This window comes from Cibotium barometz, chromosome 8 (genome assembly GCF_041138505.1).
Source record: "Cibotium barometz isolate CiBa-2024 chromosome 8, ASM4113850v1, whole genome shotgun sequence".
NCBI lineage: Eukaryota > Viridiplantae > Streptophyta > Polypodiopsida > Cyatheales > Cibotiaceae > Cibotium > Cibotium barometz.
The window spans coordinates 7,022,358-7,094,446 of NC_141053.1; the positions used below are offsets into that span (position 1 = coordinate 7,022,358).

General features: G+C 43.2%; 1 protein-coding gene across 3 annotated transcripts; it reads left to right on the forward strand.

Moving 5' to 3' along the window:
* Positions 1-13,102: 13,102 nt before the first annotated feature.
* Positions 13,103-37,622, forward strand: LOC147635862 (uncharacterized). Of its 3 annotated transcripts, XM_086801219.1 has the most exons (11): positions 13,104-13,347; positions 15,291-15,385; positions 16,517-16,574; positions 34,971-35,165; positions 35,435-35,511; positions 36,065-36,147; positions 36,406-36,457; positions 36,639-36,707; positions 36,874-36,960; positions 37,050-37,114; positions 37,201-37,622. In XM_086801219.1, exons 1-11 carry the CDS (start codon positions 13,239-13,241, stop codon positions 37,409-37,411), a joined length of 1,101 nt encoding a protein of 366 aa, XP_086657345.1. In that variant the 5' UTR covers positions 13,104-13,238; the 3' UTR covers positions 37,412-37,622. The 3 variants fall into 3 exon arrangements, with proteins under 3 accessions (XP_086657346.1, XP_086657345.1, XP_086657347.1); XM_086801220.1 differs by lacking the exon at positions 36,639-36,707 and having other exon boundaries at positions 13,103-13,347; XM_086801221.1 differs by lacking the exons at positions 15,291-15,385; positions 16,517-16,574.
* The last annotated feature ends 34,467 nt before the right edge of the window (positions 37,623-72,089 follow it).

Genomic DNA, 72,089 nt, shown 5'->3' on the forward strand with positions numbered 1-72,089 from the left:
ATGCACCAGCCACCTTCAAGCATTGATGAAAAGATTATTGGCTCCTTTTCTATTCGAGTAAAACATAAGCCCTTACTTCTCAACTCAACTCCACTCTTGGCTGTCCACCCCCATAGATTGTAGGAAATCTAGGAATGGAAGGTGGTGGTGTAGGAAGAGGGTTTCTATTCATGTTGGAAGAAGTAATAGGTGGCTTGGGTGAATCCTTCATAAATGAGAGACGCTGAGGTTTCCCATATTTAGGCTCATAAAGCTCTGCCAATCTCATAGCCTCCTCGAGAGTATTTGGCCCCTTTGAACTGATACATCCACCTTAATGAAGGAATCCAACCCATGTATGAACTTCTTCATCTTCACATTACCTCATTTAGGACCTCCACATACATGGAAAGATTCATAAAACTCTTAACATATTCTCTCACCACCATGCCCTTTCAGAAAGTTCATACCATTGTTCATGGTACTTATCAAGTACCAAGGGTGAAGTGAAAGCCAAATTCATTTATTTCTTAAGGTCTTCCCATGAGTGTGGCATATTTCCTTGTTTGATCATGTGCCTCCACCATTGGTGCAAAGTATTCCATATGTAAAGAAGAAAATTGTACCTTATCTTGCCAACTCTTGAGGTAAAGTTGAAATATGTCTCCATCTTAGTAATTCACTCCTCCAACTCATGTAAAGCTGAACCCGTAAACTTGGAGAGGGAAACCTTGTCCTTAACATCCTCTTAACATCCTTTGAAGCATTGGAAGATGGAGTTCTATGATGGGTAGAGGGCTTGTACTTTTGCATTTTCATGCAAGAGTTCATGAATTGGGTAGAGTCCTTGTACTCCTTCTTGATGAAAGAAGGTAACTCCACCCATCTATCATGTACCTCCCTTTGCTTTTGTGAGACAAAAATGTGCTCATAGCTTCCAATACATCACCCCATCTACCACTATGGGATAATTTGAGTTTGGATTAATTGGTGTCCTCTTGGCCTCCCCAAAGCATGAATCCTTTAGCTTACATGAGGCTTGTTGTGGCTTGTCATTTTAGTGAGATGGAAATGTGGATGGTCTTAAATCCTTCATAAAAGGCCTCCTAGCATCCATCATCAATCCAAATGATGAAGTCTTCATGGTAATCTCTTGCATATCTTGCTTGCCTTCCCTATGACCATCATAATTCCCTCCATTGCAATAGGAAACTTCCTTGGCCTTCCTTTTGGTTTGCCGGCCAGACTGTTTTAGTAAAATTGAGATAAGATTAAGTAGGATTGTCAGAATTAGGCAACCTAGGGCTCTTTTTAAAGTTGTCTTTATGAGAGTAATATGGCTACTATGATGGTTTATGTTCAGTCCATACTGGTGGTTGGGATTGAATTAGGGTTTCCTATTTAGGTAGAAAGTGGCCAAAACTATCCAAAAAGGCATCAACAATGCACATCACATGCATATGAAACCTTTACCACCTCAATTGCACTTATTGCCATCAAATCTCATTGTCCATTGCCACCATTGGCCCTTGAATTGCATAATATCCATCCATTGATACTTGCATAGTCAATACATTGTCCCTTGTTTACATAAACCCAATTCCCAATGACCCAATTGTTGATTCTATTTAAGTAGAATGTCGATGATGAGGTTTTGCTTGCCGATCTCCCAGCCAAGCCTTCTGACCCCTTACTAAAGTTTGGAATCCAATGGCAAGGGTTGAGGCCAAGTTTTCATACCAATGTACCTAAACTCCCTCCTTATCGCTTTTCCAAAAGCACTCACAGCCAGCAAGGAGAGTTCAATACATGCTCTCCACCAATGCCAAGCATACCCTCTTAGCATGCTAGATTCTAGTGCTTGTTTGGAATGAAATTATACAATTTAATTGAGAATCCAACAATGTAAAGAGAGTAGAGTGTTTGAGGGCTTACAATTCAAAGCATGTACTCATGCTTATGTATACAAATTTTAGCATACACTCATGCTTGCATTATGCTCCTTATTCCATTTCTTCATCAAAGTCCACTGCTCCAAATCTTGCAATAGTCATCCAACAATAAAGAAGCAAACAATGTCCTCACCAAGGCATAACAAATGCAAAAAGCATCAATGATTGCATGCTTTTATCCTCTTTCAATCGAATTATTGGCTTCTTTGCATGTGTAGGGTAAAGGTGATTAATTAAATGTGTGGGAATGATCAAGAGCATGTAGAGATTCAAGGCAATGTAAGCATTATGCAAAGAAATAATAAGAATTCGTTGATATGTAATGATTTTATCCTAAACCGTGTTTTCTTATGCCTTTGGCCAAATTGATCAAGCAATGCATGATTGTGTAGAAGAGATCAAGGGAAGAAGGATTATGGATTGTTAGCTCAAGGAATCCCACTAGAAATCCTAACCTTGAAGAGAATTCCCAAAACCCTATTTCTCTCAAAAAACCCTAAAATAGTATTTATTATTACAAATCAATGGTATGGGAGGATAGAGGAGAGATAGAGGAAGAGAACTAACACTATGGATCTATTTTTTTAAAGGTGAAAACCCTAATCTTGGCAAGAAACCCAAAATCCCCAAAGTAGCCAAGAAACCCTAATTTCTTATCAAGAATACAACAAGTGTGGCATTTATGGGTAGAGGAGAGTGTAGGAAAGAGCAAGGTAATGCCAATTTTATGAAAATGTGTGAGAAAACCCTAATTTGGTATGAAACCCCAAATCTTAGAAAACATGAAATCTCACCATTGAGGCTTGCAAACACTTCCAAAGTCTCAATGTCTTGATTAGAAACACCATTGGCTTGTTATGGAGCATAAAGAGTAACATATTCGGCGCCTCCTTCTCCATGAATTTGCACACAGCCACCATGGTGGCCTTACGAGCGAAAATCGGCGATCTCATGCTTATTAGGTGTTCTCTGTGTAGGTCTTCAAGTCCCTAAGCCTTGCCCTAAGCATTGGCAACCTATGGAAGCAATAATGGTGAGGAATAGCCATGGAAAACTTAAGCACAAGAAGGGAGAATAGGGAAAACGTGAGGATGCAAAATTTTTCCTAATTTTGGTCCACAGTTTTTCCAAAAACTGGTCCCTAGTTCCAAATTTGCTCTAAATATTGCCAAAATTGATTCAAATCTTGCCCAAATGCTTCAGAAACTTAGAAAATTGATGAAATGAAGCAAAAATTTATAACTCCTCTATCTTACCCTATCAATATCAAGAAAATCTAATAAAATGCAAGAAAGTAAAATCATACATAAGTATTCATTTTCTTGCAAATTTCTTGCCATATTAGTATTAAAATTCCCATGATTAAGATCAAAGCTCTGATACCAAATGTATTAAAGAATTACTAATGTAAGATTAAGCAAGATTAAGAAGCTAAGATATGGGAAATCACCATGAATTAATGTATGTATTAAGGAGATAATTTCATACAAAAGCCATGATGCCTAAGTGAGTTAACCTCTAACCAAGAGGATGGAAATAGACTTCTATAAGCTAAAGTAAGAAAGCCAAAGGCTCTAAGAGTCCAAATGATCAAATATCCAAAAAATACAATGTAGACCATGAGCCCCCTTTTATACTTGAGCCCATGACCACAATCTCTAATTCTAACTAATGAAGTTGCTACTTCATTACAAAGAGGGAGAGGGCATATACACTTCACAAAACCAGCCTATGAGCTAGCTCCATTCTTAACCACAGCTACTCCAATTGATTTGTTAAGGATAGCAACTGAAATAAGTAGGGAGGTGGTAAGGGAATTGGGGACTGCTCAAGTTTAAGCCCCAAGGTAAAATCCCATGAAGCTATATTATATTGTAAAACTAATGTAAGACTTTAATAAGGATGGGGATCCCATCCAACACGTGGAAAATGTTGAGTCCATTTGTGAAACATGTGGACATATTGATGAGCTCATAAAGATCCATTCTTTTTCCCTAACGTTAGGGGGGAAGGCACATCAGTGGTGTATGATGCTTAAGCGAGAGGATAAGGTCAATTTTTCTCAGTTTAAGAACGTCTTTGTACCAAGCTTTGCTAGAAGACAAGTGGAGCCTAATGGCACATCTCTATAACATTAAGCAATAATAGCATGAGTCAATTAGGGATTATGTCTCTCATCTTAAACATTTGAACTCTCGGTGTAAGATTTGGGAGAGGCTCAATTAATAGTTATTGCCATGTTTTCGGAGGGAAGTACAATACCCTAGAATGCATGACTATATGCTTTTGTCAAAACCAGCCACACTGGATGCATGTTGCAAATTGGCCATTAAATTTGAGGATAACATGTTAGAATTAATGCAACTTGAGAAAAACAAGACTGTATCCTTGGTTGCACCTATCTCGAGTGTCAGTCTCGTTTTATGACTTAGAAGTAGAGTGCCCATGAAAAATGGTTTCTTCTTATTAACAAGCACTAATGACTCTAGCCTTTTAAAGTACAAAGTGTGTGGAGTTGACATCTAATCAATGACTATCCACACAAATCAAGCGGGGAAGCGACAACTTCCACCAATCCTACAAACAAGCCTTTGCTTGATAAGTATCCAACTAGGATACATTGTAGTGCCACTAAATGTGCTAACTCATGCCCATGCTTACCAGATGAACAAAGACAAGGTGGATGCCACTAAATGTGCTAACTCATGCCCATGCCTACCAAATGAACAAATACAATCATCGGTTTCTACCTCTAAAAAAGGTAGAAGGAGGTGACCAAAGAAGGTAGGCAAGGGTAAGTTAATGGTCCTTATCCACCAAGATGGTTCAAATGAGGAAACTATAGAAATTGGGTCAATGGGTTCTAGCCAAAAGAGTGTCTCTATACAAAAACCCCTAAACAAATGGCCCTTTAAAGGTGGATGCCCACTAAATATGCTAACTCATGGCCAGGTCTACTAGATGAACAAAGATAATCATCAGCTTCTACCTCTAAAAAAGGTAGGAGGAAACAACCAAAGAAGGTAGGCAAGGGTGAGGGAACTATAGAAATCGGGTCAACAAGTTTAGCCAAAAGAGGTCTCTATACAAGAAACCCCTAAATAAATGACCCTCTAAAGGCTAGCAACCCCAAAGAGTATGGGAAAATATCCCAATGCAAAAAAAAGAGATTGAGAAACTAGAAACATCAAAGGGTTTGATTAGAGAAGCCTAGGTAAAGATCGAAAACAAGTTAAAAAGTAGTAAAACTCTTAACACAATGTACGCTCAAGAGGACATAGGGCTAAAAGGAGATTTAGACATTCTAAAGCCACTTCATGAACAAGGAGAGGAGCAAGGACTTAGTTCCATGGACGGGTTGCGAGATGACCTCATGAATAGAATTTCTAAAACAATGGATGAGGTGTATACTCCTAGATCTGAAGATGGGATTGAACATCTAGTTCTGGCTCCATGTTCTGTCAAGCCCTACGCAATTGGGTACAAGCTATGTGACATTACCTCTCCCTTAAGAAGAGTTTTCATCCACGAGAAACCAAATTTGAGGATAGTTTTTGGTAAGCGTTCCCAAGTGGAAGCTTCCTCGTCTCTGTCCTTTGACTTGACAAGTGCCTCTCGGTACATAGTATGCCTTGTGTTCTGATCCCTAAATCCAAAAATCCTTTTGGGTTCATGTGGAAGAGATGGCAGTTCAATAAGTATGTTATCATGATGATTCACTATTTTTTGTATTCTACTGACATGAAAAATAGGACGTACTCAAGAGCTCTCTGGCAACTCAAGTTTGTATGCTATGCTACCAATCTTCTTTTTACACTTTCTCATCGTCTTGAGAGTCTTTGACTTCACCAGGGACTTTCAAGAAAACAAAGTCACCCTCTTCAAAGGTCACTTCTCTGTAGCTCTTGTCAACATATATTTTTGCACGACCTTGTGCACTACGAATGCTATTGCTTGTTGCCTTTAGCATATCTTGAATGTCCTCAAGGAAATCCTAAATAGATTAAATTTTCTCCTTCTCTAGCTCTACCACTACTATCTTGACTGGAAACCATACATCAACATGAATCGTCTAAATCGAGTCTCGCAAAATTTTTTGAACTATTAAAAGCAAATTCTAAAAGTGGCAGGTACTTCTCTCAATTTGATTGCATTTTACTAACATATTCTCGAAGCATGTCTTCTACTAGTACTTGGTTGACTCTTTTTGTCTAACGATCACATTGCCGATGGTCGGCTGTACTCATACTCACAATAGTATCCAAATTTCTAAATACTTCCCTCTAAAAGTGGCTATCAAACTTCCCTATCTCTATCAGAAATTATATCTTGTGGGTAGGCCATATAGCTTGTAGGGATGTTCGATACACAAATTAGCTAGCTCAAGAGTTTTTACCTCCTTTCTAGTAGGAATAAACTTAGCCATTTCCCAGAAATTATATCTTGTGGGTAGGCCATATAGCTTGTAGGGATGTTCGATACACAAATTAGCTAGCTCAAGAGTTTTTACCTCCTTTCTAGTAGGAATAAACTTAGCCATTTCAGTCAACCTATCTACCACCACCGAAACTGAATCATATCCTCAACTCGTTTTAGGTAACCTAGTGATAAAATCCATGGAAATACTCTCCCATTTCCCTTTGGGAATATCCAAGATGAAGCAAGCCTCCTACTTTGAGATGTTGATGCTTATTGACTTGGAACTTCTTTTATTTTAGCACGAAGTCTTGGTGGACATCCTTGAACAAACTAGGCTAATATAATTATCATTTAACTAGTACATAGGTCTTTTGTACCTAAGGGTGACCAGCACTTGGACTATTGTGACTTTGAATAAGAATTTTGGCATCGAAAGTCACTAATAGATGGTACACAGACTTTACCTTTGTAAAGCAAGTACCCATTATCAATAGAGAAGTTCCTAAACCTTTCCCTCAAATGAACTTTATCACCCCCATTTAAAACCTTGTCGAATGATTATGAAGGATCCACCCCCGAGCTGTCTGTTGTCTCGATACATAACCCAAGAGACTTGTCTAGTCTCTCCAGACTAGAACTCCCTCTTCTTCTTGTAGAAAACTTGACTAATCGCTATGGATTAGCACTCCTTTCTGAAAAGGGAGGCAATGGCTACTGACAAGTGCACACACATACAGCAAGCCAAACATCTAAATAAGATGGATCATGCTCACACAAACCACGTAGTGAATCCAAGAACTTGTTCTTGAATATGGTGAAATCGTTCACCATTGACATATGGCTCAGCGCATTTGCTACTACATTAAATTTACCTCTGTAACAAAGTTGAAGGTCAAACTCTTATAGGATCTCCAACCTACCTAGCTTTACTACTTTTCACTCATTTTGACTTAAAAGCCATTTCAATCTTTCATGGTCCGTACAGACCTCAAAAGTAGCACTATATAAATAATGTCACAAAACTGGGCGTCCCCCTTGCATTAAAACCACCCTAATGGGTCCCCCACTAGCATCTATTTCTACAACAAACGACTCATTGCACTATACTCAAGGTACGTGTAGTTGTGAAGAACGATAATTGCAACCTTGAGTAAACTAATTCATTGTGGATCGTCCCACAGTGGATAGTCTTGCCTTTAGTTCTCAGGTGATCTATCACAACGGGAATGTGATCTTTGTGCAGTCCTTTACATATTGCCGATAAAACCCCAACAAACCTAGAAAAATTTGTGGTTCTTCAAAGTTTTTTGGCTCATGCCATTTGAGAATAGCATCCACTTTCTCAAGATCTATCCACATTCCCTCCATGTATATAATATGGCCTAGATAATGAATTTCCTTAGCAAAGAATTCACACTTTCTTTCAAATAACCTATTCTTTCTAAGTAATTCGAACGCTAAGCGTAAATGGTTCCTTTCTCAGCTTATGGGTAAATGACATCCCATAGGTCAACAAGTAGTAGGGAGATCTTGTAAAAAAGTTTCTTCCAAACTAATTGATGCTGCCCAGGGAAGAAAATGTAAAACTAGAGGAAAGATAAATCTTTAAAGAATCAAGGCTCTTCCACATTGGAGGAAAATATGACTCATAGCCTCGTACAACAATTACAAAGTGGGTAAAGTCCCTATATAATAGTAAACTTGATGAGCGTGTCACTAGTCCAGAAAGCTATGTACATAACTAACCAATTGAGCATACTTATCTTCTTATTGGGACCTTGCAACATTCTTGTAAACCTATTCTACATAACCTTTTTGTCCATAGTATACCAAATATTGGAATTTATGGCCCCTCTACATGGCTTTAGTAGTGGACCTTAGTAGATTATTTCTCTAAGGTTTAGTAGCTTGGCTTTAGTAGTGGACCTTAGTAGATTATTTCTCTAAGGTTTAGTAGCTTGGCTTTAGTAGTGGACCTTAGTAGATTATTTCTCTAAGGTTTAGTAGCTTGGCTTTAGTAGTGGACCTTAGTAGATTATTTCTCTAAGGGTTAGTAGCTCCTTTTTGGATGGTCCTATTTTCAGCTTTTTTAAATGCCTTAGTGGAGAATCTCTACTTCTTGCACTCTACTCTAGGCTTTGGGTGCTCACTTCTAGGCAAGTGATAAGCATCTTGATTAGGATTAGATCTTAATCTCCTCCTTAATCCTTTTGTACTTCAACCTATTTAAAGGCTCCTCATCTAATGAAGAATATACTTAGCTTTTGCCTTATTCACATTGTCATTATGCTCATGTGATTTGTCTTTAGCTAATCTAGCCATGCTTAAGCATAGTCTTGCTTTCTAGTTCTTAATCTTTGCTCTAATCATGTGCTCAATCCATCCTTGAGCTCCCATGTTTTCTAACATGGTATCACAGCTGTGTAAGTCACCCTCAAGCTATGTGTAGTCCCTAATCTCATTTGCTAATTATCCCTCATTTGCTAATTATCCCTAATCTCATACGCGTGTAGCATCAGATCTGGCTGAAAACGTTCGCTTGTAGCTCCTCTAGCACTGTGGCAACTATAGAAGGCACTTTGGTCAAAACAGAGATTAAGTAATGATTTCTTTGCTTAATCAAGTGTTTAGGGTGATGATTATCATGTGGACACATTGCTATTGAAGCATGTTGAACCTTTTTTGAAAATGTTTAGTGAAAGACATCCATTCTTTCACTCCAATGTTACCCCTTCTTCTGCACTGCAAACAGTTTTTTACCTTTGTTAATCAAGTGATTAATGCTAATCTTTGAGGTGATTTTGGACCATTGAGGACTTGCTACAGCTTGCCAAAGGTTCATATCAAGAAAGCCCCTTGATTTGCCCCTCCGATGGTGCTCTACAAATGAGGGTATTTTCTGCTCAAAAACCAGAAATTTACATTCACTAATACCTTGATTAGTGCTAATCATCCAAGGTTTTTAGGGCCATTAATGGTTCATATCTCACATTTGAGTGTTGCTAAACCTCTGTAAAGCATCAAATCAGATTTGCCCCTTGATTTGAGTGATCAATTTGTTAATCCAAAATCGGGTATAAATCTGTATCAGCATTGTTTGGGACAATGGGATTTCTGTACTCATCTCAAAATCCTTCATTGATGGCATGCACACCATGCAGATTGAGCTTCATCAAGAAAAGAAAAGATGTCAGCATCATCACAAGAAGGAAGACAAGGACTACAATCCAAGTGGAGAAAAAGCTCTTCATGGATGTAAAGACACAAAGAAGACCAAGGAGCACAAAGAACTACACCAACAAAGAAGGAAAAAGCACACTTGGTTGAGGAAAAAGAAGTTTTGACAAAGGAAGAAGAAGCAAATTTTGCTTCTATTGATTCTGATTGGGCTTTTTGAAGTCTTTTTTAATGAATGTTACCTCTGAGCACCACATGATGTAGCTCATGTAACTTTCTTAGTAGTAGTAGTGGGACTTTTGTATGGTTACCTCTGAGCACCACATGATGTAGCTCATGTAACTTTCTTAGTAGTAGTAGTGGGACTTTTGTATGGTTACCTCTGAGCACCACATGATGTAGCTCATGTAACATTTTAGACATTTGCCTCCTAGGAGGGAAAATCTTTTTGGTTAGTCCCATAGTTAGTGTTTGGAACATGGGAGGGTATTTTGGTATTCCTTCACACTTCTTGGACGCTCTTGCCTTATTTTCAGGCGATGTTGAGGTCCAGGGAGGGTATTGGAATTTATGGCACCTCTACATGGCTTGAGGCCTTAGATGTTCAAAATTAAAGTCTGGGGACCAACCAAAGACACAAAGTGGATGATCCCTACTAATAGTCCAAGAGAGTTAGGTCAAGACATTAGCGGCCATTCAAGAGTCTCCATCAACAAGAGGATATAGCTTGTCATCATAAAGTTTGGGGACCAACCAAAGACATAGAGTCGATGATTCCTAATAGCCCAAGAGGGTTAGGTCAAGACTTTAGAGGCCATTTTAGAAGTCTCCATCAAAAGAGGATATAGCCATTCATCTTAAATTGTATATGGACAACCTTAAGTCATATCCTTCCCCATGCTTCTCTCACCCACCTAGTTAGAACATTGAGAGGTGGTCAAAGGACATAGACAAAGCCTAAGATGGTTCTATCTTACATATGTGAAGCATTTTTGTTTACTGAGATAAAGGATGACCAAGGGCTTACCGATTAGAGAGTGCATGTCCTAAATGAGTTCCTGGATCCTTCTCTCCCTTTGAGTTTGGGAGAAAGCTCTCCTTTGATTTGGGTTAAGCCCCTCTAGAGAGGAAACCAATGTGTGCTCTAAGAAGATTTTGATTGCTTTATATAGATTCCATTTGGGTTTGAGTGAGTAAAACTAGAGAAAGAAGGATGAGAAGAGCGATGAGTAGAGAAGAAGGATGATTTTTGGTTGAAAGCATAAGACTCTTGTCTCCATTTATGGACAAGGGGAGATTGTTGTAGTAGTAAATCAAAGTGATGGTTGACTAGAATGTGACTTTGGGGATTTGGTGGGGGTACCCATGAGGTCCTCCTCAACTAGAATATCCCCTCAACAAGTAGTAGATTGAGTTTGCCCATTGTCACTAGATTTAATTAGCAAAGGGCGGGGGGGCTGAACATAACAAGGACTTATATGTACCATTAGATTTGATCTCCATCTCTCTACAAAAAAATAAAGGTGACATTCTAGAAAGAATGTCACCTTTATTGATAATAAAAGGCACCATTATAATCAAGAAATCTTATCAAAAGATATTACACTCAAAGGAATAAAGGGTGGCATAATATACTTTTTGAGACTTGTTGCGATACTAAACATGCACATTGAAAAGAAACATAACAATATGCAATAATAGCAAATTTCACCTTATTTGTATGTGATCTTTGTGTACCTTTTTTCAAAAGAAAAAGAAAAAGCATGTGGCTTTTGCAAGGGAAGGTATATGATTGAGATAAAACATGCAAATGCAAGAAGATGCAAAGTAATACTAATTTTCCCAAAACATGGGGGTTCACATAATCACAACGAAGTTCAAAAAGTTGATGTGTGAATTGAAAAGGTTGAGGACCATCTCAAGATGTTATAGTAAGGAAAAGTAATGAAGCACATAACCTTTTTTATATAGAAAAATTAATTATTTTATGGTGACATAGTTTGAACCCATGACCTAGGCTAGATTTTTAAAATGGGTATGTGCTATTGGAATCAAGCCTAAAGCATGCAACCATTCAAAGACAACGAAGTAAACAATCTAGGCATTGTGAACATTAGCACAAATATCACATAATGATCTTGGATATGCAAGTTTCATGATAGTCTTCACCATTTTCTCATGTTTTGACTTTAAAGGACATTTGGGCTCCTTTAAATGTACTTTGATTTTTTATATTATTATCATTTTGACAATGTTCAAGCTTCTAATTGAATAAGTAGTTTCATGTTCTATTAGCTAATATTCCATGTAGACGCTTATAGACACTAAAAAGCCTCAAAACTTTTTTAAAAAAAGTTCCTTTGGACATGTCGTTTGGTTGTTCAACTAACTATTCCCAAGAGAAGCATGAAAGAATTGATTCTGCCTTTATCAACAAGTTCCTTCTTTTATCTTTATTTTAGAAAGAAAGAAGTGATGGGGCTTGTAAGGTCGTGTCACTACCGTCATTGGCTCCTTTTTGAACATAACATAATTGTTTGCATGAGTATATAATACTAAAGAGACATAGGCTTGGTTTTAAAGTAGTCTCTTTACTTTTCCACCTTTCCTCATGTCCCCTGGTTATGATTTTTATGCTACTTTCATGGAGCCAATCTATGTAAGAAAAATATGGAATGATCACTATATTACGTGTGCACCATTGGGTGTACTTAAAGGCATGACATTTGTGTGCCATTAGATGTGGTGGAATGTAAACACATATGCACATGTATGTATGGTGCATATGTATGTACAAAAATCCAATGTATTTTATGCATATGAATGTATGTACTGAAACCCAGTATGTTATGCATGACGTAACGATCTCCTTACAAATGCACTTGTCTTCTCCTCACAATATTATTGGGTTTTAATTACTAGTATAATTTTTCTAAAGCTTAAAAACAACTTGTAGATCTTAATTTTTAATAGATTTATTTTCCCCAACGTTTTCTAGACATTTTTGCTTTGAGAAGATTCACCAAGTTCTTAAGGCGAGAGAGGACCTAAGCTAAAAACGCTTATCTTGATTAAATAATGCCATTGATATGGCATTATTTATTACAACACCTTAGGTAATCTACCTAAGGTTGGGTGATAAGAGCGTGTCTACCTCGAGAGTAGAGTGTCTCCATAGAGAAGAAATGGGAAGATCAAGAGACATAAAGATAGAGGAACATGCTTCTCTGATAGGCATGGCACCCCTTCTCCTTCTGCCATTGCACCCCTCGAGCCCTCCTTCTCCCCCCCCCGAAATGCTTCTTTGCTCCTCATCCTACTTGAACTGCACCCCTCTCCCCATTGCTATCCACCCAATAGATACGAGAATGACATACACAAAGAGACCCTCATAGAAAGATACGTTGTGGAGCATGCACCGAGAAGACATGTGTGCATTCCAAGCATCCAACTCACTAAAAAAAGGGTAGATTCCATTCATTTAGGGTAGATTTGAATTTCTCTGCGCCATTGGCTAAGGTCCTCGCTCTCTTTATGAATCCTACATATAGGGTTAAATCAATCCAATTAATTAAGGCACGTGATTGCATAAAACTCTCCAAACTTTGCATGCCGGCGGAGAGTGTGATGGGCCTTCCTACCACTACGATTACAACTATGCCAGCGCGAGAATTGTGAGCTGGCAAGTTCGCAACAGCAGCAGAAGGGGCGATGCAAGGCCCGGAGCTCTACCACCTGCTGGGGGCGCTGGCCCTGGGCCAGTTCGCTTCGCTCCTTGTCACCTTCTCCGGCCTCACCTCTAGCATGCTCTTCCGCAAAGGTAGCCCCAATTCTCACTTCGTTTATTCGTACGATGTAACCAGAGCGTCGTCAACATCATCATTTTCATATTCATCACTCATCATCGTCATGCAAATCGTATGAAATGTCTTCCCTTCCCAAGTAGAACAAGCAGATTCAACGGAATTGTGATGGACGGCAAGGACTGCACATGCCTTCTTCCTTAATTCACCTCGGCCCAGCCTTGACCCCCAAATCTCTTTTTCCCAGTTTTTCAATTTAGGGCTTCTATACACATGGATAGGGCTCCTATTGCCATGTGCCCAATTTCTTTTGCTCCCTAGGCTCCCTCAAGATGCATTTGCTTCGAGGGGAGTCCAATGTAACAATGCGGGACAGCGCAAGGGGAAAAATCATCTTTTATTACCATCGAGGATGTAACACCAAATTAAACTCCTACATTTATGGTTAGTTGCTCTTCTAGCACATCATGGAGGGTTTGGGGGGAGTTGAAAGAGCCACCTTTGAGGCCTCTATTGTAGTCCTCAAATGTAGAGCTTGCACATTCATAAACTCAAAAGCACTTGCTTGTGATTTGTTTTTGAAATTATCTTTTTAAAAAGCAAGAATTTTTTCTAATACATATAAATATGGGAGAGTGGTACAAGGGCCACACTCTACCCAGGGGAGATTTAATCCACTCTTGTGTTGACGGTAATCTCTACTCACTCACTCTCTCTCTCTCTCTCTCTCGTTTATTTAATTTGGTTTATTTGAGGTTCATGCTTTCAATTTGTGTAAGTATATGTTATGCTCTAATTTTTGTATTGAGAAATTAGAGTTTTTTCCCCAAGTGTCTTACGGTTTTGACGCACTCTCTCTTTCCTTGTCTATGCTTCCGCCTATTCATACTCCAACAATCTCACCTCCGTCTCAACCCATTCAAATGCCATTTTCTTGTGGTGCAATGCACCCTCCTTGGGCACATTATCTCCGTAGAGAGTCTTGCTCCCGAGCCGGACAAAACCATCGCCATTCTTCACCTTCCTCCTCCTATCAGCTCCAAGGACACCCAAATCTTCGTTGGCCACACTGCTATCACAGAGTCTTCATCAGGATGTACGCCAACGTCGCTTTGCCCCACACTTGCCTAGTAAGCCTTTCCACCCCATTCCAATGGTCCATTGCTGAGGCCACCACCTTTACTTATCTCAAGTAGCGCCTTATTGAAGCACCCATCCTAGAGTGGTCTGTCACATCACGGATGCAAGTTAGACTATAGTTGGTGCGGGTGGTGTGTTTCTAACATTGGCAGTCGGTGGGAAGTTGCACCGGCCCGTCCCTAATATTGGCAATCAAGTGGCAGGTTGCACTGGTGTGTCTCCAATATTGGTAGGTTGCACAAGGGATTCCACCCCACGTTCAATGGTGGACACTTCATGGCACAAACGGTGCACCTACCCAAACATGCACCTACTTGCATGGCAGTTGAACCACTTGTATAAATGAGCAACCTTGGAATTGCCAAGGGGAAAAATAAAGGAATGAATGCAATTGTTCTTGATCTTCATTGTCTTTGTAAACTGTTTGTGTCTCTCTCCTCTGCCGTCTTGCGAATTGCTTGTTCTCACTGTCTCTTGGGTGCACATTGGGCATAGTGTCTTCCCAGTGTGTGAGTGCGTAGTGGAGTGGGGTATTGTTGCCGCACGTCTCCCTAGCCAAGTAGTAACTCCTGGAGGCATACTACCATAGAGTGACCCTGTGACGCACTCAGTGTCACAAACCCTAGTGTGCTGGGCAGCAAGGTCTGCTACATGATCTCATGCAGATGATAATTCGAAATGAATTTAGGCATTCAGTTGGTTTTTTTAAATTTGCTGTTTAGAGTTTGCCCTGTTATGGCAAAAAGTTTAAAAAAAAAATTGTGCTTTTTATCTTAGAGGATTTTTTATATTTATTTATTTTTTGTGTTCAATGGAGCAGGCATTGATGCTCCAACATCTCAATCACTTTGTAACTACGTTTTACTGGCTGTATTCTATGGCACCATTTTTCTCAGCAGCAAAAGGCCAGCACAGGTGACTGACTCTCTTGGCATTACATTAAGATTAGTTGGACTCTCATACAAGGCTGGCTTTCTTATCGTGACAGTATTGAATGATCTTTGTTAACCAAGTTCATGACCTTTGTTCCCTGGTTGAGTCTGTCAGGCTGGTGGTGGGTTGCACAGGATGCAATAGTATACATTGACCCCTTACTGACTTCCGTGGCTGAGGATACCTCGTGGCATATCTGGCTCCAGGAGATCATGCTTTGGCTCAAGTAAGTGCACATGCAATGGAACTCAGGGGAGGGCAATGGCGAGACCCCTTAGGTTTTCCTGTGCCCCTTTGCCACCCTTCAGGCTGTCTTGACCACCATGGCTGTCCTTTTCTGATGACTTTGGGTGGCTAAGGTGATATGAGGTTTGCTGGCATGGTACACAGGCAGCTTCACGAGGTAGCCCAAGCATGACAGGGCAGATTCTTTCAGAGTTCTGGAGATGACTTTGGAGCAGCTACCTTTCGTGCAAGGTCACCCTATCTTTGTGGTTGGCTGAGGGTGCTTTGCAGTGGGTGGATGGTTGGGTTACCATGGATGGACCGGCCAGTTGGTGTTGCATTCCACTGCCCCACTGCTCAGTATGTGTGACACAAGTTTTATTGCTGAGTTGGCACTCTTGCAGGAACTGCATTTACTAAGCATGTGGAAAGGCAACCCAAAATTGGGCAGGCGGGCAGGGGGTGGGGGGGGGGGTGGAGTGGGGATTGTTTAGGGAAATGGGCATCATTAGTGAACAACCAGGGAGCAAGTGCATCAGGGAGTTTTCCACTTCATGGATGGAGACAGGCAGCATTATTTGGACCCAACCTCATCCACACACTTCATAGAGCTTGGGAGGAGCTTATCCAAGAAAACTTCTGTGCTGCAGAGTAAGGCGTAGGGCAAGTTTTTAGGTATGGACTTTAGAGTGAGGCTTCTCTCTTGATGGGTTCACAGGCCCCTGACATTTCTATGTTAACTTTGTTCCATGCAAGTGATATGTGCCTTTAACCTTAGGCCTGATGATGGTATGCATTGAGTATGTGCAAACTTGCTCTGCAAAAGCTTTTATCTAGCTGACTGATCATGCTCTATATCTAATTTAAAGTTGGTGCTGGCTGGTATAGGTGCGCTGGTATTATTACTTTCTGGTGGCTTTAATAGATGTGGAAGGAAATTATTTTGGTAAGTTGAGGTGCATCATTCTATCCCCATGTGTCATCAACTTTGTACGAATTTCTTTAATAAAAAATTGGGCTCAACTTTTTGTGTCTGTGTGCCTCTCTATCTCTTATTCGTTCAAAGAAGATTTGAGAAATGTAATGCAAGATATTGCTCATTTAAAACAATCACAAGAAGCAATGGCAACCAAGGATACACGAGTGGCTAGAATTGCAAACCAAACTGAATGTCGCCAGAGAGCAGAATGAAAATTTGCAAAACGAAATGCATCAGATTTTGCTTGACGAAATCACTTAAGCTAAAGGAGGAAATACAGAATTTGCATGCAAAGAATGCAAATGGCCCTTGACATGCAAGCAATTCAAACAAAGTTAGATGAAACGCAAAAGTTACATGAAACGCAAAAGCCACATATAAGTTGAGACAGAAGGAATTTGATACTAAGTTGGATATGGCTTGTTCCTAAGTTGTGACAAGAGAAAGAGATATTTGATGTGGTAGAAAGCCCCTCTCAGTTGAGGACAAGGACAATTGTTCAGAAGCCCGGGAGGATGCCACCAACTGGACAATAATCCCTTGACTCCATGGCAGTGATTTATTCACCGAGCATTCATGGATTGTATTTCAGCCACATGGCTAGGATTCCTCATAGAGATTTACATGAGGAACCATTGGTATGGATGACCATTCAGATTCCATGGGGTGAACATTTTGTGGACTTGGGCTGGATTCCTATGTAGGCACAGAAGGTTTAAACCAGTGCGTGGATCCATGACAAAATTCCTACGTAGGCACAAAGAGGTTTACACCAGTTCCTAAATTCATTACATTTGAAGTACAAGCTTGGAAGATGGGAATATGATGATGCATGATGGATTAAGCATGTTTGTTCGACATATGACATGCACGCACGAACATGTTTTCATGTGTGGACTTTGTCTGAGCGGAAAGCTCATGAATGTCCATGTAACCGGGGCACATAGAAACCCTGTGGGTGCATATGCATGACCTTGTTTGGGTCTGAGACGGTGTATTTTACACATTTTGTAGATGGTAAGTATTACACTAAAATGAGAGGGACTCCACAAAGGGGACCGTTTGTGATGCAAACGTCATCTCGCCTGTCGAGACTATGCGCAAGCATAGAATGATGAGAGCCGAACTGGGAACAAAGCTCATCTAGTACATCCTTGCCTGCATCCAAAGGAGTGAAAAATCCTCCTCTAGAAAGTTTTGTCACTTCATCCTTGGAAGCGTCCAGCACTTGCTCCGAAGCACGGGCCCTTGTAGATTCCACCATCCTACTGAGACAGGTAGATATAACCTCGATTTTAGTCGCTTGTGTGTGCATGGATGCCTTCATATTGAGAAGCAAATCAGCGAGTTGTGAATCCATGACAAATATCAAGTGATCAAGGACGAGGTGAGGGGTGCCAGCCCTATGTGATGAGGTAAGGGTTTGTTGGGGCATGGCATCCCAATATACCCCAATTAATCCAGGTGCAATGAAGAGAACCCAAATATTACTTTCCCCAAACCCGAAGTAGGGACGCACAATATACCCCAATTAACCCATGTGCAATGAAGAGAACCCAAATATTCATTTTTCCCAAACCGGTACTTGTCCACTCTTGGGATCTAAGTGCTCTACTCTATCCAAGTAGTCAACGCACACGCAGGTTTTCTAGGTTCCGATACCAACTGAATAACATCAGTGCCTATGTGCCAGGGTTTTCCAGAGATAAAAAGAAGCGTGGCAGAATCACACATATAGAACACACGAGTCCTATACTACTGCACTATATACAAGGAAGAAGTAACACAACCGAAATTCAAGTACAAGATGTGGCTAACAATGAAGATGTCAAATCACAGCCCTGTTACCTACTGTACACTCCTTGGCTAGCAATTCACCTCCAGAGAAATGCTCTATGAAGTCCAAAAACGAGGAAAGCAGATGAATATGACGATTTGGCTACCCACGTGTATATATGTACCAATGCTCCTAGTTGGCCAATGGTATTGCTGTCGAACACCTTTACCCAACTGCCACATCACCAGTGCCATGTCATAGCTGCCATGTCATCACTGCCACGTGGCAGTGCCATGTCATTGGCACTGTCCGACTCTGCTTGTTGGCTCTTATCTGATTGATGTCTGGCTATGCCCTGCATACTCGTAGGTGTGTCACATACTGCAAGTTGCCATACAGCAGCCATACCTGTCCTTTTGTACTTGCAACATGTACCATATGTACGTGCTGACTGCACCACCTATACCTGCTGGCCTTACCATTCTTTACTGCTGCCGCTGCCAAGTGCTCTGAGACCCACGCTCCCGGTTAATGAACTAGAGGAGGAAAGGAGCCAAGGGGCAGCTCTGGGTAACTAAGCGGGAGAAAGGAAAACAAACCCCTCACGCACCCTATATGAGGACGTGGCTGTGAGTGGAGTAGAGCGTGGATTGCCCTCTCAGCCACGAAGTTGAGAAGCCCATCCAGATCATAGTGCCTTCGAGACCCAATCCACTTAGTTGAAGGCCTTCTGGAAATCAAGGAGGAGAACTGGCAGGTCATCCAGAGGAAGCTGGGCTGCCGCTGTCATCGCATAGAAGGTGGAGATGTTATCTAGGATGCTCCTATCCCAGAAGATTTTCTGTGAGGAGCTCGCAGTAGAATCGGTGGCTAGGGCTTGGACTTGAGGGGGGTCTAACTCCACCGGCTTGTCGGGGCCTCAAAGGAAGTTTGTTGACGGTCCTGCCACCAAGGGTCGCCCAGGTAGAGTTGGAGCGTGATCAGAGAGGTGTGGATGCCGAGATGGAGCCACCACGGTCACAAGGCTACTCATCAAGGTAAAAACAGTCCAGCTAGGCACGCTTAGGACCTTGGTCCCGACGACTTGATTTGGAGACTAGGAGGTTGTGGGGGGTGTGACCAAAGTCTGGAAGGTGCCAGGCATCTCAGCCCTTGATGAAGAAGATCAGCGCCTCCCATGTAGCACCCTATTATGTACCTAATGTTTACTGTAGGAGGGTTACTCGACCTAGTCTGGAAGCTAGGGGGCCCAGGGATTAGGAAAAGCAGGCTTATTATAAGGGTTGAGTCTTATCAGTTAATAATCCTATAAGTACAGATTTTATTGGCAAAAGCTATATAACTGAGGGTAATGTGATGAAGGGGTTATTGTATTGTTGTAGCCTTGTGTGCAGCCTTGTGCTACGATGGTTAGTACCTGGGCTATGAAACCCACTCTTGCTAGTCCATAGTGATGATCCCTTAGGGCAGGCCCTGGTGGTATGGGACACTAGGGCTGATTGGTATGGTTTGTATGGACTCGACCCCTATGGTTGGTGTCACCAATTGGCCGACCATTTGGTCCATCTCCAGTTTTTTGCGTCTCGTTCACTTGAGGCCAGGCCGGTGTCTCATGTGAAGAGGCTAGTATTTTGCTGACATGGACGGGAGCTAGACTGGTGCCACCCGTGTGTTAGCAAGATGGTGTCGTATGGACGGGAGCCAGACTGGTGCCACCCGTGTATGACCTGGACTGTGTTCGACCCATGGGATTGTCACGCCATGGAAGAGCCAGTATTCGTGCCGTGTTTTGTCTATGGGACTGTCACACCATAGGGAGACTCGTGCCTGGAACTGTGTCTTACCTATTGGACTGTCACTCCATAGGAAGACCAGGTTTTTATGTTTTTATGTCGTGCCAGTTTTGTGCCGACAGATATTTTGTACTTGTTCTATGAACGGGAGATATGTCCATGTTACTATTTGCACATGCACACATATTTTGCATGTTTGAAACTGTTTTCGCATGACATGTATTTGTGTGTTTGCCTGCTTGACGTGTTACTTACTGAGCGGGGACGCCTGCCAGTGAGTCGTGAAGTTTGCTCTGTATTCTGACGAGTTTTGGTGCATGTGAACAGGTGGTAAGTATGTCGCAATGTTGTTTTAATGTTTCATATTCTAACCTTTTATTTTATAAGGTTTAATGTTCACACACACTTAAAAGTGGGCATCCCCTTTGGGCACCCACTTAGGGGCCAAGGTGGGGAGCCCCACTTTAAGTGAGTGTGGGGGTGGGCATGGTCACCTACCCACACTAGTCCCCCCACATGCATGCGTGGAACTCACTAGAGAAGACTCCACTTTAATTTTATTAAAAAAGCTCTCTCCTTCAAGCGTAGGGATCAATCGCTTCTATCTAGCGTTTGTTCACCAACCGGCGATCATCTCTCTCTTGCGCCTGTTTTTCCCAGGCGGCTGGCTGCCCTATCAACTGCATAAAAGGGCTGCGCTTACACCATCTCCCCTCCTACAGCCCCTTCAGCAGGCGGCTGTCACCTCCAATAGGCTGAGCTGCTGTACAGGCCAGAGGCGGCTGCCATAACTAGCTGTACGGCTGCTCATAACTGCAGCATGCTGCTGCTGTTTTTCCCCAGGTGACTACTCTCCCAGGCGATAGTAAACCAGCGGGCTGCGCTGCCCTCTCCCTTGCGCTGGTGTTACCTGCAGGCTGCCCATCCTCTACCGGCTGCACCTCTCCAAGCTACGCATGCCCCTACAGGCGGCTGTGGCTGTGCGTTTGTGTTCCAGCCAGTAGAACACTGCCCTCAGGCGACTCTGCTTGAGCTCCTCCACACTGCAGCCAGGCATCTCCTCCCTTGCAAGTGGATGCTTCTTCTCTCACAGTAGGCGGCTGTGCCCTTTGTGGTGGTGCTTGTCTTGATGGTTCTCCACGAGGTGACTGTGACTTCAACAAGGTGTTATATCTTCTAAGGCTACCTCTCTGTTTTGTGCTTTGAAAGAGGTGGTACATCTTCTCCACTGGCGTTCTACAAGGGGACTTCGCATCTCCTGGGTGGCTTCATCATACCTCGGGTATTGGTCCTCTATCAGCTAACCACAAGTAAGTGAAATTTCAGATTTAAATAAAAGTATTTTGTGTTTAAATCTGATAAGGGATTCCCGACTCCCTCTACGGCCACACCCGTTCGGTGCCGGGTTGTCCAAGCTCTATTGGAGAACCTCGGTCCAAAGGTGCTGAGATCAAAGGCTGAAATCTTTTATGCAAAAGGAAGAGGTGACAGTCACCTCTCGACATGCATCTTCTCCACAAGGCACAAAGCCTGAAAGATATATGTATGCCAGTGCTCATGGAGGGCATGAAAGTCACATGCATGCAAGACATGTATCTCATGGTGACAGGTCTACTTCTAGAAAAATTTTGCCTTCTGAGTTGTCTCATGGAGAGACAATGCCATATGCAGGTAAGTCACATGCATCTGAGTTTCGAGTTCATGGAGCACATGCCACCGTGCCCCATGAAACTTCTATGACGGCCCATGGAGCCCATGCAGACAGGGCTGCCCCGTTGGATAAGAGGAAAAGAAAAAGAGAAGACCATGAGCCTTATGCCAGGAAGCTCAAGGAATTCAAAGCAGGTGACAAATCTGTTAAATTTGATGCTTTTCATTGTGAACATGATGCTTCTAAGGTGTTAGCATTTGTGGCACAGTTCGACATTGCTTTTAGCGATGAGGATTTCACAGAAAAGTCAAAGGTGTGCCATGCTAGCATGTTTTTGAAAGGGATTGCTGCTCATTGGTGGATCACTGAAAAGATCACCAAGGATCCCATCTCCACTTGGAAGGAATTCAAGGATAGATTTTATGCTCAGTTCTTGCCACCAAATGCAGAGCAAACTCTCACTCAAAAGTGGGACAGGCTGGAACAAAGAGATAATGAAAGTGTGCAACAGTATGTTAACAAATTCTGGAAAGTGTTGCTAGAAGTGACTCCCTTCATGCAAATCACTGAGGATGAAAGAAAGAGGAAGTTTCGTTCTGGACTGCAACCAGCATATCGTTCGGGCATTGAATTGCACCCGAAACATACGTTGCAACAACTCACAGCTTCTGCTCTTGCTACGGAGCAATTGGTACTCAAGATTAAACAGGATCAGGTAGGTTCAAAGGGGAAGGACAAGGCTGCCCCAAATCAGCAAAAGGGTGGACAGCCACCTAAAAAGAACTTCCGGGAGCCCTACAAGGGTGGTAAAGCTGAAAATAACACATCTAAAGAACAGGGCCCAAGGAAGAACAAATTCGGATTAACCCCGGAGCAAAGAGAGCAATATGCCAAGGATGGAAAATGCTTTTCTTGTGGTAGCAAAGACCACATGTTCCGACAATGCCCAGATCGCAAACCAAAGCACGAGGACAAGCACACCAAAGCTAATGTACATGCAGTTCCTGATGTGCAAGGAAATACAGGTCTTGATGCAAAAGAGCGTATGGTTTGCAAGGCTTGGGGGCAAATCAAGGATCAGTCCGCACTCTTCATGTTTAATGACTGTGCAACACTGACAATTTCATCTCTATGCAAATGGCAGCTGCATTGGGAATTGAGGTTGAAAACATGGGACCTCAGATGCATTTATTGGTAAAGAGGTGCAGGTTACCCCTTTGATAGGGAAGTTGCGCATCCATATCCAGGGCTACCTTGATAATGAGCATTTCCTAGTTGCTCCACTGAATGGATGTGATGTATTGTTGGGCAAGCCGTGGCATCATAGGCTTGAGCCCCGCAAAGACTACAAATTCAATATGATTTCTTTTATGCATAAAGGCCGCATGCATTTTATTGATGCTGGCAAAGAAGGGGATTCCATCCCACTTGTATCACACATCCAAATTAATAAAGCAATGAAAAAGTGTCTTTCAGCGTTCTTGGTTTTTGTGCATGATAGTCTTGTGCCAAATCATCAAAATGTGGATGCTATGTCTAATGATAGGTTGAATTTTCTTAATGCATTCAACGACTGTTTTGCTGACTCGTTGCCAGGTGAATTACCTCCCCAAAGGCCCGAAGATCACCGCATAGATCTTGTGCCAGGTAGTTCTCCACCTAACAAACCCGCATACCGAGTGAGTGCTGTACAACAAGAAGAAATCATGAAGCAGATAAACGAGCTTTTAGAAAAAGGTTTGGTTCAGCCCAGTTCCTCACCTTACTGCTCTCCTGTGCTTCTTGTTCAAAAGAAGGACGGATCATTCCGTATGTGTGTGGACTATAGAGCTTTGAACAAGCTTACCATCAAGAACAGATTCCCAATTCCACGTATTGATGATATCTTGGATAAGCTTGATGGCTCAGCTTGCTTTAGCAGACTTGATTTGAAGAGTGGTTATCACCAGATACGCGTGGTGCCACAAGATGTCCATAAGACTGCATTCAGGACAGCCTTCGGATTATATGAATTTTTGGTAATGCCTTTTGGTCTTTACCAATGCTCCTGCTACTTTTAATCGTATGATGGATAGGATATTCCGACCCCATCGCAAGTTTACAGGAGTCTTCTTTGATGATATCTTGGTTTTCTCCAAGAATGAACAGGAACACAGAACTCATTTGGTCACAGTGTTCGAAGAGTTGCGGAAGCATAAACTTTTCGTCAATGCCAAGAAAAGTGAGTTTTTCCTTTCAGAGATTCATTATCTGGGACATATTGTATCCAAGGATGGAGTTACAATGGATCCTGCAAAGATAGAGACTATTCGGAATTGGCCCGAATTGCAAAACGTACATCAAGTACGTAGTTTTCTGGGATTATGTTCGTATTACAGGCGTTTCATAAGGCATTTTGCTATGATTGTCACTCCTCTACATGATCTCACGAAGAAGAAAACTGCTTTCAAATGGACTTCAAAGGAACAGGATGCTTTCTTGCAGCTCAAGCATGCGATCATATGTGGTCCAGTATTGATTGTTCCTGACTTGCACAAGTCATTCGTGGTTGAATGTGACGCTTGTGGTGATTGCATAGGAGCTGTCCTAAATCAAGAAGGGCATGCAGTTGCATACGAGAGCCGTCGTTTGCATGATGCTGAGCTTCATATGGATATCTATGAGAAAGAGCTCTTGGCTGTAATTCACGCCTTAAAGATTTGGAAACATTACCTTCTTGGGGCTGAATTTGTAGTCAAGACACAGATCATCAAAGCTTGAGATACTTTCTATCTCAAACAAAGCTTTCACAGTAGCAGATGAGAATGGCAAACTTTCTTTCCATGTTTCATTTTCAGATTGTGCATACTCCAGGAAAGAAAAATGTGGTGGCCGATGCACTATCTAGGAGGCCTTATGTTGCTGCAGTTTCAGTGGCCTCTCATGGAGACTTATCTGCTATGAGAGATTTGTATCATTTCGATGCTGATTTTTGCCATATATGGACTGATTTGATGGCTGGTCATTCACATGCCTCTTATGTTATCAAGGAGGGCTATCTCATGAAGGATAATTGCCTATGTGTGGTAAAGGATTTGCGTCCAAAGGTTATGGACGAATGTCACGCTCCACCTTATGCTGGTCATAGAGGTATTATGCTTACTACTCGTATGATTCAGAGGTATTTCTTTTGGCCGAGCATGCGTAAAGACATTGAGGCTTATGTGCGTGCATGTATTACTTGCCAAAAGGTGAAATTTGATAGACAAAAGCCTCCAGGTTTGCTTCAGCCATTGCCTATTCCCTCGCAACCTTGGGAAAGTATCACGATGGATTTTATTATGGATTTGCCTAGATCCCAGCATGGGAATGATGCTATTTGGACTATTGTGGACAGGTTTAGCAAGCAAGCTCATTTCTTGCCCGTCAAGAAAACCATCAAAGCTAATCATATGGTAAATCTTTTTCTTGCTAATATTTTCAAGCATCATGGTATGCCTAAATCCATTGTTGGGGATAGAGATCCCAGGACTACAAGCCTATTTTGGAGGGCTTTATTTGATAATATGGGTACTAAGCTTGAGTTTTCATCAGCTTATCATTCCCAAACGGATGGCCTAAGTGAAGCTGCAAATTCAGCCGTGTTGGATTTATTGAAATGTTATGTGGCAATCAAAAGACTGCATGGGAGAAGTATCTTCCACTTGTTGAGTTTGCCTACAACAATACGATCCATGCTTCCACAGGAAAGGCTCCGTTTGAGATTATCTATGGCAGAGTGGTATTGCCACCCATCCTTCGTACCAAGGATGAGATTTTTGTAGCGAATGAATATGTTCGTGACTTGGATGTTGCCTTTGGTCAGGTGCGGACAGCCATTGCAAGATCTCAGAATAAGCATAAAATGGCTGCTGACAAGCATAGAAGGGACATGGAAGTCAAAGAAGGTGATTGGGTATTGCTGAAATTTGAGAAGGCTCGGCTTCGGAAGAGGCCAGGTCGAGAAGGATCATATCCTAAGCTTTCTCCTCGCTATTATGGACCCTTCAAGGTGATTCAGAAGATCAATGAAGTGTCTTACAGGCTTGCTTTACCTAGTCATTGGAAGATTCACAATGCTTTTCATGTGAGTCTATTTCGGAAATATGTGGGGCCAGATCCTGAAGAGCCTGTCCACAGAAGATCCGCCAGAGATTGAAGAGCTTGAGGAGATCCTCCAGCCAGAACAGATTGTTTTTCACAAGGAGAGAAAGCTATCTACAGGAAAGCTTTCAAGGAGATACCTTGTGAAGTTTAAGAATTATTTGCCTATTGATGCCAAGTGGGTAAATGAGGATTATTTTGCAGATTATCCGCAATTGTTGCAGGCATATCTTGAGGCTTTTCAGTTGAGGTCAACTCTTTAGAAGCCCGGGGGATGTCACCCATTGGCCGACCATTCGGTCCATCTCCAGTTTTTTGCGTCTCGTTCACTTGAGGCCAGGCCGGTGTCTCATGTGAAGAGGCCAGTATTTTGCTGATATGGACGGGAGCCAGACTGGTGCAACCCGTGTGTATGACCTGGACTGTGTTCGACCCATGGGATTGTCACGCCATGGAAGAGCCAGTATTCGTGCCGTGTTTTGCCTATGGGACTGTCACACCATAGGGAGACTCGTGCCTGGAACTGTGTCTTACCTATGGGACTGTCACTCCATAGGAAGACTAGGTTTTTATGTTTTTATGTTGTGCCAGTTTTGTGCCGACAGATATTTTGTACTTGTTCCATGAACGGGAGATATGTCCATGTTACTATTTGCACTTGCACACATATTTTGCATGTTTGAAACTGTTTTCGCATGACATGTATTTGTGTGTTTGCCTGCTTGACGTGTTACTTACTGAGCGGGGACGCCTGCTAGTGAGTCGTGAAGTCTGCTCTGTATTCTGACAAGTTTTGGTGCATGTGAACAAGTGGTAAGTATGTCACACATGTTGTTTTAATGTTTCATATTCTAACCTTTTATTTTATAAGGTTTAATGTTCACACACACTTAAAAGTGGGCACCCCCTTTGGGCACCCACTTAGGGGCCAAGGTGGGGAGCCCCACTTTAAGTGTGTGGGGGTGGGCATGGTCACCTACCCACACTAGTCCCCCCACATGCATGCGTGGAATTCACTAGAGAAGACTCCACTTTAATTTTATTAAAAAAGCTCCCTCCTTCAAGCGTAGGGATCAATCGCTTCTATCTAGCGTTTGTTCACCAACCGGCGATCATCTCTCTCTTGCGCCTGTTTTTCCCAGGCGGCTGGCTGCCCTATCAACTGCATAAAAGGGCTGCACTTACACCATCTCCCCTTCAGCAGGCGGCTGTCACCTCCAATAGGCTGAGCTGCTGTACAGGCCAGAGGCGGCTGCCATAACTAGCTGTACGGCTGCTCATAACTGCAGCATGCTGCTGCTGTTTTTCCCCAGGCGACTACCCTCCCAGGCGATAGTAAACCAGCGGGCTGCACTGGTGTTACCTGCAGGCTGCCTATCCTCTACCGGCTGCACCTCTCCAAGCTACGCATGCCCCTACAGGCGGCTGTGGCTGTGCGTTTGTGTTCCAGCCAGTAGAACACTGCCCTCAGGCGACTCTGCTTGAGCTCCTCCACACTGTAGCCAGGCATCTCCTCCCTTGCAAGTGGATGCTTCTTCTCTCACAGCAGGCGGCTGTGCCCTTTGTGGTGGTGCTTGTCTTGATGGTTCTCCACGAGGTGACTGTGACTTCAACAAGGTGTTATATCTTCTAAGGCTACCTCTCTGTTTTGTGCTTTGAAAGAGGTGGTACATCTTCTCCACTGGCGTTCTACAAGGGGACTTCGCATCTCCTGGGTGGCTTCATCATACCTCGGGTATTGGTCCTCTATCAGCTAACCACAAGTAAGTGAAATTTCAGATTTAAATAAAAGTATTTTGTGTTTAAATCTGATAAGGGATTCCCGACTCCCTCTACGGCCACACCCGTTCGGTGCCGGGTTGTCCAAGCTCTATTGGAGAACCTCGGTCCAAAGGTGCTGAGATCGGGAGAGCCAGGCGTTGGTACGAGAGCGCCTGTTTGTGCGTGGTCTCGGAACACCAGTGTGGCGCTCTCCGCGGAGTCCAGTGAAAGCACAGGACCGTAGAGATTGGACCACACTAGTGGTCGTTCTGCTTCGAGCTTCTACATCGAAATTCGACTTCGAGCCTATTTGTTTGGTACTGTTTTCATATGTACATGGACATCATCTGGTTCTTGGAACCCATGGAGCATTGTATTCATTAAATACTCCCAATAAATATATCATATATTGAGGGGGGGGGTCGGCCCGTTCCGGCCCCAGTGCTGGTGTCCATCTTTCCATTTCATTTCATTTCAATTTCAAGTTGTATTAAGTTGTCCATTTCAAATTTGTGGTTTTAAAGTTGTGCTATTAAGCGTGTGGGTGTCCAACGGAGTCTTTCCCACTTGACGGGATCGGTTTCAGTTGGGGGTGATCCGATGCACTGGATATACGGTTAGTGAGCTTGAGCGTGCCGAATCTAATTTGGACTACCGTGTGTTTAACTTGTGTTTAGGAGGTCTTGGAGAGGGTTAGGTGTGACAAAACCTTGACAGTTCGTATCAGAGCTACCCCAATTTCCAACGGCTTCGAATACATTTTGGGTGAGTCTTAAGTCCAGAGGGGAAGAAGAAGGGCAGCTCGCAGGAAAGCAGCAAACTCCCCCCCCCCCCCCCCCCCCCCCCGCCCCCGCGCGCACGCCCGTGTGGGGCTTTTTTTGTCCCTTCGTTTTGGTAGCCCCCCCAAACCTCAGTTTCGACTCAATCTCCCTGTACTCTGTGGCTTAGAAGTTTTGGGCCATTGTAGCTTCTTGTAGATGCGAAATTTTTTCTTATTATACTTCTGCTATTTCAAGTAAAATACATCTTTTTTTTTTTTTTGCTTGCTCGCTGAAGCTCGCTCTCCCCCCCCCCCCCCCCCGCGCTCGCGCTACTGCACACCTCCCCCATCTTCCGCCTTCGCGTTTGCTCACCCCTCCCTCCCCCCCGCCTGCATTTGCGTTCGCCCCCCCTCCCCCACCTGGCTGTCCTGCGCGCCCCAGCGCTGCAGCGCCCGCCGCCCCCTGCTCCTCCTCCTCTCTTTCGCGCCCTCCCATCTTCCTTCAGCGCCCCGCCCCCCCCCATTCGCCGCTGTTGCCATATCTTCCCCCCCGCCCCCTGATTCGCGTTGCTTCTGCCTCCCCCCTAGGGCCCCCCTTTTTTGTCTTCGCCGCCTTACCTTCCCTCCCTTTCTTTCTGATTTTTCCGTCCCCTCGGTCCCCCCCCCCCCCTTTTTTTTTTTTTCGTTTCGTTTTTGCCTTCCTCCCTCCCCCTCCGCCCTTGTGTGCAGCTCGGCTCCTGCAGGACTCTCCGCTTCGCTCCGCCTTCGACCTAGCTTCAGACTCTGATGGAGGCTCCTCCCGCCCCACCTCAGAAGGACTCTCCCGTAGCCCCCTCGCCCGCCCCTGAGGATACCCCATCAGGCTTTCTCTTTCGCCAGAAGAGGAAGCGAGCCTCACCGCAGAGGTGGAACGCCTCCAGGCACATTCCACCATCTGCCGTATAGTCGGCACTTGCCCCAGCAGAGGGGAGATCCGGGATCTTCTCTAGGTCCGCCTTCTTGCAGATGTGGGCAAGATCCTGGACGTTCAGCTACTGGGCCGTGGTCACTACCAGATCGAGTTCGAGACTGCCCAGAGCGTGGCCAAGGTCCTAGCCATGAGTCCCCTAGACATCAGGGGGGCTCGGGCATTCTTCAGACCCTGGCAGCATGGCTTTGACCCAGCAGCGGCCGAGCAAGGAGAGCGCCTCTTCCATGTTACAGTTTGCTTCCCTGGACTCCGCCGTGAGTACTTGCTGCTCCTTTCTAGGCTGGGAGCATTGGTGGGTTCAGTGCTAGAGACTGGCCCCACAGCAGCTTCAGTGGTGGCCAGAGCAGCTAGGCTACCTTCCGTCAGAGTTTTGGTTCCGGACATCTCCTCCCTTCCGAAGGTCATTCAGCTACCGAGGATAGGGGGGGATGGATTGATCAGAGAGTGGAGTTCTCGGGGCTCCCGAACCAGTGCTTTATTTGCAGGCAGGTCGGCCATCTGGCCAAGGCCTGTCCTCGCAGGAGACCCTGACCCTCACCGCAGCAGCAGGCCCCTGATGGCCCGCCCACAGATGCGCAGATGCGGCTCGACAGGGAGCCTCCGGGACACCTGCTCAGGCCACAGAGACCTCGGAGTGGCAGCTTGGACAAGGGCGCCGTCGAGGGAGACAGCCACAGCAGCACGCCCAGAGACCGATGCAGTCGCAGCCTCAGTCTCAGCACCACTGGGTTGCCGTGAGGAACAGCTTTGCTCCCCTACAGGAGGAGACCCTTGCGACGATTGAGGACCAGGAGATGCCAGCACCCCCTCCTTCACCCTCCCCACCCCCACCCCCATCCCCCCCTACCGCCTCGCTTCCACCTTCGCCACCTCCCGCCCCCGCTCCGGTTTCGGCAGCGGCTCCTTCTCCACCCCCCTCGCCCCCCCCTCCTCCCCCCCCGCCCGCCTCAGCTCCCCGGGAGGCCCTGGCAGTCCCCTGGCGTTCACCTGCAGCCCGGAGGGCTCTGAGCTTCGATCTTGATCGAGCACCGCAGAGGAGACTTACCATGCCGATTCGGGCTTCACGGATATCATCTATCCGCAGTCGGCTGAGTTGCCTCGGCACTAGACAGCGCTCGGAGGCTTTTGATTACTCCTTCACACGGCTTTTTGGAGCAGAGGGCCCCCATGAGCTAGCACCCATCCGAGTTCATGTAGTGATACCTCCGGCCCGCGGGGAGGAGGCACTTGACTTAGCGGTGGCCTTCTCGTTCCCTCTCTGTGGCCCATGCGACCGGGAGTGGACTCTGGAGCTTGCTCTTAGCACTTTGAAGACTCAGGCAGTTGAGTTTTCACACCATGTGAGCGATCTAGAGGTGACAGATGTGATAGGCCGACTATGGGAGTTGGCTCATTTTTTCTTGGATCCCGGGAGTGTGGATGCCTCAGGGATTCGCCATTTGGTCGTTCGCATAGTGGCAGACTTAGCACGCGACCCTGGATATATATGCATTCACGAGGTTGCTCTGTCTGAGCGAGAGGCAGTCGCCATGGGACACAGCCATTGGCGCCTGATCCGTGATTCTTGCAGCACACCGGGTGGGCAGATTCGTAGCCGCTCGGATGGGGACTATTCTCCATCCAAGCCGCTTGCGAAGGCCCGCCGTACGGCTGAGACAGCATCCACCTCAGCAGGTCATCCATGAGGATCATCTCATGGAATGTACAAGGCCTCGGCGGAGCACATTACATATGCTATCGTGGTTGCTTGAGGCAGGAGCTGCAGAGATGCCTGGTTGGTGGCAGTATTGATATTTTGATGATGCAGGAGCACCACTTGGGTGAGAGCAGGATCCGGAGCACCACTTGGGTGAGGGGGCTCCGTTGGCATTCTCGCTGGCACCTCATTTTCAGACCCGCCTTCAGGAGCAGCAGCCTGCATGTGAGTGGGTGGCGTCCCAGCTGAGCCAGGCACGCCAGGAGGTTAGAGAGGCAGAGGAGCGGAGACATGAGTTTTACTATCGCCGCTAGGCCTCTCAGTGGTGGACGCAGCTTGGTGATAGAGTGACTGGGGAGTTTTTTGAGATCACTGGACCCCGCCATGCTCGAGCAGGAGTCCGTCAGCTTGGGAGGCCGGACGGATCGGTAGCTACTGAGCCCGGGGAGATCAGAGCCATTGCCACTGGGTTCTATAGAGACCTACTTTCAGCGGAGCCAGCCACACTGAGGCTCGGGATGCTTGCAGACAGACTGTGTGGGCCCATGTGCAGAGGAGAGTCACAGATCGTATGCGTACAGTTCTGGGTGAGCCTCTTTCAGAGGTTGAGCTTGTTGAGGCCTTGAGGGTCCTGCCGCGCCATAGTTGCCCACGGGAGGACGGATTGACGCTTTCCTTTTTTATGCGCTATTGGGACCTTTTGGGGCCAGGCCTCCGCAGGGGCTTTCAGTATGTTTTGGACACTGGGGTGATGCCACAGAGCTTTTCAGAGGGCTTGATCTTTCTTATCCCCAAGGGGGAGGGAGTATCAGATGATATTCGGCATTGGAGACCTATTTACGATCCTCAATACTGTCTACAAGGTCTTAGCAAAGGCGTTGAGTTTGAGGATCCAGCCCTTCCTGGGGGAGTTGATTCATGCTACCCAGACAGGATTCGTCAAGGAGCGTAGTATCCTTGACAACATTTTCACCTTCTGGGAGGCGACGGCCCGAGATTTCTCGGAGAGGACTTGGTCATGATGCTTCTCGATTTTGAGAAGGCATACGATAGAGTCGATTGGGGTTTCTTAGAGGGCACTATGCTATGCTTGGGCTTTGAGCCAGGTTGGATTGGAGGGGTGGCGGCTCTGTATTCCACAGCTCGTAGCCAGGTGTTGATTGTAGGACGGGGGCCGAGTTTTTAGCTGACCAGATCAGTCCGACAGGGATGTCCTCTCGCCCCGTTTCTATTTCTCTTCTTTGCTGAGGCTATGAGCATGTATTTGACGACAGAGGAGGTTGGTTTGAGAGGACTCCAGCTCCCAGTCCGGGGGGAGGACCTGCTTGATGCTGAGTTTGCTGACGACACGGGCTTATTTTTGCATGGCCATGAGGCCAATCTTCTTTGGGCAGAGCAGTCGCTCCAGGTTTTTAGTGCAACTTCGGGAGCATTGATCAATTGGCGCAAGACAGTGGCCTTTTGGATCAGTAGCGCTCCCACTCCGGCATGGAGCCCAGACCCCGGTTTTAGATGGATTCCTCCTGGCACAGCAGTGCGATATTTGGGATGCCAGATTGGACTAGATTTGTCACCTGAGTAGCAGATTGCCCCGTTTCTTCTGAGCATTCGGAAGAAGCTTTTGTATTGGAGTACAGCTCGGCTATCCTTGGCTGGGAGGGTGGTGGTGGCAAATCAGGTGCTTTTAGCGACCACGTGGTACATTACATCTTGCTGGATCTTCTCGAGTTCTTGCATCAGCTAGGTACATAGGCTGATCAGGAACTTTCTTTGGTCCGGGCGGGACGGTCAGCCAGCTCGGGCAAAGGTTGCTTGGGCAGTTATTACACTTCCGCTGGCCCAGGGAGGCTTGGGCATCATAGATCCAGTTGATCAGAGTAGAGCCTTATTGGGGAAGCTTATTGTTCGAGGGCTGCTTCCGGGCACTGAGCCTTGGAAAGAGCTTCTCTTGCAGCGGCTGCAGGCTCGGGCTCCCCCAGCAGGGGGCACTTGGGCACCAGAGATTCGATGGATCTTCATAGAGATGAGAGGACAGGTCTCAGTAGAGGATGGGAGGACAGATTTGCTTTGAGCATCCTGAGAGCTTGGGAGCTGCTGAGACCGGGGCTCTCTTAGCGACCTCCTTCTTGTGTTGAGGAGCGGGCCAGACAGCCGCTCATCTGGAGCCCAACGGTTCGCATAGAGCAGGGTCTTATGCTGGGTTCTCGGCCTCGTCTAGCCTGGGGACCTTTGGCGGCAGGCCCAGCACGTAGCTTTGGAGACTGGCAGGCCTTTTGCAGTCTCCCAGAGGAGATACAGGTGGAGAGGCTGAGTCACTTCAGAGAGGGGTTGATTATGAGGGATGACATTGAGGAGGCACTCACAGAGGAGTGGTTTACGCCTCTCGAGCTAGTGGCCCCACGGTGGATGGGAGCCTTTACACAGTTGGAGATCCTGATTGCTGTCAGAGCTTGCACTGAGGATGGCAGTTGCCTCTACTATGAGATTCAGGATGAGGGCAAACTTCAGAGAGTGGAGGTGGAGTCGCCTTTGGTTGCAGAGTGCACCTTTCAGAGGATACGGGTAGTGGCCGCTGCTTCTCGGAAGTGGCATATTGACCCAGACCCTGCAGATGTGCTCCCGGATTGGCGCATATGGGCATATGCAGCACGCCCCTTGGCCCAGCTACAGTGGGACCCTGGTGAGTACGAGTGGCATGATCCTTATGCAACCCTTGAGGCCACAGAGATCACCTTTTTCCAGTATACTGTTCGGCTGGGGCGGCATATTTTGACGGCGAGGAGGATGGTCTCCCCAGCTGCAGCGGGGCATTGGCGGCTACAGGGACTTTCACAGGAGTTCCTGGAGGATTGTTGGGCCCGGCTCTGGGCTAGTCGACAGGCCCGCAGGATCTCGACTTTCCAGTGGGGCTGGTCGCCCCCACAGGGGATCAGCACAGTTGGCACTTGGCTTGTCTACAGCGGTCTTCCGGCGGCCTGCGTCCGATGCGGACACCCTATGGAGACACAGAGACATTGCCTTTGGGATTGCCCTCAGGCGCGCAGTAGATTTGGCTGCGGATGCTGCGTATTCTGGCCCCTCTCTCTCCAGAGGGTTTGTATATGTGGGGCGCCACTGCTTGGTCGACTTCGTCAGGGCCTGCTATGGGCTATGAGACGGAGCAGGACAGCCAGGCCATCAGATTCATTAGGGGCCAGCCTCGCCTTGTTCCTTCACCGGATTTCTCGTCCGCCAGCTGGACACAGGAGAGGGATTTACGATGGGAGCTCCTCAACAGCCTCACCATCTGGTTCACCTGGAGGGCCCGATGTTTCAGGGCCTTTGAGGGGAGATTGGAGCCACCAGCAGAGACTGTTCGGGGGATTTGGCAGGAGTTGATCCACACCCTGCGAGGACAGTATGACCGCATCCGGGGTGACTCGGATGAGGCGATCTTACGGCGCTAGGCCTTCCACACCACCTGGCGCAGCGGCCCCTTCTATACCCTACACGCGGGGTCCCCCCGTTGGCATTACAGGCCACCTGTTTGGCTTTTCCCCCCTCCTATTGTATGATTTAGCCCCTCAATTCTTTGTACTGATGCTTGTACTTTTCAGCATCTAGGGAGAGTCTCCCGGGCTGCCTTGCTTTGTCCACTCCTCTGTTTTTCTTGCGAGCAGGAGAGGATCTTTTGTAGCCCTATGGGCGTCTTTATATAACTAATGAAAGGATCTTTTCTCGGAAAAAAAGAAAGAAAGAAAGTAAAATACATCTGTTGAAAAAAATGTATAATTTATTTTGAAGCGTGGCTTTGTTTTGGTAAATGCCTAACTTTGTTATTTTGTTGGATTTAGTGGTGCGATCATACCAGTACACGTCATTGACAAGTGTGATGCTGCTAGATTGTTGGACGATCCCTTGTGTTCTTCTCCTAACATGGCTATTTATGAAGACCAAATATAACATCGGACAGCTTATTGGGGTGTGCTTCTGTGTATTAGGCCTTGTGCTTGTCATACTATCTGATGTACATGCCAATGATCGATCAGGTAAGTGCCATTTTGTGTGTATGATCTGTAATCCTTTAGTGCATTAACATTATTCTCATTTGCTACTTGGCCTCCTTTGTGGAGCAAGACTTGCAAAAAGGTGCTCTTTAGAAGACAGTGGGTGCACTTCCAGAAGCCTGAATGGGTGCCCTATGAAGAGCATCAATGAGGATTTTAAACAGTATAATATGAGTGGTTGAATATCTCTGTCAAATTACAAACACAATTAGGTGTCTACTTGACTGGCCATTTGGATCATTATTTTACAGGGGGCAGTAATGCTGTTTTGGGTGATACTCTAGTCATCATCGGTGCTACATTGTATGCATTTACAAATGTTTCCGAGGTATATTCCTCAACCTTAGTTAACCTTCCTTTGCCAAGGTTCTTTGAAATCAATCCATTGTCTCTCGTGTTGTTCATGAAGGAAATGCATGCTTAAGTAATAAGCTATGATACAAACCTTCAGAGAAGTGTTAGAAACTCGGTTCAATGGTTATCTATGAAGTTATGTCTAGTATGTTGACATATCTTTATGCATGAGCCTGCACCTACTCTTGGGTGCTGCTGACATGAGTGGGAATGCTGCCCTCCACCTCCTGAGAAGTGATAGAAACTCAGTTTGATGGTTTATCTATAAAGTTGTCTACTATGGTGACATTTCTTTATGCCTGAACCTGCAACTACGCTTGGACACTGATGTGTGAGCGGGGATGTCACATCACGTATTCTATGCTATGCTTGATGGAGTTGATGATTTGAAGCTTTGTGAGTAGACTCTCATGAGTCAAGATGGCACTCTGGTTTTTGTTAAGTTTGGGACATAACCTGAACTCTCCATTGGTATGTCTTGAGCTACAATTAGAAATTGGGAGTTATTGATGCTGCATTTTACACAGGAGTTCCTCATCAAGAAAGTGGACTTTATAGAGCTAATGGCGTTTCTGGGCTTGTTTGGCGCTCTGATAAGTGCATGCCAAGTGTATCCTTTCATGATACTTCTGAGAATTAGTCAATTCTTAACTACTCAAAACTTTTGCAATGGGTCTTCTAATTCTTGTGGACATATGGTTTCAAGTTAAGTCTAAACATGGTGCTCTAACACAGATTCATTAAGGGTTGAAAAAATCAGGGGAAGGTTTTTGGGCACACTGGGGGCGGTCGCCGCCGTAACCAATAGTCTCAGGATTTTGTTCTTTTTGGTGTACTTGTTAGTGCCCTTAATGTGTGCATTATACAGGATCATACTAGAGCGGCACGAGCTTGCATCTATCAACTGGACTAGAAATGCTGTAAGTGGATCCACCCTCTAATCCCTTCAAAAAGTCCGATCTATGTTTGATGGGCGATATCAAGAGCAAGGTTTAGCTTCTTGGAATCAATGGCTAGGTTGCCATTTCCTTGATGGAGATCAATAGAGCGGCACTTCATCCCTGGTTTACTGTTTACATTCTCTCTTCATGTGCAGTGCAGATCCTCCCCTTTGTAGGGTTTGGTGTCTCTCTTTTCCTCTTCTATTCGGTAGTACCCTTCATCTTAAAGGTGGGTGTGTACACCTTTTATCCAACCCTGTTTCGCTCCTTTACCCTTCTTGACCAGCAAACATCTCGAGACATCCTCCATGTGAAATCCACCTCCTACAATCAACTTGTCTTCTCTCTCTCTCTCTCTCTCTCTCTCTGACTTCCTGGTGGTGGTTTTCCAACAGCTGAATGGTTCTGCATTATTCAATCTCTCTTTACTCACCTCCGATATGTGGGCAGTGGCCATTCGTATCTTTGCTTATCATCAAGTGGTATGTAAAAGTTTGACAAATTTAAGCCTTAATTGCTTTGAATAGAATCATTATTAAACACGAGTTCACATGGTTCATATGATGTCCAGGTTGACTGGCTCTTCTTTGTTGCATTTGCGACAGTAGCAATTGGCCTAGTGATATATAGTGCCAGGTATGAACACAACCTACAGGCTACTAGTGTGTATTGGGGTGGCCCTGCAAGGCTCAATGAATGAGTAAGTGGGTTTTGACATGCAGTTTCAACCAAATGCTGGGATGCAGTGGGAAAAGCAGTGACCCCTCCCATGGGCCAGAAAATGATGGAGCAGTTGAAGAGGTCACATACAAGAGGGTGGATATGGCATCCAATGAAAACGGAAAGGAGACAAGAGTACCCAGAGATCTACAGCCTTCAACAAACTCCACAGGTACAGTTGATAGTTCAACTTCAAATACAATTGAAGTATAAGAGCTCTATGGCCACGGCAGGAGTCTGGAGCAGAGTCCTTGGTAAATAAAGACAACTACACAAATCATTGCTCCGTGAATAGGAGCTGGATAAGACAGTTGTCATCCACGACATTGGCAACTCTATGTATAGGTGGTAAAATAATTTTCTTGCTAGTTTACTTTTAAAAAATAAAAATTAATATTTATTAGGTGGAAGGGTTTGAACCTTAGACCGGTACGTCTGCCCCCTCGAAGTTTTAGGGATCCAGACTTAGGGTTTGAACCTTATACCGCGCTTCCTCAGTTTGAGGAATGTGGATTCACAATGTCCCATTTGTCAAACATGTTAAAATTTAGTAATACATGTATCGTTTTTAAAACTGTAAATTAATCAACATACGACTATCAATATTACTTTTTTATTAGTTATTATTATATCATGTTTCTATAATTCAATAAAAAATTTATCATATAGATTTTTTTTTTAGTATTTGTAAAATTTTGGAGATCAGTTACGCACAGGAAAGATTAATCGATTATTTTATATTGATATATACTTCTATTTTAGTTTTCTTTGATGTTCTTTTTCCTGATCACATATTTGGCTGGTCTTCATCTATTTGTTGGTTGCATAGGTCACTTTGGCCTTCCTTAGATGTTAATATGACTTTCCTTTTTCTTTCTTAAGGCATTTTGGGCTCTCTCTCACGTAGACACAAGTAAAATGAAAAATCATCATAACAATTTTCCATCAACGTTTTTGCTAGGCTAAAAACTCTTAATGTTTTTCTACTATGCCACTAGGAGATGTAACATTTAGTATAGTGTGAGACTGGGTGTTGGGTGTTGGATGTTGTTGATGCTATGTCGGCAATCGGTGTGTCACAACACACTTGAGAAGTCTGTTGTGAAGTGTGTTGAAACATTTTTGGATGAGGGCCTTTGGATAATAGAAAATGACATGTCTTCTTTATGTGCTTCTCAAGTTGTAGCCTTTTTGCTTTGTTGTGCGAAGGTGAGCTTATTTGCAATCCACACCTTGGATGTTGGCTCCATTGACACAAGATAGGATTGTGTATTTGCCAATTATTTTATACTTTTTCTAATTGTCCTTAGAGAGAGAGAGAGAGAGAGAGAGACCTTGAGCAAAAAGAAAAGGTGATTTTTTAATTCTAGACAAAATGTAGGTTTTTCCTTAGCATTAGATGCCTTGACTCTCTTACTCAAAAAAAATGCAAAGGGATCAAGCAAGCCTTGATAAAAGAGCATTCTACATGATGTCTACTAGGCAATATAGGATGCTCTCTCGATAACACTTGGCACCACAACAAGGCATCATCTCTTCTTTAGAGCTTTCAACAAGGAATGCATGCCCTCAATCAATAGAACTCCATTCCCCAACATGGGCAGCTTGGACACCCAATCAATATGGCATTTCTTCTAATTGTGTTGCATTGGTGTTATGGCCTACTAAACCTCTCAAGGAAACTCCACACATTCACCAAATGGATAAGCAATAGACTATAACCAACGTAGGATACTGACGCTTTGGGCTCACATCCCTTGAGGCTCTCCAAGCTTGCTTTGGGAAGCTTCAACCTCCGATCTCCACCTCCACGTTGTCACCGTGGACTCGCTCACAACACATGTAAGGCAATCTCTTCCTCTCACTCTCTTATACACAAGCATGAAAGAGGCACATGCTAGACTAGAGTACACACACACACACTCTCTCTCTCTCATAGCACAAAGGGGGATTGTGTTCTTTCGTTATGAGAAATTGCCTTTTATACATTTGGCTTTTATTTACACTTGGACGCCCAAAACTTACTAATCTAAAGCCTTGGCTAGCCAATATCTCATAATGTACAATGTTTATAGTGTTATTATATAGCACTTATTAATGTCCTCAAATGGAGGAGCATCTTTGTTAATCCATAGTGGGATTAACATTTCTCCCTACCTAAAGTAGGTTCTGTCCTCAGAACCTTTCATGGAGGTTAGAAGACCCAATAATGCTGAATTTATGCACGTCAAATTTATGTATGTAGAAATTGCAGCGTGATTGAAGCTTTTTTTAGGGTTCTTCGGAATGCAGAGTGTGACATCTAGAACCCGGTGTTGATCATGTCTTCGAATGTAATGTGCATATAGCCTGGAAGACATCGTAGTCGATGGTAATAAAGCATCATTTCTTGTTTATCTAGGTCCCTGTTCATGTCGAAGCAAAGGCGTTCTGCATTGTATCCATTATGTGTTTCTGTTGGTAGGTCAATGAGTACTACAATCAATTTCAGGAACCTGATCGCGCAGCTACTATGTTTGGATCTAGTATTCTTTGCCACGAGCGGATCCAGGTGAGCATTTGGTTCTTTTGACTTGCTATATCCGGAAACTCCTATGTTGAGAACTTCGAAAATTTGTAGCAAACATGGGAGTCTCATTCCTTTTCTACCTTGAACTGTAGTGGCGTGAGTCTTCGTGAAGACTAGATTGACTCGTTTGTTGGGGGCTGAGCCTTTATATTCCCAACAGTACTCTGGAATGATCATGTATTCCTTACGCCATTCTGGTTGAATGCCAAAATCCTCCAGGCAGGGATTGTTTCCATTTGTTTCGATTGCATAAAAACAACCTGTGTGTGACCTTTGCTTCTTACTTTCCTTGCCTTCTCTGGTTAGTTCCTTCATAAGATCTTTTGTATCCTTTGTACAAACTGACCTTGCTCTGCAAAAGTCCTTTGTGAGTTGGCTTGGAATCTCTAGGTCTCCTTGTCGGCACTTCTTGTTCTTGAGGTGGTCCTTGGGGTATGTGACCTGCATGGCTAAGTATTTTTGGTTGAGGTAAGACCTTGGATTGGTGTGACCGAAGGTAATGCTCCATCTCCTTGTGGATAAACCAAGCCCAATCTTCTTCCTTCTCTTCATGTACCTTGGCTATTATGTGTAGGGGTGTTATGTTGTATCTGTCCACTGTCTTTACCTGCATGAGCATGGATATAGTTTGATAGGCTCTTTTGTCAACTTCTTCCTTGATGTTCTCATAATAAGCTCCATTAGAATTGTATGCAGCCTTCTTTAACATATTTTCCACTGGCATCTTGTTAATGTGATGAAACGGGAGGTGGCAGCTGAAGTGCTTCTCGGATCATATCCTCTGTAATAAGCACCTATTCTTTTGATCCATCTGGCTTGGTTATTTTTCTCCTTTTGGTATTCTTGTTGTAGGTTTTGAGGAACTCTGCATAGAGTGACTGGTTGAATTTGGGGGGAGAACCTTTGCCATCTTGCCTAGCCCCACCTTTTCCAGCTTCTGATGTGCATCTGTGTCCTCTAGGATCTTCAGGCACTCTTGGCTATGGTACTGGAAGTAAATCTTGCCCTGGTTTGTTTGGATATCCGTCTGTAGCATGGTGCCTTGTAGGTCCTTTGCATAGAGGCCAAGGTATGTGAGCTTAGTGTCCCTCTGCCCTCTCTTCCTCCTTGCCGTTGGGGACCCTGTGGCACTGGCCTGAGTAGTTGTTGGGGTCTCCTCAAACTCCATTTCTGAGCCTTCTGTTGTAGCTGTTTGTCAAATTTTGAAGAGAAAATCAGTCTTGTTGACTGGTAGGAACTCTCGGTGAATGATGGTAGGACTGTTAGTAGGGCGAGTAATATGTACAATGTGTTATTGTGGATGCCATGAATTAGTATCTACCGCGAAGCAGCAGACATGAACTATGAGCCTGTGAACTAGCAGAGGACAATTTCATGGCATGGAACAGCTAGTGCGTGAAATAGTTAATTCGTGAAACAACTTATTTCGTGAAACAACTTATTGTGTGAAACAACTTACTGTGGGAAACAACTTGTGCGTGAATCAGTTAATTTGTGAAACTACTTATTTTGTGAAACAGCTTGTGCGTGAACCAGTTAATTCGTAAAATAGCTTGTGCATGAACTAGTTAATTCATGAAATTTCTTATTTCGTGAAACAGCTTGTGCATAAACCAGTTAATTTGTGAAATAGCTTATTTTGTGAAATAGCTTGTTTCGTGAAAAGGCTAATTCGTGAAACTGCAAAATGCAATTTTGGGCGTGAAATAGTAGAGTCATCATTTTTTTCTCTTTCTTTTTTGTGAAGTTGATTTTTGTGAAAGAGTAGTCTTCATGAAACAACAGATGGGGGTTGGGCCGTGAAACAACAGATTGTTGTTTCACGTTACCCAACTTGTATTAATTTTTGGTGTTGTGATGGTTTGTCCATGTACGCAATGCAAGGGTAGATAAAAAGATAATCAACGAAATGAAAAGCATCAACATCTGTGTGTAGCTTTGGTGATTCACTTTGTGATGAAAAAAGGAAAAGAAGCATATTATAATAATCAAAGATTTGAAGCACGAGCTTCTACCTGAGAACGAATGAGGCTAAGGTGATGAGAGGCCGGCGCGCAAATGATGATCACGAGTAGCAGGTGAGAGAGAAGATGCGAGGAAGACAATCCACCGCCAGTGAGGAGAATGAGCAAAAGTGTCCAAAAAGGAAAATGCAGTGTATGCGCTAGCCGATGGCTATCTTAATTAGGCCTGCCATGTGGCCATAAACGATTGGTTGGACTCATGTGACCATTTCATGATGTGAACCAGTTTGTAGCGCTTCACGACGTGAAGTAGCCTCAGGTGTTTCATGACATGAAGTAGCCCCAAGCATTTCACGACGTAAAGTAGCCCTAGGCATTTCACGACATGAAGTACCCTTTGCCGTTATGCATGCAATTGGTGATACCCTAAGGAGTCCTAGATGCTCAAGTATTCCAAGGTCAACGAAGGAGAACTGAGCACATGAAATGTATGAACCCGTTTCATGGTGGGAACTGGTTTGGAATTTGAGGGCGTGAGTTGCAGAACCCTTTATCATGTGCCTTCCTTCCTTCTTATTTCCATGGGAGCCAACTTGGTACTTTGGAGCCAATGGGTATGTGTTGTTGTAGTCGCTTAAGTTCTGATTGAGAACTTTTAAATTTTTCTTCCATCCATTGGAAGAGTTCATCCACCGAAGCTTCATGAACCTGTTGTGTTTGCTATGCATTTATGTTCACTTCAGAGTTTCTATTGTATAGAACTTGGCTCTGCTTGATCATTCTCTGGGGTGATGTTGGAGATGTTGCACTCTCTCGTTGACATGGACAAACGGCTTTCTTTCTCCAGACCAAGTTTGGTGCTATATTGACACTTGATGTATCTGGGCTTTGATTCTTCTTGTGCCTTTGGCTTTCTTTTGTTCGGTCGAGATAAACACCGCACTGGATCTTATGTTATCCTTGGGTACCCATACTTTGGCAGTTCCTTGACAGTAGCCACGTGCTGCTAGTAGGTCTTTTCTTACCCACCTCTTTTGAATGCCAAGTGGTCATCCGGCGTGCTTGGGTTACCGCTTTCTTTCCCTATTTTAATTCCTTTAGCTTTTGTATTGAGCTTTGTTTTTCTGCTTTGAAACCCATGAGGTTTTGTCTTCATAGTATCCTTGGGCTAGAAGTTGGAATTTGGGAACCCATTGTCGTCGTGCCGGATACATATAGTGACGAGTGGTGCTGTTGGTTTGAGGTCAACGCCTGCTCTATGGATTTTTCCATTTTTCTTAGCGTTGGTGGCTCTATGTTGCATGTAATTGGTGGCTCTATGTTCAAGGGACTCCATAATGGGATGGTCAAGGTGTCATTGCCATTGTTGAGTTACACTATCCGACTTTCCCATTGGATGTTACAGTTACTGGTGCAAATCCAGGATCGTCCTAGAATCATCTCCTCTTCCTCCATCATTCCTGCAGGCATCACAAATACCTTCCTAACCAAGGGATTATTTCTCATGGAGATGTTAACATTCAAAAATCCCATTGTTTGCGTAACTGAGAGATGCACACTGTAAACTTGTGCATTAGTTGCCTCTAGGGCGGGTTTTTTTAGAGCTACCCATGTTTCATAGTAGGAAATCAAGTTATGACTTAACCTCGTATAAATTAATGCAATACTCTTGGTTTGATTACCCTTTATAGAGACATGTACACTGAGTCGTGTTGTGCAGGCTCCATGTCTAGGTCATACTCTTCAAACAGGGTGAGTGAAGCCATGTTTACATGTAGCATTCTCCCTTGGAGGCTTTGTTTTGTTTTGGTCTCCCTTGCCTTGGATTCCTCTTGGGCTTGTCTGATTTTTTCCTTTGCTAGCTCCTTCTTTTGTTTTAAAAGATGCTCTTACTCGAGCATTTCCTAGGCTAGGGGTCCGTAATATTTTTTTTAGTTTACTTCTGTTGATATACCCCTCTATTTCTATCCCATCAATAATTTCGATTCGTACTGACCCTTGAGGGGTGATTTCGGACACTCTAAAACCTCTTAACCCTCTGTATTTTAGTTTCTTTTTGCTGGTGCTTCCAACACCATACATGAGGACAAGCTTTTTTAGTTCTTTGTGTTTTAGGTTATGGTCAAACCAACTTTTTCGTTGTAGTTTCTCGACCATTAACCCATGTGATGCAATTAGCCTTGTTTCATGAAGTTTCTCTAAGTTAATTAACCTCTCGGGGCTAATGCATTCCCTATAAGCCTTTCTTGTACGTAGGCTTGGAACTATAATTCCATGGGCATTACCACATCGATGCCATCATTAGGACCTCAATGGAGTCTTCTTGGGCCCTTTTATTTGGCAGTTTAAGGGAGTCAAGCCTTTTCTCTTAAGAAGAAACGTTTTCTAATTAGAAGCTTCAAAACGGCTACTTTATTCGAATTTGAATTTTGGGGGGGAAATGGAATTTAAAATCTAGCGGATAAAACCATATCATGTAGCATATCTATGGAAAGCTCTTGATGCGTAGATCACGGATCTGAAATCTCCGCTCAAATCGGAGCTTGTATGTAGAAGTTATGGAGGTCCGAAAATTGTAAATTTGCCCCCCCCCCCCCTTTGGGAGAAAAAGTGCACCCTTTGACCACTCTTACACCTCTCTTACAAACCCAACATTTCAGTCCACATGGCAACCCCCCATTTGGCTATTCCTTAATCACCTTGATTAGGCTGGGGCAAATTAAAGGGCCCAAGAAGACCCCATTCACTTCCTAATGTAAGTTAGACGAAAGAGAGTGTATCTCATTGCTACCTTATACAACATACGATAGACCCATAATGCTGCAGTCAGCTTGTGTTTCCAATTCGCTCTATTGGCCTCTACGGTCTTGGTCAGGATAGCATATAAAATCTTGTTAGTGCTCTTAACTTGTCCATTTGCTTGTGGATAATAAGGTGATGATTTTTAATGAACCACAAGGAATTCCATGAGTAAATATTTAATCACCTCATTGATGAAATGTGAACCTCGATTACTAACTAATTCTAGTGGGCAGCCAAATCTAGAAATGATTGGTTCATATATAAGAACTTGGCCGTAGCTCGAGCATCAACTTTTTTAGAGGCTCTCGCCTCTGCCCACTTGGTGAAGTAATTTGTGGCCACGATCACATAACGAGCTTGTGATGGGTGTGCTGTTGGACTAATGGGTCCAACAAAATCAATACCCCATTTCTCAAAAGGTTGCTCACAATTACAGGGATAAGTGGCATCCTGTCTTTTTATTGTGGAATAGCAATTCATTGACATCTTTGCATCTCTTTACAAATTCTATGGCATCTCCGAATAATGTAGGCCACCATAGTCCTACTTCTTGAAGCACCTTTGCGAGCTGTAACATCTCCAGCAGAATGTCCTCCGGCTATTCTAAGTGTGCTTTTTCTAATATCGTGATGAACTCATCTTCTCGCAAACATCTTCTGAGGATATCTTCCTTGCCCTGCTTATATAGTTCTCCTGCAATCAATTGATATGGTGCGGCTAGCTTAATAAGCAGACACATTTAATCCTTGTTTAAAGGCCAATATTATGGAAAACCGTAAGCCAGGTACTCGGATATTGCCTCGCTCCATTCAGACACCACGTCAATCTTGAATAGACATGCATTTGGAAGATGATCGTCCACCCTAGTTGTTGCAGGTTCTCCATTTGGAATCCTTGACGTATGGTCTGCCAAGACATGTTGTGATTCTTTTCTTATAATGACCGTAAAGTTGAATTCCAAAAGCAACAGTAACCATCTAGTGATTCTTCCTATGGTGCATGGCTTGTTTACCAGATACAATGATTCACAAAAAATATAAATTTATTGGCTAGGTAATATCTGTATTTTTTAACAGCGTATACCATAGTCAATCCTTTGCGTTCCGTTATGGTATAATTCATTTCTGCATCGTTTGATTATTGACTATCAAAACAACCTAGGTAATCCAATTTGAATTCCCCAGGTTGTGCCAGTATGCATCCAATAGCAAATTTTGATGCATCGATGTGTACATGAAATATAAGATCCCCGTTGGGTGGTCTCAAGAGATTGGTGCTCGGGTTAGTGCTTGTTTTAAATGATCATATGCTTTTTGGCATTTGTCATTCCACTCAAAGACTAGGAGTAGTCTATACAATGGTCTGGCAATCTCAGCATAGAACATAATGAATCTTCGATAGTACCCAACATGTCCCATAAATCTTTGTACGCCCTTATAGTATGTTAGTGGTGGTAATTCCAGAATCAACTTCACCTTGCTCTCATTGGTGGTAATACCATTTTTAGACACAATGTGCCCTAATATAACACTGTGCTTGACCCAAAATTGGAATTTCAAAGGATTTAAGGGGATATGTAATATAATCAAGATCTATCTGTTGGAATTAAGGTTAGGGTTGCAACAATGCACATACACAAGATCGAGAAACTTGAGAGCATATAAACTCACTATATTAGAATGAATAAATGTGTGCCAGATACAAAAGATAAGTACACACCCCAAAACGAGTAGATAAGAGGGTGTACATACGCACGGGGGGAAAAACCTCCTAGTGAGGAAAAAAGTGTCCCAATAGTCCTAAGTGTGTCCACACACATCACTACCATATAATGCTACAAATCCCCCCTGGAGTGATAATGTGAACATGTACAGGGTATGGCCGATCAATCCTAAAAAGGCAGTAAGCCCAAAGCTCTATGAAAAGCTTTGAACTTTTCATGAGGAAGATGTTGAGATATCGAGCTCAACTAGTGCTATTGCGGACGTTGATGACCCGCGTGGGTGATAGCTTCCGCATCTACACCACTGGCATGGTTAGTGAGATTATGGCTGATATGCAGCCAGTGGGATGACAGGCTGCGTTGTCGTGATGTGGGCGGTATCGCTGGGAAAGTGCGAGACTTCTGGCTATGAGAGTAGCTTCCAAATTCCTAGCAAGGAAACAAAAACACAAAACTCTTCAAGGGGCACCACCTGCAGAAGCTGGAACCATAATATTTACATACCAAATCACATTTTTAAACTGAATTTTTAGATCATCATTTTATTTCTAAGAAATCAGTCCTCTTTACAAGCCTGTAGCTCTTCACTAGCACTTACAGGTCATACAATGACTGAAAATTCAAGACAGCAAAACATCAGTTCACAGAGGCACCAATTTACAATGAGATTCCACTCATAACACTCTAATTCCATTTCTTCCAGGGGTAGCAACTTCTGTCCACCCAAATCAGATCACTTGCCTCTGTAATTGACCTCTTTTTCAAACTGGGGTTATCTCGGGCACTCTCATTGGCAGGCCTCACAGGCGCTGTATACTCTTTCCCATAAACCTCTTTAAACCATTCCTCATCTCTTTCATCATCCTTTGGTCAGCCATTGATGATAAAAATTCAAAAAGACTGTTTCCTAATTCTCAAGGACACCTTGCAACTCGGGATTTGCAGAAGCACCGGTAGTGCTAGTTGTCAATCCTTAATTTTCATCCTATGCTTAGCAGCATCACATCCAAGATTGACAGTGCAAACCTTTCGATTCGCTGTTCGAAAGCACAGACAGTTGACGCTAGCGAATGAACCTCAGTGACTGCGAAAAAGAAGATCATCCCAGGGGCCGCTCCACAACTCCATAAGCTCTCCCCAGCTTCCTCTTCTCCAGGGCGGTCCCCACACTTCACACTCTGGTTATCAGCAGCGCCCCCCCTCCACCTGGCTGCAGCCCTGCGACTGTTCTTTTCCTTTCCTCTGGTTTCTGCACGATCACCCAGCAAGTGGTCCCTCTCTACCCCTCCCTGCAGCGGCTGCTTCCCAGAGTCCCAGCTGTTCCCCCCAGGCGGTCCCCATAAACACTAGCCCCTGTGTATACTTGCCGCCGCCACAGCTTGTCAGTGTCCGTTTTTCTGCACATACACCCAAGAGCTCCCCCCCCCCCCGTCTGCAGAATTCCCCCAGCCCACTTCCCAAGGCGGTTGGCTTTTCTCCCACGCCTACTCGCTCCACCCAGAACCCTCCAAAAACCAGATAGCAACCTTTTTCCAAAAACCACCCGATCTCTGCCGAATCACCCCCCTCAACTCGCCAACCCGTCAACCTTCTAGACTGCGCACGCTGGCCGCCTGTAAAACTTCCACATGGCCATTATTTTTAGTGGCCACGATTATCATTAATTTTATTTTGTTCTAAGGCCTGCCACCTCAACATTCCTTTTCACACCATTGCTTACATATGTCCTTTAACCTTTAAATTGCCCATGCCTTCCACAACCTTCTTCAAATGCAACCCACGATGCCCGTTCATTTTCTTGGAGATGCGTACACATATTTTAAGCTACCAGACGGCTGATATCATTCGCAGCCGACCACATTCCAGATTGGTGCTCTGCATTTAGCAACCACCCGCACACCACACTCATGTACTGAGGCTTCGAGACCTGGCTCAGCTTCGGCTTGTCTTATTGAACCTCATTTACAATATGAACATATGTACATGGGCATCATAAAATGACTCAAGTCATGGCACTTAATCCCATACATCTAGATTTGTATTTAATGGCCTCACATGCATGGTTTCACACCATAGACGTGCCATGGCACGACATCCGCCCCCTCTAAACCTGCACATCCTCCGGTATGTGCCACACAGGTCCTGGAATTCAGTGTCCATGCATTATTTGCAAACCAACATTGGTATATGTACAAGCATCCAACTAGGCGTCTTAAACCCTGTCAAACCTGACCCAGTTGGTATCACCCTAGTAAACATGAAACAGTAGAAGAATATACATAGTGCCACTCACAAGGGGTTATCCTTTGTTGAAACATAGCATGACATCTTAACCTACCCCCCTAGCCTGCAAGATATTTATATCTTAGCAATCACATCTGAATGGTTCTGCTTTCCCACCTAGATCAAATACCAACCGCTTTTGGCATATGTGCCATATCCTTTGCTCATATGAAGCCCTATCCTCGCTTAGATTCCCTGCATATGCATAATTACCCTCATCATTCAAAGTGGGATGCTCTTCAAAATTTTCCTCAGGCCATGTTTGAAGGCTTTGCACCACATATTGTATGGCCACACCAAGTAACAACTGCATTAACAGCATGGAACACACACTTGGTAACATCCCATCCAAATCTACCGTGCCCGGATCCAGCTCACCCACTGACAAACATTCATTCTTCTCATCCAAAGACGGAAAAGCATGGTCTTCATTGGCTTCCTCTATGCTATTATATACCTCTTCTTTAGGCCGTTGCAAAGTATGCAAAGCATCCACACCATCAACACATACAAAGTCCAACAAGGCATCATCGAGAATAGCCTCCAGCTCTGGATCAATCTTATCACAATCATTTGGCTTACATAACACCTGCACATCCTCACTTGCAACCAACAGTTGACTAACATCAAGCATAGAAGAGCCCAAAGCTGTTGGGGATCTATTATATATCATGAAATCATCCAATGCATCATCTAGGATAGCATCCAATTCAAGATCAATCGCATTGAAGCCATTATCATCTTGCAATCCCACATGTTGATTATCATGAACATTCATACCCCCATAGCTATATCCATTTGGTTGCTCATATGCAGCCTCATGAGGCTCTGTGACCACACTTTGCATATCCTGCATGTTATCTCCCAGTATTTCTTGATACCTGTCTACAGATGGGCTTAGAATTATGGGTCCCTCACCCGAGTACCCTTGAATCTGCATGTCATTGAACCCTGTATGATCCAAAAGGACAGATTCAATTTCCCTCTCCAAATCATCGTCATAAACAGGCTTCCAAGATCGAGATTGTTGCTCACAAATGTGGTTGCAAGGTAACCCTGACACTGATGACATAGCATCACCCTGTTTATTGTTGGAACACCCAGTTAGCATTCCAGGATAACCCAAATCCAAAGAACCTTGGCAACCAGCTTCAGAAGCAACATCACTGTTGGAATCACCCATATCACTCACCCCCTCTAAATCAATCACACATACTTGTGGCCCATCCTGTAATATTTTATTTTCCTCACATGCATGCTTAGCAACATCACATCCAAGATTGACAGTGCAAACCTTTCGATTCGCTGTCCGAAAGCACAGACAGTTGACGCTAGCGAATGAACCGAAAAAGAAGATCGTCCCAAGGGCCGCTCCACAACTCCACAAGCTTTCCCTAGCTTCCTCTTCTCCAGGGCGGTCCCCACACTTCACACTTTGGTTATCAGCAGCGCCCCCCCCCTCCACCTGGCTGCAGCCCTGCCACGACGATTGTTCTTTTCCTTTCCTCTGGTTTCTACACGATCACCAGCAGCGCCCCCCCCTCCACCTGGCTACAGCCCTGCGACTGTTCTTTTCCTTTCCTCTGGTTTCTGCACGATCACCCAGCAAGCGGTCCCTCTCTACCCCTCCCTGCGGCGGCGGCTGCTTCCCAGAGTCCCAGCTGTTCCCCCCAGGCGGTCCCCATAAACCCTACATGTTGGAATTGTGGTGAATTAGGGCGTATAAGTCCCGATTGTGATAAGCCACTGCGAATGGGGGGTGATATGTATCCTTTACCCTCTCAGATTCCCAATAGGGCAAATGATTATGGAATTGACGCAGGGACCAGTGGGTTGACAAATGAGGAGAAGGGTAAAACAAAGGTGGTGAATGTGGTCACCCTTGAGAAGACAAAGGAGACGGAAGCCCCCGTGTATACTTGCCGCCGCCACAGCTTGTCAGCGTCCGTTTTTCTGCACATACACCCAAGAGCTCCCCCCCGTCTGCAGAATTCCCCCAGCCCACTTCCCAAGGCGGTTGGCTTTTCTCCCACGCCTACTCGCTCCACCCAGAACCCTCCAAAAACCAGATAGCAACCTTTTTCCAAAAACCACCTGCCGAATCATCCCCCTCAACTCGCCAGCCCGTCAACCTTCTAGACTGCGCACGCTGGCCGCTTGTAAAACTTCCACATGGCCATTCTTTTTAGTGGCCACGATTATCATTAATTTTATTTTGTTCTAAGGCCTGCCACCTCAACATTCCTTTTCACACCATTGCTTACATATGTCCTTTAACCTTTAAATTGCCCATGCCTTCCACAACCTTCTTCAAATGCAACCCACGATGCCCGTTCATTTTCTTGGAGACGTGTACACATATTTCAAGCTACCAGACGGCTGATATCATTCGCAGCCGACCACATTCCAGATTGGTGCTCTGCATTTAGCAACCACCCGCACACCACACTCATGTACTGAGGCTTCGAGACCTGGCTCAGCTTCGGCTTGTCTTATTGAACCTCATTTACAATATGAACATATGTACATGGGCATCATAAAATGACTCAAGTCATGGCACTTAATCCCATACATCTAGATTTGTATTTAATGGCCTCACATGCATGGTTTCACACCATAGACGTGCCATGGCACGACAGCGTGATAGCCATTTTGGATTACTAGAGACTGGCATAGTTATAGTGCCAGCTCATTTAGTCGGGTTCACATTATGGGCTGACCCTTGTATGTTGTAGTAGTTGAGTAATAACCCATATAGTGTGTACTCTTATCTTTATGTTATATTGGTTGAGTAGAGAAGAAGAAGATAGAAGAAAATTCAGCCAATCAATCTCTCTCTTGTGTCTTTCTCTCTCTCTTGTGCGTGTGTGTTTGCTTGCTAGGGTTTGAAGCTCTCCCTCTCCCCCACATTCTCTTTATGGTATCAGAGTAGCCTGGTTCATGTGAGAGCTAAGGAGGCAAGCAAGAGGTGAGAACAAGCAAGGAAGGAAGCGGTACTACACGGGTAAGAGCACCATCATCTCTTTCCCCTTCTTGGTTTAGGTACAACACCCCCTCAGTAGCTCTGGAAGCTACACATCTCCGATTGAGGAGCTGTCTTCGTCATGAGAGCGGAGCTATAGGGCAGGTATATTGTCATATCAGTTGTCCTATTGGACAATGTTTTTTGAGCCAGAGTCGCATTTCGGGGGTGTTACTGGCCTCGTTTCATCGCTCTGTAGGGTATTTTTGCTAGTTTTCTGGAAGTTCTGGTAGAGAACTGTTTCTGCTCGAAATTTGGTTATTGCAGTGCACATGTATTGTTGATACTGGGTGTATGTACATGTACTCTGGTCACATTTGGTGACACACATGTATTGTTAATACTGGGTGTATGTACATGTACTCAGGTCACATTTGGTGACACACACGCTGTGCTGAAGTATCGCTGCTACATCAGTTATAGGAGATACTGCTATATTTACAGGTTGCATATAGAAGTTGTCTGTTTGTAGGTTATTTGATTTTTGCAGGAAAACATGTCTGACGAAATTAATCATATTGTTAGTGAGAAGTTGGATAAGAATAACTTCCATGCCTGGAAGTTCAAAATGACCAATTTCCTAATGGGTAAAGGATTTTGGGATTATGTAGAAGGAGACAATGAAGAGCCTCCAGAGTTATATGAGGAGAATGCCACTTTTGCAGATATAAAGGCATTCAAGGATTGGAATCAGGGTGCAAGAAAATTCATGTATTGGCTTTCAATTAGTGTCACAAATACTATGATAGAACACATACAGGATGCAAACACTCTAGCAGTTGCATGGCAGAATCTGGTTGTTCAAATATTCCAGACTAACACAAAGGCAAGGAAGTTGCAGTTAAAGCAAGAGTTGCATGCTATGGAAAAGAAAGGCATGTCCATCAATGAATATGCCTTAAAGATCAAGGGCATTGTTGAATCCCTTGGATCTATCAATGTATCAGGAGGATGATGATTTGATGAGTGTCTATCTCTAAATGGGCTTGGCAAAGAGTACAAGCCATTCAAGACATATAGCAAACATGGAGGTGATGGTGATAGAAGTGAGCAACTGTTTGTGATGCAGAACATGCTTAGTTCTTCAGAGGACACTCTGCAACTTGATGAGGTCCATTACAATGAAAACACTCTATGGGTCTCCTTCTCATGGTTGAGTTTATGTCTTTTTCCTTCCACTGTATCGTGGTTTGAAACATTGGTACTGGCATGTTGTTTTGTAAGATATAATACTCCGGTGTGATCTCCGTTGGTTCCTCGTAGTAGTCGTTGTTTACTTCTACTGCACACATGGCTTCCCCCTCTTCCAAGGGTTCTTCAATCAACACATGTTTGATCTTGGCCTGTGTGGTGGTTGCGGTGGTAAAATAGGTGACAGCAATGGCGACATGTCCTACATTCAAAACATTCCTCTTGGTAAGTAGGATGTATTTGGCTGCCTTCTAGCCACATTGGTTTGCATCAGTGGTGCTGGGTAAGGCTAGCACTTTGGGTGCTGGCAATTGTGCTAAGGGCTAGATCCTCAAGTATCTACACATGGCAATGTCATGGTTCCCTAGTCTTTGACAATGAGCATAATAAAGTAACTGCCTTGGCCTTAGGTGAGGGCATTCGGTGCTTGTATGATTTTGTCTACAAATTGAGCACCAAATCAATTCTCTCCGGGGATAGAGATGGGTATTTCCTAATGCTTCCCTCCTATCCCTGACTTTCAACTTTTCCAAAATGGCAGTACTGAGTTCCTCAAGTAGTGTCATGTTGCCAACTTGCTTGCTCTTGGATCCTGCGTCTTGATGACTAGAGACTCGTGATGATGCTACCACCAAAGCTTCCTTGGCATGGCATCTTCCGGTTGCGGAAACTCAAGCATGTCATCCTCATATTAAATTCCCAACTTACATCACGTATCTAGAGTAGTCGGTCGGCGGCTAACACCACATAATCATGCATCTTGTGATCTCGGACTCCTCTCCTTAAGCAAGGCAATAACTGATCATAAATTAGCCTTTCCCTCAATTTGCATCTTGAGTTCAAGTGTTTGAGGCGAGAAACATAATCCCACATGGACTCATTTTCTTTTTGCTTGATGTTGTAGAGCTGTGCCACACCAGACTCCATCTATCACCACTTCGAGCAAAGCTCGATATAAACACATTCTTAAGCCGAGTGATGGTGGGCCTTCCCTTCTAGGGTTATAGAAAAGGCATGTATCATGGTTACATTGCTTATCGGCCCACATGTTTCGCAAGTTGACTCAAAAATCTCTATGTGCTGGATCGGGTCCCCATCTCCTGAGAACTTTTGCACAAGCTTCGAAATGATGTGTGGCTTCATATGAGATGGTCTAGATTCAAGGGTAGTGCCTAGTTCCTTGACCATGCCTTTGCACATTTCTACATCCATATTCAATAGATCTGCCCTCGTGGCCATAGTTAAGTCTATGTGGGGATCCATTCTTGGTCTTCCAAGAGCTACCCCCATACCTAGACCTCATCCTCAGGCCTTACCTTGAGCTTAATGTCAAATAGGAATAGTCTAAGGACTTCGTATATACATACTTACTTAAGACTACTAATAGAGGTCGGACCATTTTTAAGTTTGGTGCCTAGTATTAAAATTAATCACTTGTATATAAGCCATTTTTAAGTTTGGCCGGCCTAGTGTTAAAACTAGCCACTTATATATGTCATTTTTAAGTTTGGCCGGCCTAGTGTGAAAACTAGTCACTTGTATATAAAGTCATTTTTAAGTTTGGCTAGCCTAATGTGAAAACTAGTCACTCGTATTTTTGACAATAAGTAATACATAATCATTCCCTTGTAATAGAATACTTGTGATCTCTCTTCTCTACCCTTGCTTGCTTGTATGCTATTGGTTTCATGCATGCTAGATGGATGCTTGGTTAAATAGGTTTGCTTGTACGTTTTCCTCTTCCATTAGCTTCTTCTTTCCCCATCTTTTGTGACAGAAAACGATCGCAAAGTACCACCTCTGTTTGCCTCCATTAGGCAAAGAGGAATCTCCCTTCACCCCATTGTTGGCAGGGAGCATTTGGGTATGACAATAGAGTGGCATGCTTGTATGCTATTGGATTCATGTGTGCTAGATGGATGCTTGGTTGAATAGATTTTCTTGTAGGTTTTTCTCTTCCATTAGCATCTTCTTCCCCTGCCTTTTATGAGAGAACCATCGCAAAGGACCATCTCTGTTTGCCTCCATAGACAAAGAGAGCTCTCCCTTGATCCCATTGGCAAGGAGCATTCTGGTGTGACAACAGAGTGAGAATGTGATGGGACGAGCTAGCACACCCACATTGGGAAGTTGCAATTATAGCTCTAAGGCAAGGCCCAATGACACATGCTTCGGCAAGGCTAAGGTAAGATCTTGACTAGCCTAGGGCCCAATAACACTGCTTCGGCAACAAGGCTAAGGTAAGCTCTTGACTTGAACATATTTGACACCACTACGGGGGTCTAGCCTAGGGCTTAGATTAGTTCATCCATCCATTCCAAGATATTGGAATCACCCAATATTTCCCGGTGTTAATTAGGAGGGCACACATTAAAAAAAATATGGTTTTTGAGTCTTGGGTATGTTTAGTTTATTGTTTTTTATTTTGTTTTGAATCTTATTTTCATCTCTTAGAAAGGAAAAAGCCTAGTTTCTTAGTCTTTTGCATGATTTTTAATCCCATAATGATCTTATTGCATTGAGCCAAGAAATAGCTTAGTAATTATGATTAGGAGTGAAATCCACTCTTAAAACATGAGTATTAAGCTCCATTAGGTGTGTATTAGAATAGAATACGTAATGTTCATATTTTTTCATGAATTGTTGAAATTAATAGCTTAAAAGCATGTAAAACCAATAAAAATTACTTAAAAACTTGTATAAGCATCATTAACTATGATTAAGATCCTTAATCATCTCCCATCAAGTCCAAAAAACCTTTAAAAACTCCAAAAACCAGGTCAAATGAGCTCTCGGATTGGGAGACATGAGCCTATAGTCCTGTGAAAAAAGACGCGAGTCATCAACACACATGAACCATGAGTCGAGACATGTGAGCCGTGAGTTTGGAGATATGAGTCAGCCATACATGACTCTAGAGATAGGTATACCTAATATTGAACCAACCAATTTATTACTGCCTTAAAGACTTGTAAGGACATACTTACTCATGTCCTTTAATGATTTTCTTATTGTACAATCTATACCAACTATAATTTCCAAGGAAAATTCTTATCCTTTGTAGAGCCTAGTGCATAAAAAAGGCATACTAGCCCTGTCATAGGCCTAGTGCATAAAATTCCAAGCCTAGGTAGGCCGATTTCCTAAAAATAAAGCACGTGAATCTATTTCATAAAAAATCCGTGAGAGTCAATAGGCATGAGTCAACACATGTGAGTCACAATAGAGCCATGAGTCAACAAACGTGAGTCAAAGCATGTGAGTCTAGAGGCATGAGTCAATACATGCGAGTCAACGCACACAAACCTAGGGATATGAGCTCTTAAAAAAAACTCAAAACTCAAAATAAATTATGTGAAAAAAATATTTTTGTAGCTTGAGCAGAAGAGAAGGATTGATATTCCCACTAAAATTTGTTCATTCGGACTTTACCTTGAAGGCCTTTAAAGCCAATGGTTTGGGTTGCAAAACCTACAAGGTCTTGAAGGCAAAACCAGTGGTTTGGGTTGCAAAACCTACAAGGTCTTGGGATACACATTCATTGTGGGATTCTCACCTAGCGGAGCCAGATGGAGCACCATCACAGAGAGCTATAAACTCAAGCAAGAGGAGGGTGAAACAATGTGAGATTATATTGCTAAAACCAAGTATCTCCACGTGAGATGCAACCCCCCCACAAAAGACTAGATGACTTATCACTCATTGATCAATTTATGACTGGTCTCAAGAGAAAGAGACTTCATGACCATCTCCACAGGTCTAGACACTACATCTTTAACAAGTGTTGCCAAAACAGACGAGGAAATACACCTAGTAGTCAATCTATAAGACAAGGATGTAGAAGTCATCTAGCTAAACCAAGAGACAGTTAAGGCATCATCCAAAGCCTTAACTGCCCACCACCACAGCACCAACTAGAGTCCTACTAGTCAAGGACATAAGCATGGACGAGTTTGAATTTTTTTTTCTCAATTGTTTAGGCTAGTAGTGGCAATGCTAGCCCCAACCAATCCCTCATATTTATCTCCATGAAGAGATGTGGTTTGGTGTAACCATACAAGCACATAGTGTCCACACCGACAAGGCCTAGAAAACAACAATATTGTGCTCATTGCCAGCGGCATGAGAACCACGATATAACCCATTGTTGTTGGTACCAAGGAAACTCGAGACCACAACTTAAGGTCTTGGTACCAAAGCAACACTAGCCCTACCGCCCATACCAAAAAAGCTTCTCAACTAGTGTATAATCTAGTTCCCATTTATCAAAACCCTATATCAAGAGGTATATATAGTTCACCACCAATTCCATACCCACATCCGATATTACCATCCCAACCAATTCCTCTCCTAGGATTTCACCAGTATGATGGCATGTAGTGACATTGCCAACACAGACTCTGAGAGTCCAGAACATGAGAGCTATGAGCTATAGGAGCAATACAATATTTGCCAGAGCAAATCCCAACCTTTGAATATGCCTCCTTTTTTAAATCTATGGTATAACAAAGGGTGAGAGACTTCAATAACAAGTCATGCAAGCCAACTCTTCAATGTTTCCATTGTAAGGGCCCACACGTGTTTGTTGCACCAAGTGCCTCAACTCCATCTTTAAATAAAGTGCCAAACCTCAATGTCCTTTCATACCGAGGCACATATTAAAAGTGTGGATTCAAAAATGCTTTCAATGATTGTCCCAACAAAGTGATAATCACCACAGGATAGGAGAAATGGGCCACTTCGGTGAGCCTTAACTTGTTAAGCATACAAGGAGGACTATTCATCATAAGGCTCCAAAACAAAGTTGAGGGTAGTAGCCAAAAGGATGAAGGACCAAAACTGGAGATCCAAAAGAAGAAAACCTTAAAGAGCATGCAAAAACACAATGAATGATCAATTGTCAAGAGCAATGACATTGTGATAATTGAAAGTTGTTCGGACAAAAACTTCAAAGTTGCCTCCTCATGCCACGGAGAACATGCAATCTCCCACTCAAACCAGCTCTTCCCAGAGTGAAGAAACCCATTAACTATGCAAACATTCCAAAGAAACTCAAACCCTATGTTGGAGAAAGATCAAATGAAACAAGCCCAAGAACTTGTAAGGAAGGTTCAGGTTGACCTAAAGCACATGGTTAAGTACGAACCATTGACCCCGCCTGAGAGTATCCCTAACCCCACTCAAGAGTCAATCATAAAACCAATAAGGGGACCGCAAAGTGTGCCAAAGGCCATAGCTAAACCTGTGACAATTCTTAAGAAGCCACAAAATTAGCCTTTTCCTCTAGAATCAATCCAACCAGATTTTGCATTGCTAGATGTAATGAAGGAGAACTCAGAGGAAGGTTTCATGGGTCATCATAGTCACCACGATAGTTTCTAGGATGAGTTTGGTGCTGACTTCATTTGAACCTCCATCAAAGGTACTTCCTCCTAGGAAGGAGGATTAGATCACATCCCCTACACAGTGGCCTCCTAGGGAAGGATCAGTGCATCGCCTTCTAGTAGGGAAGGATCAATGCTGTACATCCTCTACACACTGGCCTCCTAGGGAAGGATCAGTGCACATCCCCTACACAGTGGCAAGTCCAAGCCCCTTTCTAAATGACTACGAGTCAAGTGAGTGTGAATATTGCACAAGGGCCTTCTTATCCGCAAAAGTCCAAGTCCTAATAAGTTATTTTTTGCAAGGAAATCCTCAAATTTGGAGATACTTATTTGACTCGATAACTGGAAAAAACCTAAGAGGAGGGTGAGCCATGCCACACTGAGCACTCTCCTTCCATACTACCCAAGTTAAAAGGACACCTAAAAGTTCCCATGAACAAGCTCGAAGGCATTAAAATGGATGCCATGTTACCTGTTGTTTATAAATGCATGATAGTCTCTGCAATCTTGGATGGCAGTGCTGGTGTTAGCATAATCACTAAGGATTGCTGGAGGCCTAGGAAAGTTGGACCACGAGGCTTGTAGAGGCATGAGCCTCATGGTCAAGCTTGCCAATGGGAACAAAACTAAAAACCTTTGGGCATCCTTTAGGATGCAAACATTAAGACCTTTAGTGTCACGTAGGCTGTAATGCCTGTGAGACCGACGGCAGACCGGATGGCCATGTCCGGGGTTCAGTGGGAGAGGACGCCCATGCGGAGTCATGGGCGGCCAGGCTAGTGTGGACGGCAAGCCACACACTATATAGCCTGGGGGATGAGGTGCAATCCTCATTCTTCCTCTATGGCTGGGTGGTGAGCCAGAGGCCGTCCCCTCTTGTGGTAACGCCCGTAGCGGCGTTACGGATATCTAACATTTAGGCTAAGCCTCCACCAAAACACCATGATCCTCACTCAGAAGGCCTTACATGAGAGATGCAAGGATGGTTTCACGATTGGTAAAACATTCGCATTTACATATGAAAAGTTAACTAATCCTTTAAAATAAACTTAAAAACATGGAAGACTCATCTCATGGGGGTTGTTAACCACATTGGCTGACACTACTCCATGCACGAAAACTTCTTCTAGCATATTTTTGTACTGTGCAATGCACTTCATGTAAAACGATTATGGGGAATCTTTGAGATTATGACTTGTGCAATGTTGGAAGATAGTCAACACCAACCTTATGACTTGTGTAATGCCAATGATATATATCTAGTCTAGGAAATTAGCCTAGAATAGCTTATTGAGTCCCCAAACACTAGTTTGGGCAATTGGATATTGTATAAATGAGTAATTTTGACTAATGAGAAAACACATAATCCCATTCTCACAATTGAGTTTGAGTCTTCTTACTCTTTTTATTGAGTTGCTTGTATGCTTTGCTCTTCTTCTTTGTTGCATGCATGCTTTGTTGTTGTGTGGCTGAGTGATGCTGTTGTTGTAGGCTCTCTTCTCCCCCTATCTTTCTCTTTCTCTTGTCTACCCTCTTATGCTTTCACTCACCAAGGCATAGAAGTAGAGGTTGAGCTTTATGGAGCTCTCTCTCTCTCTCTCTCTCTCTCTCTCTCTCTCTCTCTCTCTCTCTCTCTCTCTCTCTCTCTTATCCCCACCCATTTGCAAAGCTCCTTTGTAGTTACAACAAAGAAGGTAAGGTTGAGGATCCTAGCTCCCCATGAGAGAGAGTTACTCTTCCAAGAGTGGCTTGACGTGTACACTGGTATGAACCTTACATTCTCCCCTCTTTCTCTCTATCTTGCAAGGCTCAATTGTTCTCATCCATGAACATATTTGGTGCCATTTCTACTAGGGATAAGTGCCTTGGCTTAGGACTTCCTTGCTATACTTTGCAAGTGAATATTGACATAACCCGGTTAGAATGTAAATCCACCGGTTGCTATGGCTTAACTTATGTTTTGATGTTTTTTTTATTGATTAATTGACAATATTGGTGCAATGGAGAATGGAGCAACCTTCAAGCTCAAGTTGCATGTGTGCAAGTAAGTATTCTCCTCCCTTCCTTTGATTCAAGCTCTCTTCTTCTTGCATTTCCTAAGTTTTTAAATTTTAGTTCATTTTAGGACTTAATTCCACCATTAATCTTTGTATAAACACCATTAGGTTGCATTGTGCATATTAGGTAGATTAGGAAAGGCTAAAATGTGTTATCAAAACAAAAATCCAAAATATACACCATTAAGGAGTAATTAGAGAGCAAAATCTAGATTTGTAGGCCAAAACTCAAAAAAAATCTCTCTAGTTGTTAACCCATTCCTAGGGTTAACAAGAGCTACCATCATTATCTTACATCAAGGAGTCAAGTTGGATACACCAAAAGGTCATGCATTCAGGATATGAAGCAATGGTATCCAAATCTATAACTCAGACGAGCGCCCGTAATGGTCCTATGTAATACTTATGGCAATTCTCACTTCGAGAGCGTGTGGTAGTAAGTTAGGATTAAGTACCAAGTGATGTACTTCATGGATATATTATGAGAGTAGTCATTGTAATAGCATTAGGCCTCTTATGAGCCTAAAGTGCCCGGCCAGCCATAGTTTAAGTGAGTGTAAACACTTATGGCCATGTATATAAGTGAATATCTCTCATAATACAGAGGACTCTCCCATTGTGCAATAGAGTCTTTCTATTGCTAATCCTCTTTCTAATATCTCTCTCTAATGCATGCTTAATGATTGTGTATGAGTGATGTGAGGTGAGAGGAGGGACGAGTACACGTAGTGTAATGCGACGGTGTGACACTGCTAGTGGGAGACATGGTGGAATTGCTTCTCAAGGAGTTGTAGAGCTTGGAGACCTCAAGGGTTATGAACTTGGCCATTGGAAAGATCCTCCTCATGACAGTTGGGTTCACCAGGTAATGTCTTGTTGGATGTGTTTCAAGGAGGATTAGGGTAAGCCATAACATTTTTGGCTACATTGTTGTCGAGGAATCATCCCTTAGCTTTTTCCATCCTTTGTCTCTAAACTACACATTACCCATTGCCCATTGTCTTAATTAGTGGTTTCCCATGAAAAAGATATGGTTTTGATGGAGATTTATGTGTGATTTGGTGTAGAATAGCTCGCTTTTTTGTTTTGTAAAAATGTTTTTTTATTTTTAAGCTTAATTTATTGTTTTTGTTGTTGTTAATGTAGTTTTTAATGTTCTTAGGGCTTGCGCATAGAGTGTATTAGGCTTTGTTTTCTTCCATTGCATCAAATAATGTAATAGAATGCTAATTTTAAAGGTTTTAGCTTTCTTTAGAGTTAAACATAGAACTAGAATCATTAATTTTTGTTTGATTTGTATGTTTTTTTGTTTGAATTGTATGCATTAGAGTGTTAGCAAGCATTAAGAGTTGCTTAATCCTTTAAAAAACTTCTTAAAACCATGAAAAAACTCTTGAAATCAACTAATCTTTCTTAATTGACTGCTTCTTGTCATTAAGGAGTGATTCATCCAATTCAAGGGGTAAAAAATTTAGAAAATGTATTTTTTGGGGGTCAAAATTGATCATGTAAGAGGTCAAAATTGATCATGTAAGAGGTCAAAATTAATGTAAGTGGTCAAAATTGATCATGTAAGAGGTCAAAATTGATCATGTAAGAGGTCAAAATTAATGTTTTGAGAGCATTTAGATGCATCAAAACACCTAATTACATCAATTGGAGGAATTTGGCTCACTTTTACTTAATTTTGCATAAAGAGAAGAGCTTAAAATAAAAAGTTTAATTAATATCCAATTATAGATTAATTTACACATAAGTTGATGCACATAGCTTAGCAATTTCATGCTCTATCCAATGATGTGCTCAATGGTGTGAATTGATTAGTGGTTAATTAGAGCCCTTGATTAATCTAAAAGGGGGAAGGATTAATCTCTAATTAATTTCTAAGCATTTTTTTACATAACTCATTAAGGCTAATGAAAGATGGCACAATAAGTTGTCAAATTATCCATTCTGGGGGTCATTTATTAAGGGTGTAAGGGGTGTCATAAAAGTATTGACTTTTTTTATTCCTACTTGCCTTTTTGGAAAAATGCCTATATCTCCCCAATTTAAAATTTAAAAAATACCCCCCCCCCAAACAGGGAAATTCAAATTTCCCTCTAGAGTCCCTATTTAAAAAAAATTCGACGTTTCATGCCTTAAGCGGTTCACAGTTCACATCTTAAGGGTTTCATGCCCAAAAAAAAATTTTGACGTTTCATGTATTAAGTGGTTTACGGTTCACGCCTTAAGGTTTCACGCAAAAAAAAGGGGTGTTTCACGCGTTAAGGTTTCATGTCTTAAGCGGTTCTCACGTCGTGAACCGTACTTGCTGTTTCACATCGTGAAACAGTCCCCATGCAAAAAAAATCATTTTTTTTCTTCGTGAAGTCCGTTTCTTCACACCATGAACTGCACCCTGCTAGTTCACGTCGTGAAGGGGAGTCTGGAAAACAGCCCTGTTTGGAGGCTCGTATATATCTCCTAAACTGTGAATTCGATAAACACGCTCTAGTGCTCATCGGAAAGCCGACATCGAGCTCTTCAAAATTGGTCTTGAGCATCCAAGGAAAAAATCTATCATTTTGGCTTTCGACCAGCAACCTCAAAATTTGACCCAAAAATCGAGGTAAAAAACGGCTCTTAAATTACTAAAAATCGCGAAACGATTACGAACCATATTCTGGCTACTTTTTGAGTGTCTAAACAACGAAATCACGAAAAAATCAGAGAGACAAAGTTGTAGTACTCCAAAAATACTACAACTCTCTTATACAGAGTTTTTCCAAATTCCTTTTGGAACACATTCAAAAATGGGCTGCGAAACAAGAAAAATCTTTCCGAAAACAAATTTCATCTTGACCTCCTCTTCCATCTGGGGGATGCTATTGGCATGTACTTTTTTCAAAAAAATATCTCTATGAGGTCGTTCATATGCGTGTTGCGCCTAAAGCTAATTAGGACAAACAGACATTTTTTTGACCCAACGAAGGGTATGCCAAGCCTCCTGAGGCGCTGAAATGGATTGCAAGAAAATATAAAAAGTAAAAAAAAAAAGTGCTTGCTTATTAAAGGAGAAATTGACAACGTCAAGATATGGCAATGATAGAGGGATTATGTGGGCTCACACCCAGACTGAACCCAATGGTTGATATCTTCGAGCCATTGAGATCCATGCTCCAAATGCATCTCCCCATTCCTTTTGCCATGCCTACAAGTGTGTCATTGGGTTTTACACCCCCTGTCACATCAATCCCTCCAAGATTTGGTCCCTTGCCCAGCATTATCAGAAGTTCTAAGCCTTTAGACATGCTAGGTACCAACCCTTTGCAACTCCTACATTACCACACCTTGGACATATTGACTAATCTAGGAAGGGGGGTTGCCCAAGGTGTAAGTGAGTCCCTACCCACATTAGCACTCACACGTGGCCTTAGTGGCTTATACAAAAACATGACCGTATATATTTCCAAAATCATGGGCAAATATGATGGAACAATTGATCCTATTCAATTCATACAAATGTTTGGATATCAATGTGAAGTGTTTGTTTGGAAATACAAACTGCCCCACCAAGGTACATGCGTTGAACCTACGCTTAGTGGGAAAGGCTAGTTCAATGGTTCATCACATTGATGTTGGTGATCAAGATGAACTTCAAGACCTTGAAAATAACCTTTATCCATGACTTTTCAAGATAAGGTGATTAATGGAGTGCAGCAAAAGAACTCTGTTGGAGCAAAAACAAAACGAAACCATTAGAGATTTTTATCCTTTGGATAAAAATCTTGCACTCACGATGTGAGCCATGGGAGAAACTAAATGATGCCCAATTAAAGAGATGTTTCATGATGGGTATAAAGCAAAACAACTTACACAACTTGATCATTGTAACCAATCTGGAAACATTTGATCAATGTTGTAAAGAAGTAATACATTTAGATGACAACATGATAGAGGATGATCATGATATGAGATGTCCCTTATCTAAACCAAGTGAAGCAATGGCTAAAGAAAAATTGATATCAGATTTGTCACCCTGAATTCTATGCAACCTTGCTAAAACATTTTGAACCAGAATCTACAAGAGAGGATGAGCCCCCTCAAAACTAACCATCCTTAATGTCTCTCCAAGTGATGGGCGAGATTCCTTGTGTTCAGTGCAATCACTACATCCATCCCAATTCCCATTGTCCGTACAAAATGCCTATTTTTCTATACTGCATTTATTGCAAAACATTTAGTCATGACACATCTCAATTTTCTAATTCACCTATAATTAACTCAAAGCCTCCATCTCCCATGCCCCAACCAAACATAGTTCAAAGGGTCGGAATTGCTCAAGAAAAAGTTCAATGAACACTTCAATGTTTCTATTGTCGTGAACCACACAAAGTAGAAAACTACATAGTTTAGAATACTTCCATGCCTACAGTCATTGACACCTTGTAATCCATATATGAACGATGTGGCATTGATCACATATTCCAAGATTGCCCAAGGTGAGTTGCTTCCCTACAACCTGTCTCACAAAATACAACTCTTAACATCTTGAGTGTACAAAATGGGCAATTGTCCACAATACCCTTGAATGTGCTTACACGCTTACAAGCCAAGGCACGAGATACAATAAAAAAGAATGCAAAAGAAAACACTTCCAAATGGGTAGAAGAGCATGTTTTAAAGTAGAAATCTCAAAAGAGAATCCAAAACCTTCTAAACCCAAGAAAAATAAGGGCAACCCAACTGTCAAAACCACGGTTGAAATAAAGGATAGGAAAGAAGAACCTGTGGAGGACACAAAACCAAAAGAGCCAAAAGCTACAAATGATGCGGAAGCATCCACCTCAAAGGCCACCACTCAAACCACAAAACCTACATGTGTGACACATGATAAAAAATCGCGAAAGAAAGTTCGTTCTCGTCGCATGGGCAAACATAATGAAAACCTAACGATCCAAGGGAAGTCAAAAGATGATACAAGCTCTAGTACGTTGCTTAGTGAGAATGAAATAAGTTCTAATTCGCCACTCAGTGCACCTCATAGACCAATCAAGAAACTAAAACCCACCTAACCACCCCAAACTAAAAATCATGATCCCTCGACATATGTGGAAGGTAAACAGTAAGCTCAGGAGAGCATACTTAGCATTGTTGAGTGGTGAATGAATGGATGGATGGATGTGATATGAATAGAGGTGATGTGATGTGAGGTGAATAGATGTGATGAGATGTGATGTGAATCAGATAGATGTGGATGAATGGATGGATGGATGTGATGCGAATAGAGGTGATGAGATGTGAGGTGAATAGATGTGATGAGATGTGATGTGATGTGATGTGAATCAGATAGATGTGAATGAATGGATGGATGCATGTGATGTGAATAGAGCTGATGAGATGTGAGTTGAATAGATATGATGAGATGATGTGAATGAATGGATGGATGCATGTGATGTGAATAGAGGTGATGAGATGTGAGGTGAATAGATATGATGAGATGATGTGATGTGAATCAGATAGATGTGAATGAACGGATGAGATGTGATGTCATGTGAATCAAGATGTAAATGAATGATATGGGATGGATGTGGATGTATGTGAAAGAATGGATGTGGATGTGTATGTGAAAGAATGTGATGTGATGAAAAGAGATGTGATGCGACATGAATATATGTGGATGTGAAGTGATAGATATGAATGTATGAATAGATGTGGATAGTCGTACAGGTGAACGATTGGATGGATGTGGATGAATGAGATGAGATGTGTATAAATGAGATATGATGTGGATAGATGTGATTAGATGTTTTGTGTGGATAGAATGTATGTGATGGGATGGTGAGGAGAATGAATGTGATGTGAATAAATGAGATGTGAATAAATGAGATGTGATGTCATGTGAACTGAGATGTGAATGAATGTGATGTGATGAGATGTGGAGATGGGTAGATACGAGTGGATGAGATCTGATGAGGAGATGGGTAGATACGAGTGGATGAGATCTGATGAGGATAAATGAGGAAAGATGTGATGAGATGAAAATGATGTGATTGGATGAGAATGGGAATACATATGAAATGGATGTGATTTAAATAATATGGATTGATGTGGAACAATGTGGAAAGACGAGAGTTCATTATAGAAACTGTATTTTTGACCTGTTTTTAAATGACTGTTTTATGTCAAGAATGCTGGGGAAGCATTTTGACCATCTTGTGAATTAGGTCGTGGAGACCTAATCTGATAAAGTTGCAACAGCTGACGGAGAGTCAATGGAGGACATCTCGTGTAGCAAGGTCGGCCTAGGTCTTGACCATTTAAATGGTGAGCTTCCGGTACGGTGGATGAGGGACCAAGGAAGCAGCCTATGAGTGAAGCGCTAGGTGACCTGCAAAGGATCCTAGAGGGTGCTGACCATACGGTGCACGGGCTCTGGGTCGTCGAAGATACCCACACGTGTGTCGTGAAAGATATTGGAATAAGAAGTAAGAGTTTTTTTCTGAATTCGAGCATGGATCTGGTTGATTGACCTTGCTGGTCCAATGGATAAGTCCATGGCTCTTTTATATGGATCTGTTGTGGTTGATCTTGCTGATCTTCAACGGAGATTCCATTTTAATATGTGAATATATTGCCGAGTACTATGAGCTAGGAACCATCGAAAAGGCCCCTGAGTGGTGGACAGGTGGTGAGCGTTCTGGTTGCCAATGATGCCATAGGTACATCGATGAAGGAATGATTAGAAATAAGGATTCAACCAGAGAGTTTGAGGATTATGATCAGTGACACTATGATTTCATTAATTGATTATTTTAAAGACAATTGAATTTGTGAAAAAGGCAATTTCATATTGGGTGTGTAAGTGATGTGACTAGTTAAGTTTGCATGAATATCCGGCTAGGGGGCCTGGGAACTCTTTTCCCTGGTACCCAGGACAAAACCTAACCAAATTCTTAATTGGATCCCATCACTACAATGGTTGGGCAGTTGGTTAACCCACGAGACTGGATGGGGTTAGGCTGGACTGATGGATCCCTAAAATGAGACTCAATTCTGTTATGGTACGATAGATGAAGTAAATCCCAGATAAAAATTGTTCTATGGAAAAGAATTAACGGCTGTGCCTCTCAATGAGGAAAAAAGCATTGGCCTCTATGATCCAAGTGCAATCTTTTCCTTGATCTGACTATGGGACTTACGGGTTTGGTCAGACCAGTTCAGTTAGTTAAGGCTTTTGACTACGTTAGAGTAAAAATATCCTGGAGGAATCGCCCGTGCTTTTCAGGCGAGGGAAATTTTTCCGGGTTCGATTTTGGAAGAACCGAGGGATTAGTCTCTTGTCCGGATATCCGTGGTGGGCGAGGCCCCGAGTGAGGGACCCTGCCCCGTGCAAGAAGTGCTACTTTCACTGCTAGTACCTCTGAATTCGTTGCGCGGAGGGAACAGGGATCTTTCAGCCTAATTAAGCTAGAAATGGAGCCATAAAAAAATCTGCATGGTTATTATAAAGTCTAAGAATTAAAACTTTTGGCCTAAGTATTTTCCACTCTTTTGTGGTGATGAGCTTTTCTTCAATGGCCTAATTCCTATGACTACATCCTAGTCCACCCTTCATGAGCGTGACCTGAATTATCCATGAACCACGTTTATGTAGGGAAAACTAATGCAACCCTCAAAGTGAACAACCTATGAACATGGAAAACTCATCATATAAGTGGTGGAGATTTTGCTGAAGGCTCCATAACCACCAATAACACCACTGCTGTAAAGATGTACCAAACTTGTCACAAAACATTGGATGATGAATGTGAAAGTTTGGAGTTTGCCTCACTTTGAGAGTTGGAAGACTCTAAAAATTGGATGCACATTCTTGCAACCATGGATATCCTCCCAACAAGCATAGGTACATGATATGCCACAACTGATGGTAAGGAAATTGTTTCTATCTATATGTTGAGAAATGTAGCATGCGTCAAAATTTGAAGGCAATATCTACCGTGACCAAGAGATAGTATTTTGGGGCCCTAAAAAATCATAGAGGGACAACCTATATCTTTTCTAAGGAGGAAAAGAAGATCATTGGTGACTTTGGTATGTTGACTTTGGTATGTTGAGGCTATATCTTTTCTAAGGAGGAAAAGAAGATCATTGGTGACTTTGGTATGTTGAGGCCGTAGAATCCCATGTTGATTTTTACCGTCAGTGGTGGGTAGAAAGAGCTAAATGTTTTTTAAACTTTGGTTAGGTTAATGGCCACAGAGAGAGATGACCCCACCAAGTTAAGTCTGCAAAACTTTCTCTCTCTACAAGAAGGGTAAAGAGCAAAGCCTTAATCAAAGCTAAAAATAAACTAGGTGCACCCAACAAAAGAGTGCCTATGTGAAAGACCTTAGATAGGTGCCTAGTCATTTTAAAACACACAATGTGGGTGACTGCTTCATCCACTTTGAAAAGTCAAAGAGAACCCCTAATAGGAAGCCACGGAAATCTTAGATGGATCAGCCCGAGGTTAAGGAGATCAACCTAGCGAGACCTAACGAGGATCCCAAACCTGCACAAATTGGGAAAGACCATCCCCTGAATAAGAAAAAGACCTCATTGACTGACTCATAGCATTCCAAGCAGCCTGCTTTGCTTGGAAAAATACAGACATGAAGGGTGTACCCCCCCTGGAGGTAATCAAGCACACCATCCCCATTGTGGAAGGGGCACAACCATCAAGGCATAGAGCCTACCAAATGAATCCAAAGTATTGCCAAATGGTCAAGGATGAGAGTGAAAAACCCATCAAAGAGAGATTCATTTGGTAGGCTCTATGCACACGAAATGGCTATCCCTAATAGTCATCGTACCTAAGAAAAACGAGAAGATCTGGGTTTGCGTTAACCTCAAAAAGGTTAAAGAAAAACGAGAAGATCTGGGTTTGCATTCAAAAAGGTTAATGTAGCCACGATGAAAGACCATTACTTGCTACCATTCACTGAGCATGTGCAAGAACATGTAGTAAGAGGAACAAGGAGGCCTATAGCTTCCTTGATGAGTTTCTCGGGCTATAACCAAGTAGAAATAGACACAAAGGATGAACACTAGTTAAGGTAGAGGACGAAATTCTTGATGCCTTGCTCTTCAGACTTTGCATTGTTCTGAAATAATGGGCCAAAGAGATCACCCATTATTTGGATGATGTTCTTCCCCAAGAGTGACCCATCAATCATGATAGAGCCCAACACCTTATCAAAAAGCCTTATAAAAAAGGTAGCCCCTTACCGACTAGTTGCCAGACAACCATACAAGTTTGAATTGGCTAAGATGGCATCATGCAACGTTGTTCTCAAGAATTTGAATATGTTGACATCCTTGAGTAAGCCCACTTCGAGGTAGCTAGAGGAAATTTTTTTGTAGACACCACAACCCAAAAAGTTCTATTGGCAAGTTTGTGGTGGTCCACTTTGTTTGGAGATGCGATTAAATTTATAAAAGGGTGTGATGAATGTCAGCAATGTGTCGGTGTTCACAACCATGACAAAATGCCCCTACACCCTATCTTGTCTCTTTAGCCATTTGAAAATGGGGCATTGACTTTGTTGGGCCAATTAATCTAGCGGCTCATGATACTCAAGCATGATTTATCATCGCGGCCCACAGACTATTGTGCCAAGTAGGTAGAGGCATGTGCAAGAGCAACCACTAGATTCCTTTATGAGAACATAAATTACTAGATTTGGGTGTCCACTCGAACTAGTATAATCGATAGGGGAGCCCACTTTATCAATGATGTAATCAAGTCCCTAATCAGTGAATTCGTAGTTGTCCATTGCAAATCCTCACCCTACTACCCCCAAGCTAATCGTCAAGCAGAAAGCACCAACAAGTTTATCTATGCCATCCTAACCAAGATGGTAGAAGCCTCACATAACGACTAAGAACTGAAGTTACCCATTGCTCTTTGGGCTTATAGGACATAATATAAAGTTACCCTCTAGTCTTTGGGCTTATAGAATAGCCTATAAAGTTGCCATCAACATGACATGACATCTTTCCACTTAACAGATGGAACACATGCTGTCATGCCCATGGTTATTGGTCCTATGCTTACGAATTTTTGTAAAGGAGAGATTCACTAGTAATGTGTTGATTTCTTGATTATCTAAACTTGAACGCTTGCATGAAGCCCAACTGTGCACCGTCTAATAGAATGATTGTTGAAATGCTGAGGTGTAAGGAATGGCTCAATGAAAAGCCCAAGGATAAAGATATCAAATTCGGGGACATGGTTCTCCTATACAACACTAAAAAACAAAAGCACAAACTATGGGTGCTAGAACCATTCCGTATTTTCCATAAGGATCAACATGCATTGAAATATTTAGCAATGTCAAAATGCAAGGTTCTTCAAATGGTAGCAAACTTAGACGCTACTATGGCCCCTTGACAACAGAGAATGCCTTGAAGGTCATTCATTAAAAAAAAAAGAAACCACACTAAAATGAGAGGCCCAATGAGAAGGCTTGCCAAGAAAAGTTATGCAACCGCCACATTTCAATACACATGGCCCAAGTTGTTGACCTAGAAGAGGAGGATTAGGAGGAGGTGAAGCCTGCTAGATTTTGGCTAGGCATGACCACACCAACTACCCTAGAACACAAGCTCGAACTCGTTAGACATGGGTGCTAGCCATAACCTAATGTCCCATGCAACTTAGTGTGCACTACAACAACCATTGTTGACACCCACAAATGTGCAACTTGAAGGAGTAGACACAGTCAAAACCCCCTGCATAGGATCGTTTACTTCTATGCTTTTTACATTGGGAATAACCCCTTGGAAGGGAATTTCTATATTATGCCTGGCAGATACCATGTGTGAAGAAGTTCTCCTTGGATGAGCATGGATGGGACACAATTGCTACCAAATAAACCAGGACTCCCAGACCACTACCTTGCAACTAATTGCTAGATAGGTAACTATCCTTATGATCAATGAAGTGCCCTGTTCTTGCCAAACTCCACCACCAGTGAACCATATCCCACCCATGTAGTGCTCATCCCATGGACCATCCAAAGGTTCCCTATGTCCCAATCAAGCCACTTAAGAAGAGGCCTATCCTATCCTTGATTGTAGGCATGAGACCCCGATGTTGAGATATCGAGCTCAACTAGTGCTGCAGACATTGATGACTTTCCTGGTTGATAGCTTCTGCACTTCTTCCATTGGCATGGTTGGTGAGATTATGGTTAATATGCCGCTGGTGGATGACAGGCTATGTGATAGCCACTGTGGAGTACTAGAGTTATGGCATAGTAATAGAGTCAACTCATACAGTCGAGTTCACACTATGGACCAGTACTCTTATCTTTTTAGTTATATGGTTATAGAGAAGAGAAGAAGATAGAAGAAAATTCAGCCATCCATCTTTCTCTTGTATCTTGCTCTCTCTTGGATGTGTGTGTTTTCTTGCAAGGAACTCAATCTCTCCCTCTCCCCCGCATTCTCTTTTTGGTATTAGACCTCTAGTTCATGTGAGAGATAAGGAGGTAAGCAAGAGATAAGAACAAAGCAAGCAAGGAAATGGTACACGGGTAAGAGCATCATCATCTCTTCCCCTTCTTATTTAGGTACAACACCCCTTGGGTAGCTCTGAGAGCTACCCATCTCCAATTGAGGAGCTATCTTATAGGCTTGGAGGTTCCTGTAAGGTGTGTAATACTTTGTACTACATTTGTGCAGCTAGAATCACATTTTGAGCGCATTTCAATCTCTGTTCAGTCATTGCAATGTGTTTTTAGCAATTCTAGGAAGTTCTAGTTGAGAACTATCTCTGCTTGAACTCTGGTTATTACAAATCAGTAGTGCATTTTGGGAGGGAAAATAGCGTTTGCACAGGTATTGCTGATCTTGGGTGTATATA

What these genes read in the sequence shown, in the direction of transcription:
- LOC147635862 (XM_086801219.1), top strand. Translation starts at nt 13,239, where the DNA reads ATGCAAGGCCCGGAGCTCTACCACCTGCTGGGGGCGCTGGCCCTGGGC. An exon ending in CTGATAAGTGCATGCCAAGT is followed by an intron (nt 36,148 to 36,405) that starts GTATCCTTTCAT and finishes TGCATTATACAG; the next exon opens with GATCATACTAGAGCGGCACG. An exon ending in TCTTTGCTTATCATCAAGTG is followed by an intron (nt 36,961 to 37,049) that starts GTATGTAAAAGT and finishes TATGATGTCCAG; the next exon opens with GTTGACTGGCTCTTCTTTGT.